This window comes from Lynx canadensis, chromosome E2 (genome assembly GCF_007474595.2).
Source record: "Lynx canadensis isolate LIC74 chromosome E2, mLynCan4.pri.v2, whole genome shotgun sequence".
Taxonomy (NCBI): domain Eukaryota; kingdom Metazoa; phylum Chordata; class Mammalia; order Carnivora; family Felidae; genus Lynx; species Lynx canadensis.
Genome location: NC_044317.1, coordinates 59,941,803 through 60,012,396, shown reverse-complemented (window position 1 = coordinate 60,012,396; position 70,594 = coordinate 59,941,803). Strand labels below are relative to the sequence as shown.

Here is a 70,594-nt window from a genome sequence, read left to right as displayed (position 1 = left end):
TGAAAAGATGACCTCAAGCAAGAAATCCTACCAGCAGACTGCCTTTGGACCTGAACTGCAACTCTTCCGTGGTCCCCAGCCTGTTGGCCTGCTCGGTAGATTTTCCACTTGCCGGGCCATCACAAATGCTTTAGCTAATTCTTTAAAACACATATCCACTCCCAGCCCTCCACACCTCTCTCTACACACACACCGTGATGCTTCTCTGGAGAGCCCAATACACCACAGAACTGAACACTTAAAAATGGCAAGATAGTAAATTTTATGTGTACTTTACACAAAAAAAATTTTTTTTTCAACGTTTATTTATTTTTGGGACAGAGAGAGACAGAGCATGAACGGGGGAGGGGCAGAGAGAGAGGGAGACACAGAATCCAAAACAGGCTCCAGGCTCTGAGCCATCAGCCCAGAGCCTAACGCGAGGCTCGAACTCACGGACCGCGAGATCGTGACCTGGCTGAAGTCGGACGCCCAACCGACTGCGCCACCCAGGCGCCCCACACAAAAAATTTTTAAAATGCTTTAGAAACTTTTATGATACAAAGATATAGCTTAAAGACACTACTAGAAAAAAAGAAGCCAAACAAGAATTTTCCAAGAAAGGTGTTTCAGATGGTTCAAGATTTTTTATTGATAATGAATTCATATGAAACTGAATTTAAATTTATTTTATCTAAACTTCATTTTCCATTCTAAACAACTCTTATGCTCAGTGATTATTAGCACCTTTGTTGTTTATGAACAGTGCAGCTCTAATTCATAACAGAGCCTTGCTGGTTATCCAGTGCCATGCTTCTGCACACACAACATGGACAATACTAAAAATACATATATGCGCTTAGTAAACACAGCTATACAAGAGTAAGCGTAGGATTCTATTTATATAAAATTCTAGAAAATGCAAATGACAGTGCTCACCTGGGGATAGCAAGTTGCGTAGGACTGGGAGAGAGAGAGTACAAGGGGCCGATGGAAACTATATATAGGGGTTATGGATTATTCGTTATCATGGCTCTGGCAATGCTCCCATCGTGCATACATATATGAAAATATATCCTACACCTTCAATAAATGCAGTTTAACGTATGTCAATACCTCCATAAAGCTGTTAAGGAATAAAGATACCATATAAAATCTGGATCTCCTCTTCCTCCCGAAATATCACATCTGGCAAAGCTGTACTGACTCCATTGACACCCTTCCCAATATCTTATTAACTCTGATTCTTTCTCAAAACAGAAGGAAATGCTGACAAATGAGGAAACTATGCTAAGCAAAATAAGCCAGTCACGAAAAGACAAATACCGTATGATTCCACTTACATGAGGTCTCCAGAGCAGTCAAATCCATAGAGACACAGTATAAAAACATAGCTGCCGGGTGTGGTGGGTGGCGGGTAGAAGCTTGTCTCGTGGGTCTAGTTTCAATTTTGCCAGATGAAAGGAATTCTGGAAATAGGTTGCACAAATGTGTGAAATTTTTAACACTACTAAGTGCACAGAGAGAGGGTAAGCTGTGCTAGGTGTGCACAACACACATGTAAAATAAAGAACTATATTACAGTGGTTACCAGGGATAAATGAGAGCCGGTGTTTGGCTGAAGTCTTTCCCCCTTTGCAATGTTCTCTGGTGTGAACTTTTTGGGGCCAAAAGAGGTTGGACTTTTAGATGAACAAACACCCGTATTTGCTGCACAGATAAGATGTTCTTCCATTGTGAATTCTCTGAAGTGGAATGGGGCTGGAGTTGCACCTAAAGACCACACTGACTACACTCCAAGGTCTCCCTCCAGTGCCTTCTTGATGTCTAATGAATGGCGAACTGCACCAAAACAATTTCCCACGTTCACTACCCAGCAAAACCTTGGATTGTGAGTAACTTGTTCTGCAACTATTGCTCAAGACGAGCAAATATTTCTCATGAATTTTAACTTGATAAACAAGCTATGTCTTGCAATACAAGTAGTAAGTGACGCCGAACATCCCATGATCACAACTGGGCCAGTGGTTCTTGAAATTCGCTTTGATATATGGGTGCTCCGGATTGCAAGCATGTTTCTGGAAGGAATTATACTCTCAAACCAAGGTTTTACTGTACTTCTAAGGTGCTTCTCCAGGGTAATGAGCTTAAAGTGGTACCTAAAAGATTCACCATATTCTCCGCATTTACAAGTTGCTTTACGAGTGTAATTCTCCACTAATGGGTTGGAGTTGTATCTAAAGCCTTCTCCACATTTATGGTGCTCATAGATCTGTCTTCATTGTGGATTTTCTGGTGATGAACGAGGTGGGACTTTCTAATGAAGGCCTTCTGACATTTGCCACACTCATACGGCCTTTCTCCAGTGTGGATTTTCTGATGCTCAACAAGTATATGCTTGTAGCTAAAGGCTTTCCCGCATTCGCTGCACTCATAAGGCCTCTCTCCAGTGTGATTTCTCCAGTGTTTAATAAGGTTGGAGTTGTACCGAAAGAACTTCCCACACACGCTGCACTCATAAGGCCTTTCTCCAGTGTGAACTCTCTTATGTCTAATGAGTCTGCAGTGGTACCTAAAGGATTTCCCACATTCGCTGCACTCATAAGGCCTTTCTCCAGTGTGATTTTGCCAATGTTTCATGAGTTTGGACTTGTACCTAAAGAATTCCCCACACAAGCTGCACTCATAAGGCCTTTCTCCAGTGTGAACTCTTTGATGTCTAATGAGCGTAGAGGTGTACCTAAAGAATTTCCCACATTCCCTGCACTCATAAGGCCTTTCTCCAGTGTGAACCCTCTGATGTTTAATGAGTGTGGAATTGTACCTAAAGAACTTGCCACATTCATTGCACTCATAAGGCTTTTCTGCAGTGTGAACTCTCTGATGCCTAATGAACGTGGAGCTGTACCTGAAAAATTTCCCACATTCGCTGCATTCATAAGGCCTTTCTCCAGTATGAACCCTCTCGTGTCGTATGAGTCTATAGTTGTACCTAAAGAATTTTCCACATTCTCTACATTCATAAGGCCTTTCTCCATTGTGAAGTTTCTGATGTTTCATGAAGTTGGCATTGTACTTAAAGAATTCCCCACATTTGCTACATTCATAAGGGCTTAATCCAGTGTGAACTCTCTGGTGACTAACGAGTGTGGAGTTGTACCGAAAGAATTTCCCACATTCGCTGCACTTAAAAGGCCTTTCTCCAGTGTGGATTTTCTGGTGCTGAACAAGGTGGAACTTTCTAATGAAGGCCATCCCACATTTGCTGCACTCGTAAGGTCTTACTCCAGTGTGGATTTTCTGGTGCTCACCAAGTACCTGTTTTTGCCTGAAGGCCTTCCCGCACTGAATGCACTTGTAATCACTCTGTCCGCTTTCAAAGGCCTCCCCGCACTTGGGGTCCCTGTGTGGTTTCAATGCACTGCGAGCGGTCAGGTGCTGGGGCAGGCCTGTGCCGGCCGGAAAGTCCTTTCCGTCTTTGCAGCACGTGCAGCTACTCTCTGCCACGTGAACACTGTCGTTCGTTGCAGAGGAAGGCCTCCCCTCCTCCCTTCTAGAAAACTGGTCTTCAATCCATTCCTTTTGGTTTGCCCCACAAATATATAGTTCCTGATGAGAGTACATTCCATCCTGCTCAGCCGAGGGCAACATGTCTTTCTCACACTGGGCCTCCTGGACGGAAGAGCCTGGCTTTGGAGTCCTGACCTGTGATGCCTCCTCGTCCTGTGCTCCATGCCAACAACCTGTAAGCAGAGAAATGCTGGTCAATCGCAGGCCGACTTTGGGACAAGACAGCCTCATCGGGAATTCGTGTCGGACACACCCACGAATGAAGCCATGGGACTGCTCATGGGCCAAGGGGCCTCAAGACGATGAGACGAAGGCCCACTGTGCAGAGCTCAGCCTGGCCAGCGCCCACGATGGGACAGCCCTGACTCTGGGGAAGGACACAAGGGCAGGGGGGCTGTCTCAGTCCATGCGGGCTACTATGACAAAACACCGCAGACTGGGTGGCTTATTACAAACAATAGTGATTTATTTCTCGCAGTCCTGGAGTCTGCATCAGGGTGCCGGCATGGTGGGGTGAGGGTCCTCTTCCGGGCTGCCAACTTCTCACTGTGTCCTCACATAGCTCAAGGGGCTAAGGGGTCAGTGGGGTCTCTTCTACAAGGGCACTAACTCCACCCATGAGAGCTCTGCCCTCACGACCGGGGCGCCATCTCCTAACACCACCACGCTGGGCACGAGGTTTGCAACACAGGAATCAGTGGTGGGGGGTGAGAGCACAAACACTTAAAACACAGCAGGTGGTGTGTAGGGAGGGGAGGCAGGGATTCAGGTCACTCCTGGGCAAAGGGCTATGTCTGCTGGTGACCGGTGAGCACTGTGTAGGAAACAGTAGACAGACTAGAAATACCTACCTAACCACAACAGAGACACTGTAATTCAAAACTATTTAAGGATACACACAGACCTTACAATATCCTACGTACAGTCGGATGTTGGAGAGCCTGTGAAGGCAGTGATGAGACAGAATTAGAGGTGAAGGCTAACAGGTGTTGGATTGTGGCAGAAAGGGGATCAGAATTCAGAGTAGACGTGAAAATGGGAAAGAAAAGGTAGAAATGAGGTCTGGTGGGGCGCCTGGTTGGCTCAGTTGGCTAAGTGTTCAACTTCAGTTCAGTTCATGATTTTGCACTTCATGGGTTTGAGCCAGTGCGGGCTCTGTGCTGACAGCTCAGAGCCTGGACCCTGCTTCGGATTCTGTGCCTCCCCCTCTCCCTGCCCTGCTCGCACTCTGTTTCTCTCTCTCTCAAAAATAAATAAATGTTAAAAAAAAAAGAAAAGAAAAGAAATGAAGTCTGGCCTGTCCTGACACCAAACGATGGTGGACAAAGGACAGATTCCCAGCTCTGACACACATCTTTCCCCAGCCCCATGGCACCAGGGCCACGTGCTTTTGAGTGCCTCTTGCCACTGACATAGTAATGCCGGCCTATTAGGTACCCAGGGTCCTCCCCATGGCTCAAGGTGAGCACTGATGTGGCACCTGAAACAGGCCAGGCCTCAGTGAAAGAAAGGAAAAGGAATGGCCAGCACACGACCAGAGCAACTCAACACAGGACATCTGACATCTTACAATTCCAAGAACTTCACAGGAGACACTGTAGAAACAACCCAGTGTGCCCTCAAATTAGTAACTAGGTTGGTGCCTGCCATTCCTGGCACAGGCAGGAGGACCCAAGAAATGTCAGCAGGAGGAAGGGGGAAAGCCTGGGGCACCACGGTTCCAAGCATCTAGACTAAGTGACCACATCAGGGACAAGCCAGGCCTGAGGGATCTCTCAGACAAACGTGAACTTCTCTGACTTCTGAGCCCTGGGACCTGCTGGGGAGGAGCGGGTGCAGGGCACACGGCCCAGTCCTACCAGGAGACCAGGAGAGGAAGAAGGACCCTTGGTCCTGCGGGAAGGACAGAGCTACCCCTGGGGAAAAGGGGCAGAACAGAGCCCAGCCCAAGACGCGGGGCTCAGTGTGAGGGCCTTACCTAGGGAGGACAGAAGCGCCAAGTTCTCCATCATCACAGCACGGTACAGGAGTCTCTGAGCTCCATCAAGGAGGCCCCACTCTTCCTGGGAGAAGTGTATGGCCACGTCCTCAAAGACCACGCGGCTCTGCCAGAATTGGATGGTTTGGCTCATGAACAGCTTCTTATGTTGACTGTGTCCTGAGAATTCTGTATTTATCTGTTGGCCATCCACTAATTACAGGGCTAAACTGACGGTCAAATCTGTTTGGATCTCCTCTGATACCCCGAGCCCACACTCTGAGCCACCTCCTTCACTGACTCACCCAAGTCAACACCACTCCCGCCCCCGCCCTAAATCAACCAGGGCCGGGTACCAGACAACCAGGGCCATCTCTTCTACCCCAGATACACTAAAATTATACAGAATAGCCATCCCTAAGCTTTTCGCCCTACCCTTCTTGCATTTCTCCCACAAAGTCAAATAAACTCTGCTAAAATGATTCCCTTTGCCGGTGGTTATGCCTCCTAACCCAATCTGATGCTCCCGTGTGGCCCTGTGTTACACGGTGTGCTCCCACCTCCTCGACAAATAGAATAAAAAACCTTTCAGCGTCATCGGTCTCCACATCATCGCTCGCCCGCTTCTGTGAACTGAAGTCCTGTGAGTGCCATTCCTGATACACTTCTCTCCCCTGGACCTTCGGTCCTCCCCCACACACATCCATCCCTGCTCACCCTCCTCCCCGACTTCCCAACGTCGAAGACTCACCAACTGCTGGCGGCACTGGCGCCTGCTCTCGTTACCACTGATCGCTGTGTTCAGAGCACAGCACGAAGGGAGGAAGACCCCATGTAGCCTGTGGGCTCAGCGATGTGGGCCTCTCCCCATCTCCCGCTGGCCAGTTTCCCTGGGGTTCCCCGGGTCTGACTCTCCAGTGAACTCGGACTCGTCCCTTTCCCTTAAGCACCTGGAGCTATCCACACTCCTCTTTACCTGCGTATCGCTCCTGGGACTCCTCTCCCTCCCGACGCTGACCCCTCCACAGACACCCCCCAGACACCCCGGGCCCACGCTGGCATGTCCTTCACTTCCCCAGAGGCCATTCTGCACATGGAGCCCAGGCAGCGCATGGAGGTGCATCCAGGATCCAATTCAGGCCCAGTTCTGCCCCTGAACACAGGGAGTCCCCGGGTCCCCCAGCGCCAGGCCAGCCTCCAGCCTTGCTTTGAAGGTCCCCCTGCCAGGCCCTGCTTCTTGCTTCATCCTCAGCCACCCTGCCCACGTGAGGACCTCACACACCTTCCGCCCCTGCACCTTCTCTATTCCACCCACCGCCCCACAACCAACTGTCCCATAAGCAATCAGAACCTCCCCGTCTCCTTCGAAGGCCAGGGACGCTCATGTCGCACCCACACACCCATCCACGTTAGGTCTGGCAGCTCTTCAAGCTGATCCACCGCCCCCTTAACATCTAGCTCATGTGCACGCCGGTCTCAGAAGACTTTCCCGCTCCTACCCCACCATCTCTCCCTCTCTGTTCCGTCTCTGTCTCTCACACACACTCACACACAGACACTCAGGTTCCTCAGCTTTAGGGGGCCTGGAACCCCACCCAGGTGCCCAATCAAGGAACCCCATACTCAGGCCACACCCTTTGTCCCATCCCTGCCCCCCTAATGGCATCGCCCCCACGACCTAGCGATGCTACCTCCCGGAGCTGGTCCACAGCTCCTCCGAGCCCACACCCAGCCCCCACACTGCGGCTGCCTCCAACCTGAATCTATCCCCGGAGCTCCAGCCCTCCGTGTCAAAGTGCCCACGTGACCCCTCCCCTTGGGGCCCCTGGAATATCTGAGACTAGAGAAAAATGGAGTCTTCACATTCCACCTGGAAAGTCCTCATACAGCTGACTTCCTCCATTTTAGTTGAAGCACCCATCCTTGCAAACAAGGCCAAAAACCCGGGGCACCCCAACCCTTCCCTCTATCCCACCTCCTCATCTCCCCGAGTCTCTCCATCACAAAATATGAGCAGCCCTGATTCAAAATACACCCAGAAACCAGCGACTCCTCTACTTCCACACCCACCGCTCCCGTGTAGCCACAACACTCACCCGCACTGTCGCCCGGGCCTCCCTACCTTCACCCACACCCCCTCCCCGCTGTGTTTTCCACTCCGCAAAGGGAGCCTGTTAAAATTGGGGTCACACCACCTTCCTCTTCTGTTTCAAACCTTCCCTGCTTCCCACCAACCTCAGATTGGAGACCCCAAACCCCAGCTGTCACTGAAGGTCTGGTACCCGTGCACCCCTACCTACCCCCAACCTGGCTTCCCATTCTTACCAGGTATGAGAGACCTGTAGTTTCCCCAACATCCCAGCTAAGTCGCACCTACAGGCATGTGAACATTCTGAATCCTGCGGCCAGGACTCCCTGCCACGTCTTACCACATCACTTGTTAGAAACGGGAACCCCTCCACATACAATCTAATACCAAATGTAGGATCCCGGGCCTGAGGGAAGCACGTGGTCCTCAGGCTCAAGAGAGCGAGGACAGGAGAAGGCTCCTGTGACAGGCCACTGCCACTCCCTGGGGGCATATACACAGCATGCCAAAACTACCTGGGTGACAATCGGGATGGCTGAAAGGTGCGACACCCTCCACTCACCTGCACGGGGTCCATAAGCATTTCTGCCACCGCCATGGGACCCTATGGGAAGGAGACAGGAGACCATGAAAGATGGGTAACCGTGGAAGGATCTTATGAACTGAGCTGGACCACCAGCTGTGCCCTGCCCTGGAGCAAAGTGATCTCAGCCTCATGGTCTAAGTTCAGCTCCTCAAAAAACAGGTTGTCTCTTATGGATGGGTTAACTGAGCATCCATGGGAAACCCTGAGCATCCCTGAGCCTAAGGGGGAAAAGTGCTTATGGGGATAAGAATGCTTTCAACCTCACCGGGTTCATATTGGTACCGAAACGTCAGGAGTACATACTATGTAACAGATCTTCCTGTCCATAGAATCCAGTTTTGTGGATTTTCAGGGCAAATGAAGTGCTAGGATTTTGAAATTTAAGGTCTTTATGTTTACTGCTTTTTACGATTTCAGGAAATGTACATCAAACTTTATATTGTAAACAGACTAAAATTAATCTCAAATAAATTACGAAGTGTTTGCATAAGTTTAACTTGTTGAATAGGTTCATTTCTAATTATCTACCCATGTATACATATTTAGAAGAATTTTTTTAATGTTTTATTTAGAGACAGAGAGAGAGAGTGAGCAGGGGGGGGGAGGAGAGAGAGCGAGACACAATCCAAAGCAGGCTGCAGGGTCCGAGCTGTCAGTACAGAGCCCGACACGGGGCTGGAACTTACAAACCGCGAGATCATGACATGAGCCGAAGTTGGATGCTTAACCGACTGAGCCACCCAAGTGCCCCATACATATTTAGAAGAATATTAATTAGTGCTTAAGTCAACAAATTTTTTATACATTCTTACGTTGGCCAGTTGTAGGAAAAGGTTGGGTACGCAGACAAGCCGCTGGTCCACACAGCGACAAGAACTGCTGCTACTTAATCCTCAGAAGGGGGCTTGTTGGAGGCCCTGGACCGGACAGCGGCTCATCCCACTGGCCCTGAGGGGTAGGGCTGACAAGCATGCCCTGTGTGGGACCCCGCCACTCCATCAGCCTGGAGGACATTTCCCTTGCTCCACAGAGAGTGGTCCTGAGGGTCGGCTGAGCCCGCAGGTGTAGAGTCTACACCAGTACACACACTGCCCCACCGAAGGGCAGTTCCTCACCCCACCAAGGCCTCCCTTCCTAGAGATGCAGAAGGATCTCTCCTACAGCAAATCTCTTTTCCGGAGGAAGCATCAGGGATGCCAACGCCTGCTTCCCATGACCTACCCGCCAACTCTCAGCCCTCAACTCCCTCATCATCTGAAATCATCTTAAGACTCCCTCCTTGGGCGGGTCCTCAGGCCAGGCTCTGGAGCAGTGCACACCCTCCACACCTCGGACAGCTCCAGCCCAGCTCCCTTCCCCGTCCTCCAGACCCTCACTTCTACAGACCCACGTCATGTCTCCACCCTCAGATATCTCAGCATCAACATGTCCAAACCGAACTCACGATCTCCCCGAAACCTGCCCGCTGGGCTCGCTTCCCCACCTCTGTTCTCTCAGATGATCAGGCAAGGAAGCCCTGACCTGGTCCTTCACTCCCCACTTGTGCTCACAGCTACAGGCGACGCAGCAGGAAACCCCGTCGGCTCTGTTGCCCGACTCTTGCAGAATCTCCTCGCATCTCCCTCCACGGCCACCGCCCGGGCCCAACCTCCACCATGACTGCCCGGGGTGGTTCCTCAGCAGCCCCCCGGCCTGCTCTCCCCTATCCTAACCTATCTCTGGGCGCGCACCTCCCACCCCCGCCCTGGACCCCTGACCCCGGAAGATCCCAGCCGCGCACGCCGCCCCTGCAGGCGACACTCCGCCCCGGCCCCTGGGCCCCCGACCCCGACTCAGGAGGCCCTGCGGGCCCTCCTACGCCCCACCGCAGGGGCGGGACCGGGACCCCGAGCCAGGACGCCCTCTGCTCCCGCCCCGGGGGCCTGACTGCGGGGAGCCGAGCGGGCGGGGAGAGGAGGGGCGGGGCGGGCGGCCGAGGGCCCGGGGGTCGCAGCACCCACCTGCGCCGGCTTCACCGGCGCGGCCTCGGCCTCCGACCAGTGGGAAGAGCGGGGCGGGACGCGGCGGGCGACCGGGCGGGGGCGAGGGCGCCTCGCAGCCGCCTCAGCGATGAGGACAGCGACTCTCTCCGCGCTCTCCCACTCCGTCACCTTTGCGCCAACCAACCGCCCGAGAAGCCCTGAACCCGTGAAACCGAGAGCAACTAAAACGACCCGGAGAGTGGACGCCGGAAGTCTCGCCCCCCACCCAGTGCGCACGCATGCCAACGTCACCCTCTCGTGTCTTCATTGGCTCAGCCGCCGCCGACACGCACCGCAGACTTATGGGTAATGTGGTTATCCGCCGCCACCACCAACTCCCCCCGCGCAGACTAACGCCCTCCTCCCTGCTAGCGGACGAAGTGCCCGGAGGCTAGTGGGGGGCGCTGGGAAATGGAGTTCCGCTGCTCCCCGGGGCGGGGGGGGGGAGGGGGGGGTGTCTTCGCCTGCTTTTAAAGGGGAGGGACCCAGATTTCTCAGCGCACAGTCCAGCAGTCACAGAAAGGTTAGGGACCTGTTACTTCATATGCTACGATGCAAGGGAGGTTCCCAAAAGCTACAATGCAAGGGGACACACCACATCAGGACAACGGGTCCACTCAGCGCTGCCAACTACCTCGTCGCTTTTCAAATACAGGCTGAATCTCTGGAGTCTGTTTTAATGAGCCTTGTATTTGTCCCAGGACAAGAAAGAAAAGGCTTCGGACAGAGCCATGGAGGGGAAGGTGGGGGCAGCGCCCAGGTGGGGAGAAAGGGCCAAGCTCTGCCTCGGTTTCCTGGAAAAACCTCTTTCCTGCCTGTGCAGTCGGTCACTGGTTGTGTTTGAACCCAGTGAGTAACACAGTTCTTCAAATACTACTGCTTCTGAGACATTTTTCAATTTCAGATTAAGAATCTGAAATCTGGAAAGAATAGTAACTTAACACACGCCATCTTCTGCCAGGACGGTGTGGCCCCTTCTGTAAGTCGAGGCACCCGTAAGAAAGGAGCAGCCTGTCCTACAAAGGTGACGGATCCACTCTCCTGTCCTTGCTGGGAAGTGATTCTCATTTCACCTGAAATTCTACTACTGGTGTCCTTACAGGACGTCGAAATCATCTGTGAAAAACACTTGTGAAACGGAAATTACTGAAAGGTATTAATAATGATCAGTTATTCAAAGAGAGTAGCAGAAATACAGCTGGAGAGACATAACTTGTTCACATTAAAAAAAAAAAAAAAAAAAAAAAAGGAAAATTGAGATCTTAAGGAAGTTTGCCAGAACGTGAAATCTGAAAAGCCAGAGAATGAAACTACGCTTATGGCTCTGCTTGAATCTGGCCACACTCAGGTTTTTGTCTTTTTTATACTTGAAAACGAGGCTATTAACTGCTTGGAGAGAGAGAGAGAGACACTATTTTGAAAGGCTTGCCTAGATGGTGAAAATGAACAGGGAAACTGTGCTGTGGGGGGTGTATTTACGTATCTGAGATGCACAGTATGCACCCACTGGGTTTCAGGCTCTCCAGTAGGTGCACGGGACACATCGGGGAGAGAGCTGCCAGCCGCTCTCTGTATCCCGACTGTTCTGTTTTTCTCCATTTGTCCCTTTAGCGTTCATCTGAAGGCCAAACTAACAAAGGTGTGTACTCCTCTCTTCCTAGTCAGTTTTACAGGCTTGCAGAGCTCCTATTACAAACAGCTCAAGAACCAGCCCTAATGTGTGTTTCTGCTTCCTGCCTGACAAAGCATGTCCCCACCTGGGGACTCCCTGACACATCAGTCATAAAGGCATAATCTCAGTGCCCCCTCCCGCCCTGTCCTTCCTGCAGGTGACATGGTTTTGTGCAGACCTCCGAGGTGTGCCAGGCCTCTTATTTCTGGGTATGTAGAGTGTAGCTAAGCTACTTCCTGGTGTCACTGTCTCAGCATCCATTTTGTTCGGCCAAGCGGCCTGCAGGGGACTTTACACTGACATCCACTTCCTCATGGAAGTACATGCCCTAGATTACAGCCTGAAGAGTCACAAGCAAATGTAAGTTCCTGACAGGACTTCCCAAAGGCCCTTGTAATGACCCCACCATTCAGCACCCTGTGCGGTACTTAATAAATGTTAATCTACCAGTCACAACACAGGAGACTGTTGAGTAGCACAACTTGCCTTCTCGTGTCGACCTCTCCACGTTGCACTCAGTCACCTTTATAAATAAAGGTGCATGGCATCGACCTCTCCACGTTGCACTCAGTCAGTCACCTTTATAAATAAAGACCCTGGCGCAATTCAAAGACATGTCCTGTGTTTAATGATTTGGTCTTGATTCCTATACTGATTTTGTCAGGACACCCTAAATATCCTGTATTCAGGTTTTTACAATACGTTACTAAAAAAGTCAGTAGTTAGGAACTTGATTAGTTACTAGCACCTTCTGTAATTTTTGCTCAAACTTCCCACTTAAGAGCAACCAGAGAAAGTCAAATATGTACACTTAACAAATCACACAGGATCCCCACTTCTACTTACCCCACCCCCACCCTGCCACTGCACCCTCACACCAGCATCCTACAACCAGGGCACTCCTGAAACCTTACCTTTTTTCCATTACAGAGCATTCCCCCTCTTCTGTGTGCCTCTAACTTTCTCCCAAAAGCAGGAGATGGTAAACACACAGGTATTATTTATAAAGATTAGAACAAAAGTCACTGGAATAGAAAAAAGAAAAACACTAGAGGGGCACCTGGGTGGCTCAGTCAGTTAAGCGTCCGACTTCGGCTCAGGTCATGATCTCACGGTTTGTGAGTTGGAGCCCCGGGTTGGGCTCTGTGCTGACGGCTCAGAGCCTGGAGCCTGCTTTGGATACTGTGTCTCCCTCTCTCTCTACCCGTCTCCTACTCCCACTCTGTCTCTCTCTCTCTCAAAAATAAACACTTAAAAAAAAAAACACTATAAAAATTGATGAAAATAAAAAGCTGGTTCTTCCAAAAAATTATTGAAATTGATAACTTTAGGTAGGTCAAGAACATAAGAGCAACTAAGAAAACCAGGTATGAAGGGGAAATATGATTACTGACCCTGCAGAGATTAAGAGCATCATAAGGAAATATCATGGGCAACTTTACCCATCAAATTTAAACAATTTACAGGAAATGTACAAATTCCTTAAAAGATGATTAAATATGACATGAGGAAAATCTAAAGAGAACTACACAAAGTAATAGTAATTGAAAATCTTCCCACAAGGAAATCCCAAGCCCAGATGCCTTCAGTAGGGAATTCTATCATTTAAAACAAGAAATGCCACTAGTCTTCACAAATCCTTCCAGAAAATAAAGAAGAAACATTTCCCAACTGGTTCTATGAGGTTAAGATTCTTTTGATCTCAAAGTGAGATAGAGACAACACAAGAAAACTACAGACCAATTAACCCTTATCTATAAAGATATCAGATACATGAAAATTATCAGAAAAGGGCATCTGGGTGGCTCAGTAGGTTAAGCATCTGACTCTTGATTTCGGCTCAGGTCATGCTCTCACAGTCATGAGATTAGGCCCTGCACTAGACTCCATGCTGGGCTTGGAGACTGCTTGGGATTCTCTCCCTCTCTCTCTAATCCTTCTCTGCTCATACATTCTCTTTCTCTCTCAAAATAAATAAACATTAAAAAATGTATGAAAATTGGCGCCTGGGTGGCGCAGTCGGTTAAGCGTCCGACTTCAGCCAGGTCACGATCTCGCGGTCCGTGAGTTCGAGCCCCGCGTCAGGCTCTGGGCTGTTGGCTCGGAGCCTGGAGCCTGTTTCCGATTCTGTGTCTCCCTCTCTCTCTGCCCCTCCCCCGTTCATGCTCTGTCTCTCTCTGTCCCAAAAATAAATAAACATTTAAAAAAAAAAATGTATGAAAATTATCAGAAAATCTGATTTTGCTGCATATCTTGAGAATAATACATTATGAGCAAGTGGGATTTGTCTGGGGAATGCAAGATGGGTTGATTTAACATCTGAAAATTAAAATTAACCAATGGAATACACCATATGAAGAGAATAAGAGACAAAAAAAAAAAAAAACCCACCACATACATGATCATCTCAACAGATGCAAAAATTGAAACTCAGAGCCCAGAAATAGGTCAACACAAATACCATCCACCTATCTCTGACAAAGAAGCAAGGACAACTCCATGGAGAAAGGATAATCTTTTCAAAGTGTGGTGCTAGAAGTGAAAAGCCATAAGTAAAAACAATGAATCCATATACAGAACTTTCACTTTTCACAAAATTTCACTCAAAATGGGTTATAGATCTAAGTTTAAAATACAAAACTTTCTGACCCCTAGAAGATACCATAGGAGAAAACACGTGACCTTATGCTTGGTGGTAAATTTTGAGATATGACACCAAAATCACAATTTATTAAGAAAAATGGGATAAGCTGCAGTTGATTAAAAAAATGTCTTCATGGGGCGCCTGGGTGGCTCAGTTGGTTGAACATCCAACTCTTGATTTCGGCTGAGGTCGCGATCCCAGGGTCATCAGATGGACCTCAATGGAGCCTGCCTTCAGGCTCCGTACTGTGTGTGGAGCCAGTTTAAGATTCTCTCTCCCTCTACCCTACCCTGCTAGTGCGCTCCCTCTCTCTCCCTCCCTCTCAAAAAAAAAAGACTTCTCCATAAAAGACAAAGTTAGGGGAATATGAAAAAATGCTCAACATTTGTCATTAGAAAAATGAGATGGGGCGCCTGGGTGGCTCAGTCAGTTGAGCGTCCGACTTCGGCTCAGGTCGTGATCTCACAGTTCATGAGTATGAGCCCCGCATCGGGCTCTGTGCTGACAGTTCAGAGCCTGGCGCCTGCTTCTGAGTCCGTGTATCCCTCTCTCTCTGCCTCATCCCCACTTATGCTCTATCTCTATCTTAAAATAAAATAAAAACATTAAAAAAAAGAAAAAGAAAAATGAGATAAAAAACAACAAAATCTTAAAAATTACATTCCATTATGTATCTACTTGAATGGCTAAAATCGAAAATAATGACATCATCAATGCCTGGAAACAAAGACTCTTATTCTTGCTTGTGGAAAATAGTAATAGCACAGCACTTCCGGAGTGAAGCTTGGCAGTTTCTCATAAACCTAATATACTGTGACCACGGAATGCGGGAATCATGCTTCTTGGCATGTACACAAACGAGCTGAGAAGTTACGTTCACACAATACCGCCACTTGGATGTACAGCATGTTTATGCATAAATGCCCAAACCTGTAATCAAGATGTCTTTACAGAGGAAAATGAATAAACAAATTTTGGTACATTCATACAAGCAAGATTATTCAGTGATTAAAGAAAATATGCTATCAATTTGAAAATACACAGAGGAAACTTAAATGCATAATACTAAATGAAAGAAGCCAACTGGAAAGGCTACGTGGAGCAGATGATTCCAACTGTAGGACATTCCAGAAAAGGCAAAACTGTGGATAATAAAAAAGATCAGTGGTTACAGAGGAAACAGACAACCCAGGATGGGAACAAATATTTGAAACCTATATATCCATCTGCTGCAGGGTTAGTCTCCAAAATCTGTAAAACTCCTACAACTCAATGATAAAAAGCTAACAACTGGATTAAAAAAAATTTTTTTTTAATATTCATTTATTTTTGAGAGAGACAGAGTGCAAGCAGGGGAGGGGCAGAGAGAGAGGGAGACACAGAATCCGAAGCAGGCTCCAGGCTCTGAACTGTCAGCACAGAGCTCCACGCAGGGCTCGAACCCATGAAGAAGATCATGACCTGAGCCTAAGTCGGAGGCTTAACCAACTGAGCCACCCAGCGCCCCTAATAACTGGATTTTTTCAATGGGCAAAGGACTTGAACACACATTTCTCCAAAGACATACAAATGGTCAACAGGTATATGAGAAAATGCTCGTCACCACTGATCATCGAGTAAATGCAAATCAAAACCGCAATGAGCTATCGCCTCACATGTGACAGGACAACTATTAGCAACAAAGCAAAACACAGTCTTGCCAATGACGTGGGAAAGCGGAACCCTTGTACACTGTCGGTGGGACCACAAAGTGATCCAGCTGCTATGGAGCACATGATGGATGTTCCTCAGAAAAACTAAAAACAGAGTTACCATAGTGGGTATCAAAGTCATAATAATAATACGAATAACAATAATAAAAGTAATAAATCCGAAGACTTGGAGAAACTGGAATCCTGCGCACTCTTGGTGGGCATATGAAATGGGTACAGAAATATGTAACAGTTCTGCAAAATATTTACACCAAACCAGCACTTTCACTTCTGAGTATTTACCTGTAAAGAACGGAAGAGTCTCAAACGGTCTCAAAGGGACCTTGGTACACTCACGCTCATAATATTATACGTAACAGTCAATCACTGCGGTAAGTCCTTTTCCAGTGTGAACTCTTCGATGCCCAGGAGCGTGGAGCTGCATCTCAAGAACTTCCCAGGATGGCTAAACTCCAAAGGACTTTCTTTGTTCAGTGTGAATTCCCCAGGGTCTAGTGAATGTGAACACCCAAGGAATCTCCAACATGCCTAAGGCCATTCCCCGGTGTGAACTCACACACACTGAGGTTAGAGCTATACTTAAAAGCATTCCCACATTTGGGGCACTCAGAAGGCCTTTTTCCAGGGAAACTCTCCTGTTTAATGAGATTGGCATACACCCATGGAATTTTCCACCTAAGGCCTTTATCCAGTTTGATTTCCTCAAATAAGTTTATGTTTGAGGAAGAAGGCGTTCCTATAGTCACTGCACTCATACAGCCATTCCCCAGTGTGGGTTTTCTCACAATCAACAAATATACATTTGTAGCTGAAGCTTTTCCCACATTCACATTTCTAAGAATTTTGTCCACTTTTTTTTTTTTTAAATAGGCTCCATGCCTAAGGTGGGGATTGAAGTCCCAACCCTGAGATCAAGAGCTGAATGCTTGGGGGGGCGCCTGGGTGGTTCAATCAGTTAAGTGTCTGATTTCAGCTCAGGTCACGATCTCATGGTTCATGGGTTCAAGCCCAGCGTTGGGCTCTGTGCTGACAGCTCAGAGCCTGGAGCCTGCTTCGGATTCTGCGTCTCCCTCTCTCTCTCTCAAGAATAAATAAACATTAAAAAAAAAAATTTTTTTTTATACTTGTATGCTCAGGGCACCTGGGTGGCTCAGTCACTTAAGCGTCCGAGTCTTGATTTCAGCTCATGATCTCATGGTTCGTGGGTTCAAGCCCCACTTCAGGCTCTGCACTGACAGTTCAGAGCCTGCTTTGGGTTTTCTCTCTCTCCCTCTCTCTCCGCCCCTCCCATGCTCTCTCTCTCTCTCTCTCAAAATAAATACATAAACTTAAAAAAAAAAAAAAGAGTTACATGCTCTGGGGCGCCTGGGTGGCTCAGTCGGTATTTGACTATTGATTTCCCTCATGGTTCATGGGATCAAGCCCCGTGTCAGGCCCTGTGCTAACAGTGTGGAGCCTGCTTGGGATTCTCCCTCCCTCCCTCTCTCTCTGCCCTTCCCAGGCTCAATCGCACACATGCTCGTGAGCACACGCTCTCTCTCAAAATAAACTTAAAAAGAAAAAAAAAAAAAAAAAGAGTTGCATGCCTTACTGACTGAGCCAACCCGGTGCCCCAATTTTGTTCACTTCTAAAGTTCTCTGCACCCACCGAGTCCCTGTGTTGTTCCCACTCATTATGAAGGGCCTGCTCTTGGAGCCCACCTGGGCTGCCTATAAATCCCTTCACATTTTCAATGCAGATACAGATTCTGTCATGTAACCTCTACAGTTCTTCACAAATGAAGGCCTCCCCTCATCACTCCTGGAAAGTTCCGCTCTAATCTGATGCTTTTGGTGCTGGCAACACTCTCCCCCACAGGCGTACAGGCCTTGCTCGGGGTGTATACCATCCTGTTCAGCCAAGCGCAAAAGGTCTTTCAAGAGCGAGCTACACGTCTCACAGGGCTGGGCCTCCTGGACGGACGGGCCTGGCTTTGGAGTCCTGACCTGTGATGCTCCTACAGAAACACTGTGCCCTGAAGGGGCCTCCTCATCCCGGGCTCCATGCCAGCAACCTGTAAACAGAGAAATGCTGGTCAACCGCACGCTGACCTTGTTGGGACGAGGCAGCCTCCTCGGGAATGTGTGTCGGACACGCCCACAGATGAGGCCAGGGGACTGCTCACGGGCCAGGGGGACTTGAGACAGTGAGGCCTTCTGTGCAGAGCTCACCCTGGCCAGCGCCCATGACGGGACAGCCCTGACTCTGGGCAAGGACACCAGGGAGAGGTGAGTGCAGGGAGGAGAGGCGGACTCCCTAACTCTCCCTCTGCAAATGACTTTCAACAAGGCCATGGCTGCCGGTGACTGGTGAGCCCTGGGTAGAAGACTGTGTCCACACCCAGAAATGTTCAAGGACCATTTAAGGGTATGTGCAGACTTGCAGGCGATCTTAAGCATAGTTGAAGTCTTGGAGAGCCCTTCAAGGAGGCAACAGAAGGGAATGCGTGACAGGTGAAGGACACAGAAAGGAGCACATGGGGGACACCAAGAGCTGGAAGTCAGAGTAGAAATAACAATGCGGAAGAAAGGGTGCACATGAGGTGTGGACACTGACCCTGGATCAAAAGTGGGGGACACCAGACAGTTTCCCAATGTGATTTGAATCCAGCTTCAACATATACCCTCACAGCTCTGATGCACTAGGCCCACGTCTGGCTGAGCATGTCCTGTCCAGCCCTCAGGCACACAGGGCCATCCCTCTTACTGAAGGTGACCAGCTACGTGCGACCCGGCAGAGATCAGAGCTCGGGGAAAGATGGCGCATGCCCACAACAACCCAACCCATGCCTTCCTACATTCCAGAATTACCAGAGCTTCAGAAGAGGGTCCTGCAAAATCAAGCCAGGGGTCTGCACAAGTAATGACCGTATTTGTGGCTGAGATTCCTGGCACGTGGAGGCCCCCAGAATCATAAAGAGAGGGGATGACCTCGGGCACAGAAGTTGCACTCATCTCGAGAGAGTAACAAGACAAGGGACAGGAGAGGCCACGGCAGTGTCCCTGACAGACTTTATGATTTCTGACTCCTAAGCCATACTTTTTGAGACTTCAGGGCAGTGGAGAACGGGGCGCGTGGGGAAAGGTGGTACAGGGCTCACAGCCCAGCCGTGCACCCACAACAAACGTGCCAGGAAAGGAAACAGCACCCAGAGCCTTGACAAGATAAGCCCCGATGAGCCCTGGAGGGAGAGGGGGACAGAGCAACGCCCAGCTCAGGAGCACATCTGAGGGCCTTACCTAGTCATGCGCGAAGTGCAAAGCTCTCCAGCATCACACAGCAGTACAGGCATCAGAGTCTCATCGAGGAGGCCCCACTCCCCCTGGGAGAAACCTCCGGCAGAGACCACACAGCCCTCGGCAATCGCGCCAGTTCAGTCCATGCAACCTCTGCGTCTAGGGTCTTCAGTCCTCCCCCCTCCGTCCCAAAGCGGAAGAGGTGCCGGGCCGGCTGGCACTGGGCCCGCTCACTCCCCCCCACTGTGTCCGGCACAAAGTAAACAGGTGGAAAGGGAACAGGAAAGCAACTGCTAAGCTCTGGGCCAAGCACGGGGGAGCCCCACCCCTTGGGGGTCTCGCAGATCTGGCCTCGCAGACAGCCAAAGTCCGAGTCATCTGTCTGCCATAAATGACCAGCACAGGACCTAGAGCCAACCACTCACACTCCTCCTAGGCTGCTCGTCACTGTATGGACTGTACCTCCTGCACGTCTCCCGTCCCTCCCCTGATGTACCTATTCCCACCCGCTCTGGTTCGCGCTCCGTGCATTTCCATGCTATGGTTAAGAGGCCACTCGGCACGTGACATCCAGACAGTGCACGACAAACGCACTCAGCAGTTTTCTTCCCCAGATCACCAGTCTCCTAGGACCAGAAAGCACCTGGCCCTGCTCCTTGCTTCACCCTTACCCTTCAAGGTCTACATGAGGACCACAGACCCTCAGCCTCTCATCCTTCTGTGCCACAAACGCTGTCCATTCTCTCCACTCAGAGCCCAGCTATGCGGAGACCTTCACCTCGATCGTTTCAACATTCTGGATTCTGTGCCAGGACACCCCTCCGAATCCTACCCCATCTGTTCTCAGACAGGAAGCGATCCATATACTCCAGCACCGAATCTAGACCCTGAGTCTGGTGAAACCACAGGCCTTCCAGACCCAGGGAAGCAGAACAGTAGGGGCAGAGTCTCAGGAGAACGGGAGTGGCGCTGGGAAGTGGGGTTCCTGGGCTCCAAACTAGGAGGGGCTGTGATGGGTCCAAAAGGAGCCCTACCAGACTTCCTTGAGGAGCAGTCTAGGATGTCACAGAAATGTTCACAGGGGCGCCTGGGGGACTCAGTCAGTTAAGTGTCCGACTTCAGCTCAGGTCATGATCTTGTGGTGAGTTCGAGCTCCTGTGCTGACAGCTCAGAGCCTGGAGCCTGCTTCAGATTCTGTGTCTCCCTCTCTCTTTGCCCCACCCCTGCTCATGCTCTGTGTGTGTGTGTCTCTCTTCAAAATAAATAAACATTAAAAAAAATTAAAGAAATGTTTACAAACCCATTCTTTCAAAATGTGTGAATCACAGCAAATTTCTAAAGGACACACCAATCATACATCATGGTGCCAACTAGGGACCATGAAGGCTGGGACACCCCTCACATACCTCTGCAGGTGCCAGAAGCATTCCTGCCGATGCCACGGGGCCCTAGGAGAGGGAGGCCAAGAGTAAGAGGTAAACAGGACAGGATTCTACAGCCTGGGTTACACTGCAGCCTCTGCCCTGCCCTGGAGCAAGCTGACCTGAGCCAGAGGGTCTAAGTGCAGCTCCCGGTAGCTAAAAGCTGTCTCTTACCTGCTCTGTGAATCTGAGGAAGAACTGAACCTCCTTAAATCTCAACGCCTTATCTGTAAGACGTAGATAAGAAAAGGGCTGATGTTGGTATCAAATATAAGTAATACATGCTATGTATGAACTGTATGCGCCACATGATAAAGTTCCGGACGCGTGTCCAATACAAATGAGGAAGCATCGGGGCGCCTGGGTGGTGCAGTCGGTTAAGCGTCCGACTTCAGCCAGGTCACGATCTCGCGGTCCGTGAGTTCGAGCCCCGCGTCAGGCTCTGGGCTGATGGCTCAGAGCCTGGAGCCTGTTTCCGATTCTGTGTCTCCCTCTCTCTCTGCCCCTCCCCCGTTCATGCTCTGTCTCTCTCTGTCCCAAAAATAAATAAACGTTGAAAAAAAAATTAACAAAAAAAAAACAACAAATGAGGAAGCAGGGTTTGAAACGTTTTTAAAAATATTTTTTAGGGACACCTGGGTGGCTCAGTCGGTTAAGCACTGGACTTCAGCTCAGGTCATGATCTCACGGTTTGTGGGTTCTAGTCCCACGTCGGGCTCCATGCTGACAGATCAGAGCCTGGAGCCTGCTTCAGATTCTGTGTCTCCCTCTCTCTCTGCCCCTCCCCTGCTCACACTCTCTCTCTCTCAAAAATAAACATTAAAAAAAATTTTTTTTTACTTTAAATGTATTTTAAATGTTCATTTATTTTTTGAGAGAGAGAGAGAGAGAGAGAGAGAGAGAGAGAGAGAGAGAGAGAGAGAGAATGAATATGAATCCCAAGCAGGCTCCTCACTGTTAGCGCAGAGCCTGACACGGGGCTCAAACGCATGAACCAGGAGCTCGTGACCTGAGCAGATATCAAGAGTCAGACGCTTAATGGATTGAGCCACCCAGGTGCCCCGGGTTTGAAACTGTAAATGCTCCTACTTTTAAAGGTTTCAAGAGGACGCCACATATAGTTTTCCACTGTAAGCAAATACACATAAACGAACATTTCAGCCAATCATAAACGGTTTGCACATCCAAATATGGATATGAATACGTTTCTAAGCGGCCCTCTATGGACATCTTACGGGGGGATACTGGTTACCTGGTGTCTAAATCAATAGCTATTTCATACCTACTTACGTGAATGAGTTGTCTGGAGGAGCTAAGCAGGCACGTAAGCCACCTGCCTGCTCCCTAATCCTCTCAGGGATGAACTTGACGGGGGGGTCCTCGACTATAGCAGTGGACCATTCCTCTTGCCTGGACAGGCGAGGGCGGCCCGGCAGGGGCAGGGCCCGCCCCAGGCCCCAGCTCCGCTAACCTAGCTTTCATTCCACAGGAAGTGACCCGGAGAGTATGGTGACCTGCAGGGCAGAGTCTACACAAGCTCACACTTTTGTGTCTACACACACAACTTCTGAACCACCCCACCTACTACAGACACAGTCCAGAATTCCTCCTAGGGCAAATCCGCTCCCTCGTGAAGAACGCATGGAGGCCCAACTCCTTCGTCTCATCCAGTGTCAGCCCCTCCCTCCTTCCCCAGAGCCCTTCGGAACCCTAACACTCACCCTCCTCATCCGGATACCCAGCACCACGAGGACGCCGCCGGAAGTCCCGCCCCAGGCAGTGCGCACGCGCACAAGCGTGTCCGCATTCATTGGCTCACTTGGTCGCCACCGCGCGGCGCCTTCTGGGTAGTGTAGTTTGGGAGCCCGTGGAGCGCGCTGCCTCAGAATGAAGGTCCTCCCAGACTTTGGGGATGAAGAGCCAGAACGTGAGCGGCGCCGGGAAATGGAGCTCCGGGGCTGTAAACTGGGAACGGCGGCAATGGGGCTGTAAGGAGCCCTACCGGATGTCCTTGGGATGCAGTCTAGGACGTCACAGATATGTTTACAAACCCATTCTTTCCAATTGTGTGAATCGGAGCAAATTTCCAAAGGGTATACATACAGTGGACACCGTATACCATCGTGTCACTTGGCGTCCGCTCGTCCTGGTCAGTTCTCTTGTCAATACACGTAGACTGAAACTTTGGAGTCATGTTTATGGCCTTCAGTAGGTGTGGTCAGGGACAATAAGAAAACACCCCAGACATGGTCATGACAGGAAAGTGAGAAGAGAGATATCAGGAGAGGCACTGGTTAGAAAGGGTGACGCTGTACCTCCTTTCCACTGAAAACATCTTTCCTACCTGTATATCAGTGATTGTGTTCCAAGATAGTAAGAAACATTATTATTCATATAATACTTATTACTCCGTATGTGGAATATGTTTCTCTCCTTTTAAAGTCTGAAGCTAGGGGCGCCTGGGTGGCTCAGTCCGGTTGTGTCTGACTTAGGTTCAGGTCATGATCTCGCATTCTTTGAGTTCCAGCCCCGCGGCAGGCTCCGACCCTGGAGCCTGCTTCAGATTCTGTCTGTCTGTCTGTCTGTCTGTCTCTCTCTCTCTCTGCCCTTCCCCTGCTCATGCTCTGTCTCTGTCCCAAGAATAAACATTAAAAAATAATAATAAAGTCTAAAACTTATCTGAAGAGAAAAGCGACTTATCATACTACATTTCTTGCCAGGACAGGGTGTTCTATTCTAATAGTCCAACCATATGGCAAAGGGAGCAACTTATTACCGTTGTAAAGGTTTAGGAATCCATGATCCTTTATCCCTGTTGCTAAGAGATTTATCATATCCGATGTAATTGCTGCCCCAGTATCAGCAATGGGAGTCGAGATGATCTCTGCAAAACACCTGTGATATAGTAGTTACTGAAAGCTATTAATAATGATTACTTTTCAAAGAAATCTAGTATAAATAGTTATAGAGAAAATGATCTGTGACAGGTGAAAAAATGTTAGGATCTCAGTGAAGATTGAGCCAGAGGCAGTGAAGTTGGAGAAGTCAGAGAATGAAGCTGAACCCACAGCTGTGCTGAAACCTGGACCACACTCAGGGTTTGATCTCCAAAATGCGGCTCTTTTTGAAATTTGAAAACATGAACAGCTTGGTAGTAGAAATAATTACGGTTTCTGGAAATATAAAAATGAATAGGGAAGCTGTATTGTCATGTGCTGCTCTAACAAATATTCAGTAATCACCATTTGGGTTTTAGACACAAGAGCAGATACATAGGACGTGGGGAATAGGGTTGCTCTGTGTATGCTGTGCATGTCCTGTATTAAATGACTTTGTTCTGGGTCCTGTATTTATCTTGTAAAGAGATCATAAATCCTATATTTGGGTTGTTGTTTTGTTTTTTTTTTTAATACAAGAAGTGGCATTTAGAGCTATGTCTCTCCTACTCTACTTAGCAATGAAAACACAAAATGACAGCACTTGTTGAAAATCAACCCCCCCACAAATAAAGGACACCAGTCTTATGGTTCTTTATATATTTTGGATATTAACTCGTGTGTGTGTGTGTGTGTGTGTGTGTGTGTGTGTGTATGGCAAATATTTTCTCTCAGTCCATAGGTTGCCTTTTTGTTTCCTTTGTTGTGCAGAAACTTTTTAGTTTAATGTAGTCCCACTTATTTTTGCTTTTGTTTCCTGTGTTATATATATATATATATATATATATATATATATATATATATAAAATATATATATATTTCTAATACCAATGTCATGGAGCTTTCTCTTTATGTTTTCTTATAACTTTACTGTTTCAGATCTTCTGTTTAAGTCTTTAATTCATTTTGAATTGATTCTGGATATGGTGTAAGATATGGGTCCAATTTAATTTTTTCATGTGGATATCCAATTTTTCCAACATCATTTAATAAAGAGTCTATCCTTTCCCCCACTGGATATTCTTGGTGCCTGTCAAAAATCAGTTGACTTCATTTGTGTGGGTTTACTTCTAGACTCTCTCCTCTGTTTCACTGGTCTATGCGTCTGTTTTTATGCCAGTGCTTTATTGGTTTGATTAGTATAACTTTGTAGTGTAGTAGAAGGCAGGAAGTTTATAGCCTGTAGCTTTGTTCTCCTTTCTCAAATTGAGGTAAGTGTCTTTTGTGGTTCCATCAAAATTTTAGGATTTTTAAAAAAATTTCTGTGAAGAGTGTCATTGGAATTTTGATAGGGATTGCATTCAATCTGTAGATTACTCTGGGTAGAATGGACATTTTAACAAATTGATTCTTCCAATCAACAAACATGGGATATCTTTCCATATATTTGTGCCTGTGGCTTCTTTCATCAATATTTTATAGTTTTCAGTGTTCAGATCTTTCACCTCTTTTGTTAAATTTATTCTGAAATATTTTATTCTTTGTGTTGCTATTGTGAAGGGGATTGTTTTAATATCTTTTCTAGATAATTTATTGTTAGAGTTAAAAATGCAGATTTTGTATGTTGATTTTGTATTCCTAAACTTTACTGAATTCATTTATTAGTTTTTACAGTTTGTTTTGGTACAGCCTTTCAAGTTTTCTACATTTAAGATCAGTTCATCTGCAAACAGAGACATTATTCCTTCCTTTCCATTTTGGATGCCTTTCAATTATTTTTCTTGCCTAATTGCTCTGGTTAGGACTTGCAGTACAATGCTAAATAAAAGTAGAGAGTGTCTTGTTTGTAATCTTAAAGGAAAAGCTTTTGGCTTTTCAACATGGAGTATGATGTTACCTATGTGTTTTTAGTATATGTCTTTTTTTTTATATTAAGGTAAATTTCTTATCTACTTAATTTGTCACAAATTTTTATCATGAAAGGATGAAGTTTGTCAAAAGCTCTTTCTGCATTGAGATGAGCCTATGATTTTTATCCTTTGTTAATGTGGAGTATTACATTTACTGCTTTATAGAAGTTGAGGCATCCTTGTACCCCAGGGATAAATCCAATTTAATCATAATGTATAATTCTTTTAAGGTGCTGCTGAATTTGGTTTGCTAGCATTTTGTTGAGGAGTTCTGCATTTATATTCATTAGTCTCCAAATATTTAAAGTTAAGAGTAACTTCTGCCTGAGTTGTTGAATTGCTATATTGTCCCCCTGAAACTAACACTGTATGTTAACTACACTGGAATTTTAAAAAAATGTTTTAATTGAACAGAGAGGGGCACCTGGGTGGCTCAGTCAGTTAAGCGTCCAACTTCGACTCAGGTTATGATCTCATGGTTCTTGAGTTTGAACCCCGCATTGGGCTTTGTGCTGACAGTTCAGAGCCTGGAGCCTGCTTCAGATTCTGTGTTTCCTTCTCTCTCTGACCCTCTGCTGCTCATACTCTGTCTCTCAAAAATAAACATTAAAAAAATTTTAATTGAACAGAGAAAGTTCTGCCTGGAAGTAGAAGATGGAAGTGAATGTTGTTACCAAAAGTGTTGGTTTGTGAGGGATTTATTCTTGCCAGCTTCAACCGTACTCAAGGGGCAAAAATTAAGGCCTGAACTCAATCTTATCCTCAGCATATGACTGGACAGATATTCCCCCAGTGGATCATAGAGGAAGGATTTTAGGAACCAAAAAAGTAAATCCATTATAAATCCATTATAAAATTTACGATATAAACCACTTAAAAGTATTTTTTAGAATTGATTAAAAGTTATAAGGTATGCATATAAATTTTATTCAAAAATAAAAAGGACAACAGTAGAGTCATAGAAGTTAATGAGGATTTCAACTCGAAATAACTATAGGGGCACCTGGGTGACTTAGTCTGTTAAGTGTCCAACTCTTGATTTCGTTTGACTCAGGTCATGATCTCACGTTTTGTGAGATTGGGTCCCATGTCTGGCTCTGCACTGACAGTGTGGAGCCTGCTTGGGATTCTCTCTCCCTCTCTCTCTCTCTGCCCCTCCCCCGCTTGCAATCTCTCTCATATTGGAAATCAGTTTGGGGCGCCTGGGTGGCTCGTCGGTTGAGCGTCCGACTTTGGCTCAGGTCATGATCTCACGGTCCGTGAGTTCGAGCCCCGTGTCAGGCTCTGTGCTGACAGCTCAGAGCCTGGAGCCTGCTTCCGATTCTGTGTCTCCCTCTCTCTCTGGCCCTCCCCTGCTCATGTTCTGTCTCTCTCTGTCGCAAAAATAAATAAAAACATTAAAAAAAAAAATTAAAAAAAAAAAAAAAAGGAAATCAGTTTGGCCAATTCGTAAAAAGTTAAACATTCATCAATGATCAACACTCCACTCTCAGGTATTTACTTATATATGAATGTTCCCAGTTCTTTTGGTAATTGGAATCACTGGAAGCAACCTACATGTCCATTAATAGATAAACACACTGTGGCACATACGCCCAATGGACTATGACTCAGCAATAAAGAGGAATGAATGCAATAGGGATAAATCTCTAAACAGCCACACAAGGATATACTTTGGGATTCCTTTTATGTAAAAATGTAAGGAAAAGCAGTCACATAACAGTATACTGCAGGATTCCAAGAACATAAAAATTAAAGAAATGCAAATTAGTTTATAATGACATAAATCAAATTAACAGATTCTCCCACATTCATTGCACTCATAAGGCATTTCTCCATTGTTGGAAATCTGCCAATGTTTAACAAGGCCAGAGATGTAGGTAGAGATGTCCGCACATTCGCAGTTCTCATAAGGACTCACATCAGTGTGAACTCTCTGTTGTGTAATGAGACTGGAGTTGTAACACAAAAATTTCCCACATTAGCTGCACTAATAAGGCCTTTCTCTGCTGTGATTTGTCTGACGTCTAATGAGTTTGGAGTTGCAACTAAAGGATTTCCTACGTTGCTGCACGCATCAGGCCTTTCTCTAGTGTGAGTTCTCTGGTGTCTAAGGAGTGTGAAGCGGTACCTAAAGAACTTCCCACATTTACCACACTCATAAGGCCTCTCTCCAGTGTGGACTCTCTGATGAATAATGAGCGAGGAGCTGTCCATAAAGAATTTGCCACATTCTCTGCACTCATAAGCCCTTATTCCAGTGTGGATTTTCTGGTGCTCAACAAGTTTATGTTTGCGGCTGAAAGCTTTCCCACATTCGCTGCACTTATAAGGTCGCTCTCCGGTGTGGATTTTCTGGTGTTCAACAACTTTGTCTTTGCGGCTGAAGGCTTTCCCACATTCTCTGCATTCATAAGGCTTTTCACCGCTGTGGATTTTCTGATGCTCAACAAGTTTATGTTTGCGGGTAAAGGCTTTCCCACATTCAAGGCACTCATATGGCCTCTCTCCAGTGTGAACTCTCTGATGTCTAATGAGCGTAGAGCGATTCCTAAAAAATTTTCCACATTCACTGCAACCATAAGGCCTTTCTCCTGTGTGGATTTTCTGGTGACCAACAAGTTGGGACAGTCTAAGGAAAGCCTTCCCACACTGGCTGCACTCAAAAGGCCTCGGCCTGGCGTGAATACCCTGGTGGTCACCAAGGCCAGGTATCCGTGTAAGACATCCTCCACATTTTGGGTTCTCATAAAACTGACCTTCATCGTGGCCTTTCTGGTGCTGATGGAGGTGGGACTTTCTAAGGAAGGCCTTCCCACACTCTCTGTACTCATGACGCTTTTCTCCAGTGTGGATTTTCTCATGGTCAACAAGTATATGTTTATGACTGAAGATTTTCCCACACTGAGTACATTTATAATAATTCTGTTCATTTTGAAAGTCCTCTCCACCAGCTGTGCCCCAGTGTGGCCGTCCAACAAGCTGAGGAACCTGCTGTTGGAGAAGGCCTGAGCTGGCTGGGAAGTCCTTCCCATCTTCACTGCACATAAAGGTCGTCTCTGCCATGTGACCTCTGCAGTTCTTCACAAATGAAGACCTCCCTTCGTCACTCCTGGAAAGTTCCGCTCTAATCTGATGCTTTTGGTGCTGGCAACACTCTCCCCCACAGGCGTACAGGCCTTGCTCGGGGTGTATACCGTCCTGTTCAGCCAAGCGCAAAAGGTCTTTCAAGAGTGAGCTACACGTCTCACAGGGCTGGGCCTCCTGGACGGACGGGCCTGGCTTTGGAGTCCTGACCTGTGATGCTCCTACAGAAACACTGTGCCCTGAAGGGGCCTCCTCATCCCGGGCTCCATGCCAGCAACCTGTAAACAGAGAAATGCTGGTCAACTGCACGCTGACCTTGTTGGGACGAGGCAGCCTCCTCGGGAATGTGTGTTGGACACGCCCATGGATGAGGCCAGGGGACTGCTCACGGGCCAGGGGAACTTGAGACGGTGAAAGGAAGGCCTTCTGTGCAGAGCTCACCCTGGCCGGCGCCCATGATGGGACAGCCCTGCCTCTGGGGAAGGATACCAGGGCGGGGTGAGTTCAGGGAGGAGAGGTGGACTCCCTAACTCTCCCTCTGCAAATGACTTTCAACAAGGCCACGGCTGCCGGTGACTGGTGAGCACTGGGTAGAAGACTGAGTTCACACCTAGAAATGTGTGCTTGCAACACAGCAGCTGGTGTTTAGAGACTATTTAAAGATAGGTGCAGCCATCACAATACCTCAAGGGTAGGTCATATGTCAAGTGTACTGCAAAGGGAGCAGAAGTGAAAGGATAATGGAGGGAAGCCACAAAAGTGGGGGAGCTGGGAAGTGCAAGGTTAGAAATGATGACAGGAAAAAACAGGTAGAAATAAGGTATGACCACGCTCCCTGGCATCACACGATGGTAAAGCCAGCTGTGACAACACACCCATTCCCAACTCTGCAGCCCCAGGGCCATTTCCTGTAGCTGGTGATGGAGTAAGGTCCATGCTGTCAGGCACTAAGGCCCCTCCACCTCTTCAAGATGAGCACTTACATGGGACCTGGAACGGGCCACCCTAGATGAAACACAGGAAGACAGAGTAGACTGCACGACCCCCAGAGTCAGTGATCCAACACATGACATCCCACATTCTAAAACCAAAAGAACCTCAGAGGAGGGTCTCACAGAACCAGCGGTCTCTACGAGTAGAGAGCACGTTGGTGGCTGGAAGTTCCAACACAGGGGTGCCCCTAAGAAACGTCAGCAAGGAGGGGAAGGCCTTGAGTACAGAGGCTCCGTGCTTCTGAACAGAATAACCTGACCAGGGACAAGCAAGGCCACTGGGATTTCTCAGACAAGCTTGGAGCAGAGGTGCACGCAGCCCGGACCTGGCCCCCTTAAACCTGTGGTTGTGGGAAAGTCAGAGCTCCTGACCCCGAGGGAAGGGGAAAGCCGGAGCTAAGCCCTGGACGCTGGAGTGGGTGTGAGGGCCTTACCTAGTGATGACAAAAGTGCAAAGGTCTCCAGCATCACACTGTGGTACAGGCGTCTCTGAGCCTCATCGAGGAGCCCCCACTCCTCCTGGGAGAAGCGCACGGCCACGTCTGTAAAAACCACAAACCCCTGCCAAAACAGGGAGGCTTCAATCGATGTGCAGCTTCTCTTTCCGGAATGTTCATACCGCCACCTCCTTCCATCCCCTCCTTGCCCTTGTCCTCCACCCCGACTTCCCAGTGTGGAGGAGATACAGGGTCTGGTGGCACTGGCGCTTCCCTTCTCCTCACTGCCACTGATTGCTGTGTCCAGAAAAACACAAGCGAGGAGGGTGCAGGAAAGCCCCGCCCAGGCTCTGGGCGCGCAGTGGGGGCTCTCTGTCTCTTTCAGCAGTAAATTATGCTGAGGTCCCCCAGATCCTACGTCCCGGCCAACACAACTTGAACTTACCTCTCCCACATAAGCGCCCCTCCTCCTCCTCACCTGCCCATCATTCTTGGTCTGAACCTCTCTCCATATCTGGTCCCTCCACTTCTGCAACTTGGTTACTGAGACCGCAGCCCACTCTGTGGGTAATTTCTGTGCCTTCCCAACACACCGCTGTTGCACATAGAATCCAGGCAGAAGTGTGCAAGTGGAATCAGCATCCTATTTTGCCCCGTCCTGCCCCAGAAACCCAAGTTCCCCGGTGCCAGGGTCCTTTTGTGGTTCTCCCCACGTGCCACCCGTGTCATACTCCCCCTCCCAAACCTAACGTGAGCACCTCACAGACTCCCAGCCCTCTGCTGCATCATCACTACCCTGCTGTCCTACAAGCAGTCACAGCCTGCCTTTACCTGACCCGCATGTGAAGTCCAGCGACACTGAACTCCGCACCCAAGGCCCAGCAATGCTCCTGGCTGCTTCGTTTTAACCTCAACTAACCCACCAGGTCTATCAGCCTCAACGAAGCAACACAGGCCTGACCCAAAGTCACCACCAAACACTGAGGACTCCATGGAAAGATCATGCGCCCTGGCCTGAGCTTACTAACACCTGACCTCCTTCGTGGAGATGCTTCAACACCTACTGCACACCCCTGACCCCTCGGAAGCCTTCAGACTCCTCACCTGTATCCCACACGGGCACGCCCCCCACAGCTACTCTGCTTTTTCGTCTGCCTTTGTGACGTCCACCACCACCAACCAGGCTCCCAGAAGAGATTCGAATCTCCTTCTTCCCCTTCCTGCCTCCACAACCTAACGACGGCCCCTCTGGAAACTAATGCCCGGCTATACCGCAGTGCACATGCCGGCCACTGTCTCTGGCTGTCTGCAACCTGGAAGCCTCCCCTGAACTCCAGACCTGTGCGTCCGACTGCCAAGTGGGTGCCTCTAGTCGGGAGTCTCTGGACCATGTGACATCAGTGGCAAAACCTGACTTCCTATTCCAACTGACTACTGACTTCCCCGTCTCAACTGACAGGACATCCATTCTTCCAGAGAAAGCCAAAATCCTTGGGGCTGCCCCTGACGCCCCCTTCCATCTCGTCCCCCCACACCCTTGCTCGCCACATCACTGAACGTGGGCTACTCCGTCTGGAACACATCCAGAAGGCAGCTGGTCCTCCACCTCCACAACCACCAGCCCTGTGCAGCCATCAGCAGAGGTCACCTGCGCAGTCCCAGGAGGCCCCCCACTATCCCCACCTTCGTCGAGGCCCTCCCGCACACTGCAGCTGCACACAGCCTGTGAAGATCAGGTCACCTGGCTCCTCCGCTCAGAACCTTCTCCTACTTCCTTCAGATTAAAGGCTCACCACCTCAGGCTGTAACTGTGGACCTGGTAACTGTGTGCCCCCCAACACTGCGCCCGCTGCCCCATATTCCCACTGTAGGTAAGAGCCTCGCAGTTCCCTGATCATTCCAATTCACTCTCACGCCCATCACTTGAACATTCTGGATCCTGTGCCCAGGACACCCTTCCACATCTTACCCCATTGGTTGTCACAAATGGGCAATGCTCCATAGAATCCAGGGATGAGTTCAAGACCCTGGGCTTTGATGAGACCACAGGGACTTTAGACCCAAGGGAGGGAGAACAGGTGAGCAATCTCAGGACACCATCATTCTTTATATGGGAGTGGCAAAACCATCAGGGGGACAACTGGGGTGTCCTCCAACTGTCACATCCTCCATGCACCTGTACAGGATCCATAAGCATTTCTGCAAATGCCATGGGAACCTGTGGGAAGAGGGAGGCCATGAGAAAGGGGCAACCATGGTAGGCAACCAACAGACTGAACTGGACCCCCACTACCCCTGCCCTGCCCTGGAGCAAAGTGCTCCCAGCCTGATAACCTAAGCTCTCAGCCCCTCTGACGTCAGTGCCGCTCTTATCAGCGATGTGGTTCTGTAGGAGGAATGAACGTCCCGAGCCTCAATTCCTGGCCCCCACCTCACAGAGCTGATAACAGTATTAAACAGAACTGATGCACACTAACTACCCACAGAGTTAACAAGCCTGTATGTTTCCATTGCAAATAAAGGACAGGGTTCATAAAATTTGGATTAGTGTTATCTCTGCTTGCGATTTTCAAAAGATGTGTTATACAACGTTCTGTTGCTAGCAAATACCACAGATAAATTAACTTTGCAATTTTCATAAAGTGTTGTTGCTTTTCATTTATCGAATGCATTCATTTCTAGTTTCCATGTGTACATATTTACGTAAATGTTGGTTAGCTGACGTCTCAATAAATGTTTCATACGTTCCGAATTTAATGAGTTGTAGGGAGAGTCTGAGCGGGCAGCTCAGCTACTCTTCCTTTCAGCAAACAAGCCTACCTGCTGCGTGGCCCCCTGCAGGGCGCTGGCAGGACCCCTTGACTGGAGCACTCCTGCCTTCCTCTTGCCCCCAAGGGTGGAGGTGGTGAGAGAGCAGTGTCCTCATCTGGGACCCAATTGCTCCACAAATCTGGCTATTTCTTTGTCCCACAGGGACTGTCTCCCAGGATCACCTGACCTACAGGACTGAGAGTCTCTACCTCCGTCTCCACCCAGGCCAACAAACTTACCATATCCAGGCATTCTTTTCTAGACCCAGGTCAGAATACCTTCTACATCAGGTACGCTCCTTTAGGGAGGGAGCATCAGGGATGCTGAATCCCCCGGGGCACTCCACGTCTCAGCCCTCCTGACGCTCACTGCAGAGCCCACCAGTAATAACGACCTTAAGACCCCCTCCTTGGGCGGGTCCTCAGGCCAGGCTCTGGAGCAGTGCACACCCTCCACACCTCGGACAGCTCCAGCCCAGCTCCCTTCCCCGTCCTCCAGACCCTCACTTCTACAGACCCACGTCATGTCTCCACCCTCAGATATCTCAGCATCAACATGTCCAAACCGAACTCACGATCTCCCCGAAACCTGCCCGCTGGGCTCGCTTCCCCACCTCTGTTCTCTCAGATGATCAGGCAAGGAAGCCCTGACCTGGTCCTTCACTCCCCACTTGTGCTCACAGCTACAGGCGACGCAGCAGGAAACCCCGTCGGCTCTGTTGCCCGACTCTTGCAGAATCTCCTCGCATCTCCCTCCACGGCCACCGCCCGGGCCCAACCTCCACCATGACTGCCCGGGGTGGTTCCTCAGCAGCCCCCCGGCCTGCTCTCCCCTATCCTAACCTATCTCTGGGCGCGCACCTCCCACCCCCGCCCTGGACCCCTGACCCCGGAAGATCCCAGCCGCGCACGCCGCCCCTGCAGGCGACACTCCGCCCCGGCCCCTGGGCCCCCGACCCCGACTCAGGAGGCCCTGCGGGCCCTCCTACGCCCCACCGCAGGGGCGGGACCGGGACCCCGAGCCAGGACGCCCTCTGCTCCCGCCCCGGGGGCCTGACTGCGGGGAGCCGAGCGGGCGGGGAGAGGAGGGGCGGGGCGGGCGGCCGAGGGCCCGGGGGTCGCAGCACCCACCTGCGCCGGCTTCACCGGCGCGGCCTCGGCCTCCGACCAGTGGGAAGAGCGGGGCGGGACGCGGCGGGCGACCGGGCGGGGGCGAGGGCGCCTCGCAGCCGCCACTGCTGCGGGAACAGGCCCTCTTTTCGCGCTTTCCATTCACGTCGGTCGGGACTGAGGTTTCCGGACGCACTAAGCCACGGAACAGTCCCGGGAACCACAGAGAACTCAGACACCACAAAGGCGCCCCCGGAAGTCCCGCCCCCAGGAGACGCGCGCACTCGAAAACGGCCCTTGGCTACGCCGCACGGGCTTCCGGGTAATGTAGTTTCAACGCCGTTATTGCGCGGATTCAGGACGTAGGTCGTTCCCGACAGATTAAAGGCCCTGAAAGAGTATGAGGAGCTCTGGGAAATGGAGTTCCGTGTTCTTCAGGGGCTGGGGCTTGCTGCTTCTTAAAGGGCGATACCCAGCTGTCCTCGGAGTGCAGCGTAGGGCGACTCAGAAATGTCCAGGGCCCTGTTGTTTCAGACTCCGTGAATCACAGCACATTCCCAAAAGGCTGCACATAGGAAGGGACACAGCATGCCGTAAAGTTCCTCGGCGTCCCCTCGTAGCTCTCAGTTACCTTGTTGCTTGCAAGGGACGTGTACACTGACTCTTTGGAGTTCCTTTTATAGCCTTTAACAGTTTCAATAAGAAAGCTTTCAGACAGGACTGTGATGGGGAAGTTGGAGGAGGGGTGTCAGGAGGCACTGAGGTAGTTAGAAAGAGTGACGATGGGGGCGCCTGGGTGGCTCAGTCGGTTAAGCGTCCGACCACGGCTCAGGTCATGATCTCACTGTTTGTGGGTTTGAGCCCCACGTGGGGTTCTGTGCTGACAGCTCAGAACCTGGAGCCTGCTTCAGATTCTGTCTCTCTCGCTCTCTCTGCCCCTCCCCCCACTCATTCTCTGTCTCTCTCTGTCAAAAAATGAATAAGCATTAAAAAAAAAAATTAAAGAAAGGAGGACGATGTGCCTCTAATTCCCACAGAAGGCATTTGTCCTGCCTGTATAGTCAGTGATGGTGTTCCAGTACTTTTATTCAGATATTATTGTATTTCTGAGATACGTTACATTTCTTTTTTTTTTTTTTTTCAACGTTTATTTATTTTTGGGACAGAGAGAGACAGAGCATGAACGGGCGAGGGGCAGAGAGAGAGGGAGACACAGAATCGGAAACAGGCTCCAGGCTCTGAGCCATCAGCCCAGAGCCCGACGCGGGGCTCGAACTCACGGACCGCGAGATCGTGACCTGGCTGAAGTCGGACGCTTAACCGACTGCGCCACCCAGGCGCCCCACGTTACATTTCTTTTAAGATCTGAAACTTATCTGAAAAGAGAAAGACTTAGCACGTGCCAACTTCTGCCTGAACAGTGTGTGCCTTCTTGACAAGTTGATCGTGCGTGCAAAGGGGCGTCTTATCCCTGAGATGAAGATTTGAGTATCCACAATCTCATCTATTTGCTGGGAAGTGAGTATCATTTCATCTGTAATTGCAGCAGTAGTGAATGCACATGGGGTTGATATTATCTCTGGAAAAACACTTGTGAAATGGATATTACTGAATGCTATTAAAAATGGTTTTGTAATTTTTCAAGGAGAGTGGCAAAAATCATTCTAGAGAAATATATCTGAGACAAGTGGGGGAGAAAGTTAAGATCTCAGTGAAGTTTGAGCAGGAGACACTGAGTTGAGAGGTCAGAGAATGAAGCTGAGACTGTAGCTTGCTGAAACCTTGGCTACATTCATGGTTTGGTTCCAAGATGTGATTTTTTTTAAGTTTATTTATTTATTGTGAGAGAGAAAGCATGAGTGGGGGAGGGGCCCCAAGCAGGCTCCAGACTGTCCGCACCCAGCCTGACATACGGCTTGAATTTATGAACCGTGAGATCATGTGTCTTAGACTCTGGGTCTAGAGTTCTTTCTTGGGCAGCAAGAAAGCGGGATGCAGGATTAAAATGTGAGAGATGGCTAATGTCCAGGAGAAGACAAGAGCCCTCCCTGATTAAGGGTCCTTGCTTCATTTTTATTAGGATCAGAAGGCTTACAAATATGGTGATGGACGTGCGCAAAGAGACAATAAATCTGTGAACATTAACATATGGGCGTGAGGGAAAGGGGGGTTTGAAGATATACGGTGTTAGGGGTTTGGGTCAATATAAAACAAAATCCTCGCAGCGGCAGATGGTTGTTAACCGCAGACACGAGGCGCTGTGTCTGTTTATCTTAGGTAGCCTAGGGGATAAGACAGATAGAATGTGTAACCTCCGGGTTAACAAGGCACCTTTCTTTTATTAATTAGCTCCACTCTGGACGACTCTGCCCTGCAGTGGTCTATAGCCCTATTTACCTGTTCACCTAATTTGCTACTTCCTTCCTGTGAAAGCAGCTTTCTGCTGTAGTACTAAATAGGGGGGCTGTTTTCACCCTGAATACCTGATCTTGTTTACCTCGTATACCTTTGTTCTATACTGGAGCCTTTGCCCTGCCCCCTCTATACCTATTTACTTAATCTTGTTTACCCAAACTTGGGTGTGAGCATCCTTTGGCTTTGTAATTCTTTATGCCTTGTTAACCCATCAGTGCAGGCTCAGAGGATTCCTAAGCATATTCCCCACAATCATGACCTGAGCCCAGGTCGGATACTTAACCAAATGAACTTCCCAGGTGCCCCGATTTTTAATATTTGAAAATATTGTGCATTTACAGCCTGTAGGGAGAGGAAAACACAATATTGAAAAAGAGTTGCCACAAAGGTAAAAAGGAATGGGGAAGTTGTGCTGTTGTGTATTTACTGATCTGCAAATGTTCAACGAGCACATAAAGGGTTGCAGGTACAATAGTGTGTGGCACACAAAAGGGATAGAATTGCCTGCGGCTGTGTATACAGCACACGTCCTTTGTCCTGTGTCAATGCTGTCAGGATGTCATACATATTCCGTACTTAGCTTTTTTACAATACGTTACAAAAAGTCAGCAGTTATAGCTATTTTTCACACTGTAATTGGCAGTTAAATTACTTAGTGGCAACCTTAGCTCAAAATCAAAGCCCCGTAAGTGACCTTCTGGAAAATGCCTTATGGTCTCTCCTGCTGGTTTTGCTGAGGAAGAACCAAAGAGGGGACTTAAGATTTGGAGTGCTTATTTTTCATATTCAGGGAAGGAAAAGAGTGTTCTTTGGCCAAATTCCAAAGTCGTGAACAAGAAACCAAAGTTTATTAGAAATAACTTCAGATGATCTCTGAATGCCAGCCACTCAACAACAGCCTCACCCCAGCAACTCAGTTTCTGAAAATTAGTAGATCATTGATCATTCTGAGCTTCCAAAATTCAGTCAATCTGTTCAAGCCCCAGTCCTGAAAGACAGCCAATCAGTGACAGCCCCCGGCATGGGCAGCAGTCCATCAGCAAGGGCCTCACTTCAGTGACCCTGCTTCTGAAAGTTGGTCAACAGTAGGTATCACAGTCACAACTGAAGAGCCCATCAGTTCTCAAACACGCCTGTTTCTGAAAGTCTACCAATTCCTGAATGCCAGACTTACCAAAAACTAGATGAGAACAGCTCTGGTTTTCTTTGAGATGGCTAGAAGCTCTCCCTTGCAGGCACATAGAAAATTCTTTTTCTTTCTTTCTTTTTCTTTCTTTCTTTCTTTCTTTCTTTCTTTCTTTCTTTCTTTCTTTTTCTTTCTTTCTTTTTCTTTCTCTCTTTCTCTCTCTTTTTTTTTTTGCATTGCATACTGAGTGAAATTCATTGTTAGTTCACAGGTTTGCAAACCTTTCAAGGGTTCAGCCTATTTGTAACATACACTTAGTTATGAGTTTGGACTTATGAACGACAAACAAATTGGCACGGACTTTGAAATTGAGAAGGCAATGTTTTCTATTCTTGCCCAAGTTGCTATTACCCACTTTTGGGTGTATACTGAATACAAAAATGCCCAAATGGAAGCATAAATTTTGTGATGAATTTCCTGAAGAGCAGATATGTATTAAATGTGGTGAGAAGCCTCTTCAAGGTCTTTGTATGATATGCAATTGTTCATTTAATATGGAAAATGGATAGATGTAAATCAACATTATTCACAGTTAAGCATGAGGGGTGTATGAGTTCAACTAATATCAAAGTGAGTGAAAAAATTTTCAGAGAAATTCAGATTAAGAAAACAATTACAGGAGAGGTTGTAAGAGCTTCCACATTGTATATCGTGATTAGTCCCCCAGCTCACACTTCTGCGGAACATGTGTCTCACTAGTCAATATTTGATGGACAGAGGAACAGGGTAAACTGGATGTGCTCACTGCAGAAGCTGTTTCATCTAGGATGTTTATCATGAAAGTCCTGCTGAGATCTGCTCTGCGTTGCTGGTCCTAGCAGATCCCAGCCTCCTACCCAGTGCCATACCACATATTTGTCCCTTGCACCTTGTTAAGGGCAAGTCAAATCCTTGAAGATTTGGGAAATCTGCTCTCTTTGGGTTGAGTTTCTGGGCTTTTCATTCTGTTTGTTACCTGGGTTTTGTTGTTAGTTCCCAGCGGTTTGGGATCCTTGGTGGATCAGGCCATTCCTCTTCATACCTTTTTGCTGTCTTTTGAGCGATTTTTTAAATTCTGTGCTAAAAGTTTGTTGTCCTAATAAGTTGAATCATAGGGTGGAACACAGGCATTGCCATATTGTTGGCAAGCCTGTGGTTCAAGCCAGACTCACAGACCAGTGTGCAGTGTGTTTGCAGATCCCACTGTACTGGCAACTATCTAGACAAACTTTGCTGCGGGTAACCAATAAAGCAAGTGCGGTCTCCTTACACCTTTTTTTTTTTTTTTTTTTTTTGGTATTGAGAGCTGGACTATAATCTAGAGAAAGAATTCTCTCTGGTTATCCACATGATGCCAGGGGCACAGATTGTGAGCCTGTGGTTTAAAGCAGCCAATCATTAGGTTGAGGGTTAGAGGTCCACAAGTATTCTATTCCTACCAGCCATTGTCTGCTCTCATAGGGTGCTCTAGGTCTAAATCCTCTCCTCTCCCATGAAAAACCCCTGCATTTTATATGCATTCCTGTTCCAATCCTAATTCTTGAGCCTATCTTTCTAAATACTGTAACTGCACCATGGGGAATTTGGGCCTTCAGTGGTCACTGTGGGGGGACATTTGATGTGTTAAGAAGACTTCTCGGGCCCAACGGACTGTGTTGTTTTTATGAGTATGCAGATGCCTCCAAATAAAATCTGACTCAAAAGTTGCATCACTAAAAGATTCTTTGGGCAAAACTAACGAGCAATTTGACGAACTTCAGCAGTAGCAAAGGAGACTCATTCCCTTTGTAAATCCTCCCTCCTTGTCCTCCAGTTGCTTCCCCATATCCAGCTCTCCCTTCCCCCTTATCCTTCTGATTTCTCTCCTTTGGCACCTCTTCCCCCTCCTGTCCCCTTTGTCCAGGGCCCACACATTTTCCCAACAACTCCCTGAAAACCCCAAATGCCACCTACTGCTAAACATCCACCCTTCCCATGAGTCAGGTGTGCAGGAAACTATAAAATTTAAGCCTTGGACTTGAGCAGAATTAAGAGGTAAAACTAAAGATTCTCTCCGACCCAAATAAGACCACCAACTATTCATAAAAGAATTTAGTTGTTTTTGGTTTTTTTTTTTAGATCTTAGAATTCTTTACAGTGCTTAGAAACCAAGGTCACCTAACTTATACGGTGTATAAGGAGTAACAGGAGTCCTGTTTCAAAGGGTCATGAAATGGCCAGAAAAGGAGGTCCAAGTCTCCTAAAACCCATACCTGAAGTATTTATAACAAAAGTCGATGATACAGTAATTTAATCATCGAGCCAAAATTATCTAAAAAAGATGAAGCTATAGATTTTCAATACAGACTAGAAAAATACCTTCTTACAACATTTGGGAGTTACGGTGGTGACGTAACAGCTAATGTAAAACGATGTCATTTTATCAATGGCATTAAACTTAGAGACCTAATCTGAAAACAGAAATTAGAATAATAGTCCCTTTAGCTGAACTACAACAGTCCATTTTGAAAGGACTTTAGAATAACAACAAGACAGGACCTGATGTAAATCGTGTCTCTGTGGGTCAAACAGCTGATGGCCCACTTCCCAATCAACCATCTACTGACAAAGTCACTTGTAGATAACGTAAATAGAATGAACACTGGAAAAAAAGGTTGTCCTATCTTATGAAACAAAACCCAAGACAAAGAAAATACCCTCAAGTCAGCACTGTCAATGAAGGTGCTCTGAGGAAGGAAAAAGTGCCTGAGAGCCTGCCTTAAGCACTCGTACCAATGGTCATCCTCACCAATTCCTGACTGATAACGGGGGTTACTCCTTCTACATTAAACACTGACAGCTTTGCTTGGTCTCTTCCTCAGAATGTAAGATATCTACAATAGCCAATAGATTTCCCCCATTTCAAACCTTAATTATAACACTTGGGCCCTTGACTGAAAAATTAAAAGCATTCTTCCTGCTCTGTGATAGCAGCCCTGCAAATTTAATAGGAACTTCTTAAATCATATATTACCAAATATCCTATCAGTAAATGGAGAAATTACAAGGGATTTTTAAAAGACATAAATATCCTGAGCTAGATTAAGGTAAAAATGCTACATATAAAAATCAATGTGACACAGCTAAAGTAAATGATTAGAGGTAAATGTGTAACTTTAAGCAGCTTATTACAAAAGAAGATGTCAATAACCTAAGCTTCTATGTTTAAAAAAAAAATAAGAAAATAAGACCAAACTAACCCCAAACCAAGGATAAAAAAGAAAATAATAAAGATTAGAAAAAAACTCACTGAAATTAGAAAACAGAAACACAGACACACAAAACCCTGATAACTAAAACAGACAAAAACACTACAAAAAAGACAATTATAGGCCAATATCCCTGATGATCATACATGCAAAAGTCCTCAACAAAATATTAACAAACCAAATTCAACAATAACTTAAAAGGATCATGCACCATGATCAAGTGGGATGCAAGGAGGGTTTAGAATCAGCAAATCAATCAACATGATACACCACATTAACAAAATAAGGGACAGAAATCCTATGATCATCTCATAGGTGCAGAAAAAGCTTTTGACAAAGTTCAGTATCTATTTATGACAAAAACTCTCAACTAAGTAAATGTAGAGGAAATGTACCTCAACATATTAAAGGCTATAGATGACAAACCCACAGCTAACATCATACTGAACAGTAAAAAGTTGAAAGCTTTTTCTCTAAGATCAGGCACTAGACAAGGATGTCCACTCTTGCCACTTTTAGTCAAGTAGTATTGGAAGTCCTAGCCACAGCAATTGCACAAGAAAAAGAAATAAGAGGCATGCAAATTGGAAAGAAAGTAAATCTGTCAGTATGTCAGATGGCAAACTGCATACAGAAAACCGCAAAACCTCCACCCGAAAACTAGTAAACTAATAAATGAAATCGGTAAACTTGCAAGATACATAATCAATATACGGAAATATGTTGCATTTATATACACTAATAAAAACTATCAGAAAGAAAATAATCTCATTTACAATTGCATCAAAAAGAATAAAATAATTAATTTAACCAAGGAGATGAAAAGCCTATACTCTAAAAACTATCAAGACACCGATAAAAGAAGTTAAAGACAATACAAATAAATGGAAAGATAATCCATGCTCATCGATTAGAAGAATTAACATTGTTAAAATGTCCATACTACTCAAAGCAATCTACAGATTCAATGCAATCCGTATCAAAATACCAATGGTATTTTTCACAGAATAATCCTCAAACTTGCATGGAACCATAAAAGACCCCAAATAGCCAAGCAATCTTGAAAAAGACCCAAGCTGGAGATACGATGTTCCCAAACTTCAAACTATAGTACAAAGCTAAAGTGGTCAAAATAATATGGTACTGACACAACAACAGACACATAGGTCAATGAAACAGAATAGAGACCACAGAAATAAACCCACACTTATATAGTCAATTAATCTATGACAAAGAAGACAAGAACAGAGAATGAAGACAAGACAGCCTATTTAATAAATGGTGTTGGGAAAACTGGACAGCTACATGAAAAAGAATGAAATTGGACCACCTTATTATACTGTATACAAAACTAAACTCAAAATGGGCTAAAGACTTAAATATAAGACCTGAAACTATAAAACTCTTTGAAGAAAACATAGGCAGTGAGCTTGCTGACACTGGTCTTAGCGGTATGTTTTTCAATGGTCTCCTCAAGCAAGGACAACAAAAGCAAATATCAATAAGACACCAAACTTGGGGCACCTGGGTGGCTCAGTCAGTTAAGCATCTGAGTTTAGCTCAGGTCATGATCTCACAGTTTGTGAGCCTGGGTCGGGCTCTGTGCTGACAGCTCAGAGCCTGGAGCGTCCTTCGGATTCTGCGTCTCCTGTGCTCTCTGCCTCTCCCCGCTCGCGCTCTGGCTCTGTCTCTCTCAAAAATAAATAAACATTAAAAAATATAAAAAAAAGAGAGAGACCAAACTAAAAAGCTTTTGCACAGCAAAGGAAACCATCAACAACAAAAAGGTAACCTACGGAGTGGGAGAAGATATTTACAAATTATATATCTAATAAGGGGTTAACATCCAAAACACATGAAGAACTCATAAAATTCACTATCAAACGACAACAACAACCTGATTTACAAATGGGCAGAGGACGTGAAGACGTTTTTCCAAAGATGACAGACAACAGGCATATAAAAAAATGCTCAACACCACTAACCACCCGGGAAATGCAAATCAAAACCACAATGAGATCAACTCACACCTATCAGAATACCTATTGTCAAAAAGATAAGAAAGAAGTATTGGCAAGGATGTGGAGAAAAGGGAACACTCGTGCACTACTGGGAATGTAAATTGGTACAGCCGCTACGGAAAACTGTATGAAACTTCCTTTAAAAATCATAAACAGAAATACCATATAGTCTGGCAATTCCTCTTCTAGGTTATCTGAAGAAAGTGAAAGCACGACTTCAAAGACATATGCTTCCCTACGTTCATCACAACATTGTTTACAATAGCCAAGGTATGGAGGCACACTGGATGTCCACTGATGGACGAATGGATAAAGATGTGGTATGTGTGTGAAGATATACATCTATCTATCGCTATCTATCTAATGATCTCCCTATATGAATATCTATAGCTATCTATCCACCTATCTATATGGAGAGAAATACAATATTACTCAGCCGTAAAAAAGAATGAAATCTTGCCATCTGTGACACGATGGACCTAGACAGTACTATGCTAAGTGACAAAAGTCACACAAAGAAAAATACCGTATGATTGCACTTATATGTGGAATCTAAAAATCAAAACAAATGAACAAACAAAACAGAAAGAGACTCATAGATGGCTGTCAGACAGAAAGGGGGTGAGGACAGATGAAACAGGCAAGAGGATTAAGAGGTACAATCTTCTTCCTGTTATAAAATAAATAAACACAGGATGCAATCTAGAGCATAGGGAATACAGTCAGTAGCATTTTAACAACATTGTACAATGACATTTGTAACTACACTTGTGGTGACCATTTTGTAATGTATATGAATACTGAATAAGTATATTGTACACCTGAAACTAATATATTGTATGTCAATTACTCTTCAATTAAAAAAATAAATGAGGGGCGCCTGAGTGGCTCAGTTAAGTGTCCTACTTTGGCTCAGGTCACTGATCTCACGGTCTGTGAGTTCGAGCCCCACATCAGGCTCTGTGCTGACAGCTCAGAGCCTGGAACCTGCTGCAAATTCTGTGTCTCCCTCTCTCTCCGCCCCTCTCCAGCTCACACTGTCTGTCTCTCAAAAATAAATAAACATTAAAAAAAATTTTTTTAGGGCGCCTGGGTGGCTCAGTCGGTTAAGCGGCTGACTTCAGCTCAGGTCATGATCTCGCGGTCCGTGAGTTTGAGTCCTGCGTCGGGCTCTGTGCTGACAGCTCAGAGCCTGGAGCCTGTTTCAGATTCTGTGTCTCCCTCTCTCTGACCCTCCCTGTTCATGCTCTATCTCAAAAATAAATAAAACGTTAAAAAAATTTTTTTTAATTTTTTTAAATGAAACAAAAAATTGGTTCAAAAGATCAATGAAATTGACAAAACTTTAGATAGGCAAAGAAAAAAATTAACTACAGTGGGACTGAAGACACTACTGACCCTACAGACATTAAAAGTATCCTAAGGGAATATTATAAAAACCATTATCCTCCCAAATTATGACAATTTAGTTGAAATGGAAGAATTCCTAAAAGGACACCAATTATCCCAAACTGACACAAGTAGAAAATCTATATAGGACTATACTAAGTAAATTTTGACTGAAATCGATTGAAAGTCTTCCCAAAAGAAAACTGCAGGCTCAAGTGCCTTCACTAAGGAATTCTAGCAAATAGTTAAAGAAATATCCCTAATCTTTCAAAAACTCTTCCATTCTTCCAGAAAATAAAGGAGACAACATTCCCATATTTTTCTACGAGATCAGGATTCCTCTGATAGCAAAGTCACACAGAGCTATGACAAGAAATCTCCAAACTTTATCTCTCATCAATATAGATGCAAAATACATTAACAAAGTATCAGAAAACTGATGTGGTAACGAATACAAAGGACTGTACATCATGACCAGGTGGGATTTGTCCCAGGAAATGCAAGGTTAGTTTGACATCTGAATATCAATGAATGGATTATACCATATGAACAAGACCCTTCCCCCGAAGAACCCACCCCATGCCCACATGATTCTAATGGATGGAAAAAAATTGGAAGAGAGTCTAGAAACAGATCAGCAGAAACACAGTCAACTGATTGTTGAAAGAGGAACAAAGGCAATTCAGTAGAAAAAGGGTAGTCTTTTCACCAAATGGTGCTGGAACTACTAGATATCTTCATTTTTTTAATGTTTGTTTATTTTTGAGAGAGAGAGAAAGAGAGCACGCGCATGAGCGGGAGAGGGGCAGAGAAAGAGACAGAGACAGAATAGGAAGCAGGCTCCAGCTCTGAGCTGTCAGCACAGAGCCCGACGCAGGGCCTGAACCCATGAACTGCGAAATCATGACCCGAGCCAAAGTGGGATGCTTAACCGACCGAGCCATCCAGGAGCCCCTAGACATCCTGATGTTTAAGAAAATGATCGAGATATAGAATTTATACTTGCACAAATATTTTCTCAAAATGGATAACAGAACTAAATGCAAAACACAAAACCACAGAACATCTACAGGATGATAACACTGGACACTGAATCTTGGATTTGGCAATGCCTTTTTATACAACACTAAAAAGACAATCCTTGAAAGAAAAACTGGGTGATTTGGACTTGATTAAAATTAAAATTCTTCTCGGCAAAAAACAGTGTTAAAGGAATATGAAAATGATACTTACACGTCATTAAGGAATTCCACATGAAAGCAACAACGCCACACCATTACACACCTGCTAGAATGGATGAATTCCAAAACACTGACACCACCAGATGCTGATGAGGACGCGGAGCAACAGAAACTCTCATTCACTGCTGGTGGGGGTGCAAAATGGGGCAGCCACTTTGGAAGACTGTTTCTTACAAATCTAAACATACTCTTATTGTATGATCCAGGAAATCACACTCCTTGGCTTGAACCCAAGAACTGGAAACTTACATCCACACAAAACCTACACACAAATACATATTGCAGGCTTCTCATAATTGTCAAACTTGGAAGCAACCAGGAAGTCCTTCAGTAGGTGAGTAAACTGTGCTATATCTATCTAATGAAATGTTATTAACCGATAACTTGTACACATCTTAGAGCAGCTTTATTTTTTTTTTTTTAATTTTTTTTTCAACGTTTATTTATTTTTGGGACAGAGAGAGACAGAGCATGAACGGGGGAGGGGCAGAGAGAGAGGGAGACACAGAATCGGAAACAGGCTCCAGGCTCTGAGCCATCAGCCCAGAGCCTGATGCGGGGCTCGAACTCACGGATCGCGAGATCGTGACCTGGCTGAAGTCGGACGCTTAACCGACTGCGCCACCCAGGCGCCCCAGAGCAGCTTTATTTGTAACGGCCCCAAACTGGAAACAACCCAAACACCCATTACTAGCTGAATGGATAAAAACCAACTGTGGTATATGCATACAGTGGAATAATACTGAATACAAATGAACGAACTATTGATACACACAATGAGATGGATTAATCCCAAAATAGTTATGGATAGTGACAAGGGCTAGAGTCCCCACTCCCAGGAAGTATATACCATAGGATAGGATAAAATTCTAGAAAATGCTTGCTGTTCCCTATGAATTGTGGAAAAGGGTATTAAAAAGACTGCGATAAAAGGATTATAAGGGGATACAAGGGATGTTGGGGTTGTGTTGAATATGTTCATTATCTTGACTGCGGTGATGGTTTCATAGGTATATACACATGCTGAAACACATTTTATACTTTAATATGTGCAGTTTATTTCATGTCAATCATACCTCAACAAAGTTTTTGAGAATTAAGTGTTCCCCATAAAGTTCATATTTACTGTCCCTCTCAGAAAGTCACATCTCCCAACTATTTTGGTTCCACCACATCCCTCTCCCCAGTTTAGGAGGATGAGCCCTGCCTCAATGTCAGCAAAAACTGGAGAGCAGTGAAATCCATGTCCCACTTCAGGCACTGGGAGTGCCAGCTGAGTCAGAGAAGCCCTATCCTTGGAGCTCTCCTTTGTCAGTGCTGAGGTTCCTGCCCGTGTACTGATGGCCACAACCTCAACAGCCCAGGGAGGTACAGGAATCCACAAACCTTTAGACACTGACAGTAGCCTTGGCCACAGGATACAGATGTCTGAAGATCCTAAGAAGTTCTATACACTCTCATCCCTCAACAATCATATGGGCATCTGTAGATGCCTCCTGGAGAAGAGATACATATCCTCTCATTTGCCACATTCACCTCCGCTCCATTATCTCAGTGTTTCTGTACCGGTTTTGATCCCCGCCTTGCCCTGTGGGCCTTCCAGGCAAGAACACTTTGCCTGTGGGATGCTGGATATCGGGGACACCAGGGACTGGCTGATCCAGGAGACAGAAATCCCTGAAAAGTCCCGGGGAATATGCGAAATTCCCTAGCAACAAGAGACCCACTTCGTATGGTTTCCAGAAGCCCTGGGGATTATCACAGCTATGCCCTCCTCAAAATGAACTCTGGGCTCACAGGAAACTTGCCTTCCAGGCCACAAGATGAGGCACCCAAAGCTCTTCACTCTTCTAGCAAAGCCTTGGGCAACAATGGAAATTAGGCCGAGACTGAGACTTTTCTCTGCCATCCTGTTGACCCTTCTGAGGCACATAAAGTTGGTGCCGACAAAAGGTGTTCCTCCCTTCATGTTGGAAGAACCCAACTTTTTCTCAATCCATTGCACACGGTAAAGAGACCCCCCCTCCGCCAACACACACACATACGAGTATCACTGCAGATGAGAGCAGCGTGAGGCAAGCAGTTCTAAAGTCAGGTGATGTGGAAGCAAGACGAAGGAGTCCTGGTTATTGTGTTTACAGTCAACATTGTTCACGAAGAGAAATCCTGTCTGGAAATCCCCAGCAGACTCCAGTTCAAATCCTTTTTGCCAGAGCTGGATCACGTCCACTCAGAATCCAGCCATGGGGGAGGAAGTGAGCACCTCACAGGGCTCAGAACACTCATGATTCCCTCCAGGGAACAGGAGAGAGAGCCCAGGGGTCTGCGTTCCCTGAGCATATCAGAGTGACTGACACTCGCTGTGGGACCTTGACAGCTGGCAGCAAAGAGATGGCTTCCGCCACAGGCACTGGCAGTGACAGAACTCTGTCAAGAGCCCTGGGTAGTCTACAAAGTGCAGTGTACCTCATGAAAGCTTCCCACCTACATGCTTCTTATCGGGAACGTCCTCATGATAAATGTACGAATGATGGCTGATGGTTCCCTCCCAAAGGGTACTCACAGAGATTTTGTCTGGTGTGAGTCCTATTAGGTCGAACAAGGAGACAGCACATCTTCTGCATTCATAACGCCTTTCTCCAGTGTGAACTTTCTCATGCTAAACAAGTTTAAGAGGTGTAGCTGAAGGAGCACCGAAACTGTTGCATTCGTGAGGCTTTTCTCCAGTGTGAACCCTCTGGTGCCGGACAAGATGGGAACTTCTGCTGTAGGCTTTCCCGCATTCGCTGCACACGTAAGGCTTTTCTCCAGTGTGAACCCTCTGGTGGAGAATGAGGCTAGAGTTTCGGCTGAAGAATTTCCCACATTCGCTGCACTCGTAAGGTCTGGCTCCAGTGTGAACTTTCTTGTGCTGAACAAGGTGGGAGCTGCTGATGTAGGCTTTTCCACATTCGCTGCACACGTAAGGCCTTGCGCCGGTGTGAACCCTCTGGTGTAGAATGAGGCTGGAATTGTGGCTGAAGCATTTTCCACATTCTGTGCACTCATAAGGCTTCGCTCCAGTGTGGATTCTCTGGTGTACAATAAGGTTGGAGCTATGGCTAAAAAATTTCCCACATTCACCGCACTCATAAGGCCTTTCTCCGGTGTGGATTTTCTGGTGCTGCACAAGTGTGTCTTTACGGCTAAAGGCTTTCCCACACTCGCTGCACTCATAAGGCCTGGCTCCAGTGTGAATTATCTGGTGCTGAACAAGCGTGTCTTTGCAGCTGAAAGCTTTCCCACATTTGCTGCACACGTAAGACCTTGCTCCCGTGTGGACTCTCCGATGTTTGATGAGGCTTGAGTTATGGCTAAAAAACTTTCCACATTCAATGCATTCATAAGGCCTTGCCCCAGTGTGAATTCTCCAGTGCTCGATAAGGTGGGAGCTTTGGCTAAAGAACTTCCCACACTCACTGCACTCGTAAGGCCTCTCTCCAGTGTGAAACCTCTGGTGTTGCACAAGTGTGTCTTTCCGGCTGAAGGCCTTTCCACACTCACTGCACTTGTAAGGTCTTTCTCCGGTGTGAATTCTCTGGTGCTGAACAAGGTGGGAGCTTCTGCTATAGGCTTTTCCACACTCACTGCAGTCGTAAGACCTTTCTCCAGTGTGGACTCTCTGGTGCTGAACAAGTGTGTCTTTGCGGCTGAAGGCCTTCCCGCATTCACTGCATGTGTAATGTCTTTTTCCAGTGTGAAATTTCTGGTGCATTTTTAGGTGAGACAGGTGAATGAAGGCCTTTCCACACTCTTTACACACATGCGATGCTTCTCCGCTGTGAATTTTTCTGTGACTGATAAGAGCTGATTTCTCCTTGGACATATTTCCACATGGCGGGCATCGAAAGGGTCTTACTTCAGTCTGACTTACCTGGCTGCCGAGGAGAGTAAAGGTGTTCAGGAAGGCTTTCTTGCTGTCGGTGCAACTGAAGAGCACCAGTCCATCATGGTCTGTCTGCTGCCGGCCGACACCGGAGCCGGCTGGGAAAGATTCCATGCACTCAGTCCTTTTGTACGGAATCATCCCATTGCTGGTGGTAGGGCACTGGAAGAGGCCAGAGCTGCCCAGAAAGTCCATCCCCTCCTCCCTGCAAGTACAGGGTTTCCCTGGCACGTGGACTGCATAGCTCTTCACGTATGAGGCCCCATCAGCGTCCCCTCCGAAGAGATCCTCTCCACTGCATCGCTTCTGGTGCCGGTAAAAGTCCTCACTGAGTAAGAATCCTCTCCCACACGGGCCACGTGTGTACGGCTTCTGCAAGGGGGGTGATCCCTGGCGTTCCACCAAGTTCAAAATGTCTCTTAAGAGTGGATCACACACCTCACACGGGTGGGCTTTCTGGATGAACAGACCTGACTCGGGAGTCCTGAGCTGCGACACGCCGACAAAAACGTTCTGCTCAGGCGTCTCCCCGTTGTCTGCTTCACGCCAACCATCTGAAAGCGAAAAGAGGCCGGTGAGGTACACGTGGGCTTTGGTGGACAGCAGCGGCCGCATCACATCCACGTGTGTGACGCACCAAAGAACGAGTGCCCTGACTTGCTGCTGGAGCCAGCAGGCCCAGTGTCGGTCCTGGGCCTCTAGCAGTCACAGTAAGGAGAAAGAATGGGTAGCAGGCATGACGGTGGTGCATGGTAAAGGGAGCAGAGGAGAGGTCTCCAGCTCACTCCTCCACGGAGCAGGGCCTTGGCGGCTGGTGCCAGGAGGGCTCTGCGCAGAAGGCTGGGTCCTGACCCAGGAAAATCTGACTGCGGTGAGTAGCTGCCTCTTAAGGACTGTTTAAAGAGATGTGCACAACTCACTGCACATTAAAGCAGCCGGTGTTGCAGAGTGTGGCAGAGGGAACAGAGAAGAATGAGACACGGACACCAGAGAAAGGAGGAAACAGTCAGGGCTGGAAGACAGAAGAGAAGAGACAAGTGCACAAAGTGCCAGGAGTGGGGAAGGCAAGGCAGAAAGGAGGTAGCGCTATAGGCCCTGGCAAGAAAACACTGGTGAACGAGAAGTAGGCTGCAAGTCTGACCTGAACCCAGCACTGACATGGCTCTCCTCCGGTCCTCAGTCTGCAGGGCCAGGCCCTCTGTGGGTCTCGCTCACTGTGGCTAGAGTCAGGTCAGCCCCGACAGACACCAGGGCTTTCTCCCCCTCCCCCCATGGGCAACTACACGGGATCTGGAAGATGAAGTTGTAAAGAAAACCCAGGGCACATGAGTGGCCCAGGTAGACCCACCTCACAGAGAAGAAAATGAAACGTTAGGGGTGCCTGGGTGGCTCAGTCAGTTGAGCCTTGGACTCTTGATTTCAGCTGGGGTCACGATCTCGTGGTTCATGAGTTCGAGCCCTGCATTGGGCTCTGTGCTGACAGTGTAGACCCTGCTTGGGATTCTGTCTCCCTCTCTTTCTCTCTGCCCCTCCCCTGCCTGTTCTCTCTCTCTCTCTCTCTCTCAAAAAATAAAAATAAACTTTAAAAAAAAAAGAAAAAAAAGAAAGAGAATGGAATGTTAAAAATGGAAACCCTTGAAGAAAGATTTGCCAGAGCAGCCCTGAGACATTCATGAGCGGTGACCACGTCAGTGCCTGTAATTCCTGGCAGACTCAGGCCCCAGGAAATGTCAGCTGGATGGCGAGGGCAGCACCTGGGACACCAAGGTACCGTCGATCTGGACAGATACCTGGCCAGGAAGCGCACAGCCATGTTGAATCTGTTGAGCAGACTAAAAAGGCCCTGAACCTCTAACCCGTTCCTGCAAGACTTTGAGCAAAAAGTGTTGGAAGTGTTCAGCAGGGGAGGGGACACTGCACATGGCCCAGCCCCGGCACCCACAGCACCTATTCTGGGACCCAAACAGGGGAGGGAGTCACTGAGGTGGCTGGACAGAAAGAGATGCCTCTAGGAAACAGGGGAACCAAACCCCAGGGACACTGGAGTGAATGTGAGGGCCTGTGGAAGGCAGCCTCTAAGATGGCCCTATGAATGCCTGCCTCCTGTGTGAGCCTCTTCCTTGGACTGTAGGTTAGACTGACCGACCCATTTTCTAAGGAACAGAATAAGGGGATGTCACTTTCAAGGTCAGGTTGGAAAAAGGCTGGATTCCATCTTGGGTACTCTCTGCTCACTTGCTCAGAGAGGAGGCAGCTTCCATGTTACGAGGCACAGCACAGAAAGGCTACCAGGACAGAGAACTGAGGGAGGCTGTAGGTCAACAGCCAGAGAGGAACTAATTCCCACGTTCAATAAGCCACAAGAAACTAATTCCTGGGAACAATCACATGAGTGAGCCTGTAAGTGGATTCTTCGAGAGAGTGGCTTTCGGATGAGAACACAGCCCTGGCTGACTCCTTCACCAAAACCTCGTAAGAGAGCCTAAGCAAAAAGCATCCAGGAAAGCTGTGACCAGATTCCTGATGCACTGAAACTGAAATAGTGAATTTTTACTGTTTTAAGACACTAAGTTTTGGGGTAATTTGCTATATGCTCACAGATAAAACAGGGACTTACCCAATGAGGCCACCAGTGCAAAATTCTCCAGCATCACATCACGGTACAGGAGTCTCTGAGCCTCCTCAAGGAGCTCCCACTCCTCCCGCGAGAAGTACACGAACACATCCTCAAAGGTCACACAGCCCTGTCGTGATGGGGGGGACAGTTCAGCCACAGGCAAGAGGACTCCCCAGTCTATCCACTCACACGACCACCCCGGTCCCTCTCCTCCCAGCTCCCGACTCAGAGGAGACACCAGGTCTTGGTGCCACTAGTGCCTGCTCTCTTCTCACGTCCCTCTGAGCACTGGGTGCAGAGCAGAGCCAGGCAGGCGGGCAGGTGGGTACTGGGTAAGCTCTGGGTCCGGCACGAAGGGCGCCAAACACTCGTGCTGGCCAGTTCTCCCGGTGTCCTTCAGACCATGCCTCCCAGACACAACCTTAATGCCATCACTTCACACTTCTCCTCACATGTACATCACTCTTTGAACCACCCCTTCTCCCCATCTGGGACTGCCACTTCCACTACCAACTTTCTGGATCACACCATATGCACCCACAGGGCAAACCACCTCCCACCCCATGCTGCTCTGCACGTGGTGTCCAGGAAGTGCTCATGTATCTTTGTGACAGGTACACTGTCACCCAGTGCCTAAGCAAGAGACCCAGTCCTCAGTCCCAAGTTTCAACTTTTCTTGTTATTAACTGCATTGCCACCATGACCTGAAGATACTCCCTCCTAAACTTAACCCGTAGCTCCACCGCATTCAACATACCGGCCACCACCTTTTGAACTTCTTCAACCAGTACCCTTCCCCAGAACTAAAACCACATCCAGCTCGATGTCTCAACTAAGGAGTTTCTGGGACTTCTTAAGCTAAACGTGACAACAGCCTAACTCCCAATATTACCACTGAAAATTACTCCTGCTATCAGCTTCCCTATCTCAGTTGATGGCATCTCCGTCATTCTACCAGGTAAAGAAAGCACAAAACAAAAACAAAAACCTTAGAGTAACCCACAATTCGTTCCTTTCTCTTATTCACCCTTCACACAAGAAAATCTGGTCACTCTGGTTAAAAAAACAGATATTCTCTTAATCTAGTTAAGGCATATCCAAAATAAATATGTAAAGAAGAACAATAAAAGTTGTCTTCTTGGAAAAAAAAAAAAAAACAGATATAACGGGTGCCTGGGTGGCTCAGGCAGTTAAGTGACAGACTCCCGATTTCGGCTCAGGTCACTATCTCACGGCTTGTGGGATCGGGCTCTGTGCTGAGACCACAGAGACCGAGGAGCCTGCTCCTCCTTGGGATTCTCTCTCTGTCCCTCCCCTGCTTGTGCATTCAATCTCTCTCTCAAGAATATATAATTACCTAAAACAAAACGCCCAGATACAAAATCCACCACCATCTCTCACTTCCACAGCCGCCTCTCTGGGCCAGCTGCCGTCAACACTCACAGACTACTGGTAGGCTCCCCACTCATGCCCATGCTCTGTTCTCAGCCAGAGAGCAGCCAAAGGGAGCCCGTTAAGATCTGGGTCGGGTCACCTCTCCTGCTCCAAATCTGCCACGTCTTTCACCACCCTTGGAACAGAGGCCCAGCTCCTCAGGCGGCCACTCCAGGCCCGACCCCTGACCACCTGCCGTCTGCTCTGACCCGATTAAGAGGGACCTACGGTTCCCGGGACACTCCTAACTCATTTCCACCTCCAAGTATTTGTGCCAGCGCCTTGGAAACCCTGGCACACCTCATCCCACCGATACTGATACCCGGAACCTCGGCACATACCCGCGGGGAGTGAGTGCCCTCCGCCGCCTTTGCACTCAGAGGGAGCGATGAAGGCCAAGTGAGGAAGGTCCTAGAACAAGCCGCCCCTCCGCTCACCTGAGCCCCGTCGGTCCGCGCCGCAGCCTCCATGGGATCCCGTGAGCAGAACCGGGTGGTGAGAAGCGGGCAAAGCGGGCAGGCCCTGCGGGCTCAGCCGGAACCCCAAAGCTCCACTAGGCACGATGCCCGCGGGACGACTGTCGCGCTCCCAGCCCGTCTCCCCCGGGTACAAACGCGCACAGCTCAGGGTACCGCGGCCGGGGCGTCCGAGGGCAGCGCGCGTATGCGAAGGCCCCGGGAAGGGCGCAGCTCCAGCCGACACCTCCGCGCAAGGCCGCCGGTCCCACGACGGGGCTCATGGAGAGTAACAAAGGCGCGTACAGTACCGTCCTTCCGGGCTCGGTTCCGAAGAGCCGCGCGGGAAGCTCGCCCCGCCCCAGACTCGGGGCCTCAACGGCCCGTGTGGAGAGTCCCGGCACAGGCAAAAGACGTCACGCTGGCGACGCCGGAAGTCCCGCCTCAGCCTCTCCGGGCGGCGGGAAACGCCCATCTTCTGGGCTGTCTTGAGCACAACGCCGATGCGGCGGCACAGACTTCTGGGTAATGTAGTTGGAGCCCTGCATCCAACCAGGCAGTGGGCATCTTTCCCGGTCTTCCTGGCAACCGCCTGGCCGCCGGGGGCGGAGGCCTCAAGGAGGAGAAAGATGCGGGGGAAAGAGGGTCCTGGAGTGCCAAAGCTCCTCTTAAAGGCGACGCACCCATATTTCTGTGGTCACCTGGGGCAAAGTCATGTCCTCAGAGGTCTCTAGCGCGTGATCCAGTCTTTAATACTGGGGGAGCTGTTTCACCTCTCAGCTTTGGGGACTGAGATTTAAATTGAACAGTGAATATGTCCCGCTGGTGGGGACTTTGTGTAGTACCATTAAATGTTACTCCAATTCGTTAATTCCCAAATTTAAATCCCTGAGACGACGGTGACATCATCACCTGTGAACTTACTGACATCATCACCTGTGAATTTACTGAAAATCAAAGTTATCGGACCCAAAAGACACCTTCTGATATATAATACCTGGGGGAGGGGCCCTAGCGTAACCTGGAGAAGTGGAACTCTTTTTATGACCTCCCTCCTTCCCCCAAGATTTAATAACTAAAATGGGAAAGTACTACAACCTACTTCATGGAATATGAGATAAGTGCTTAACACAGGGCCTAGCGTTAAATACAGGCTCTTATTGTTACTATTGTTATCACAAGGTTGGTACATATACTGATGTAGGAGGGTGTCAGGGACCCCTCTTTGCAGAATCACTGGTGATTTGTTTTCAAACACAAAATACAACCACTCTGAGTCAGCAAGCAGCATCATAAATAACGGTGACAATTTTTGCATAAAGCACATGTGTATACCATTAGGTGCATTTAATTTTTAAATTTTTAAATTTTTTTAATGCTTATTTATTCTTTTAAAAATTTTTTTTTCAACGTTTATTTATTTTTGGGACAGAGAGAGACAGAGCATGAACGGGGGAGGGGCAGAGAGAGGGAGACACAGAATTGGAAACAGGCTCCAGGCTCCGACCCATCAGCCCAGAGCCTGACGCGGGGCTCGAACTCACGGACCGCGAGATCGTGACCTGGCTGAAGTCGGACGCTTAACCGACTGCGCCACCCAGGCGCCCCAATGCTTGTTTATTCTTGAGAGAGACAGAGTACGAGTAGGGGAGGGGCAGAGAGAGAGGGAGACACAGATCTGAAGCAGGCTCCAGGCTCCAAGCTGTCAGTACAGAGCCCAACATGGGGCTTGAATTCATGAACCAGGAGATCATGACCTGAGCCGAAGTCCAACGCTTAACCGACTGAGCAATCCAGGTGTGCCCTGAGGTGCATTTTATTAAAAAAAAAAAAAATCTTATATAGGAAGGTTTCACAAAGCACAGGTAGGTCTGTTGTGCAAGGGACACATTCCTACAGGCCATATGATTCAAAAGTTAGGACTATCAAGACTAATTGCTCTTAGGCTTAAGTAGGTGTGGACCTAACATGGTTTCATATGGCAGACCTTAAAAACAAATCAGTTATTTTGCTAGCAAAAATGGGTTTCTTCTGAAAGAGCAGAGAATTGCAATTCAGGACAAGTAATCTATTGCAAAAACCATAGACTAGTTCAGCAAACAAAAGTAAGGAACTTATTTATGGAGAAGAAAGAGGAAGTTGGGAAGGATTGTTTTGAACGCAAGTCCACTGGAGAAAAGCAAGAGTTCAGGGTGAATGTGTTTTCTCTTTGTTTGAGTTGATGGGGTGGTCAATTTCTTGTAGGAAATGCAGTGCACATCTTTTCCTGTTAGGGTCTGTAGTTGATGATTCTTCCCTGTTGATTCTTCTGTTGGTCTTGGTAATTGGAAATTCTTGATTTCCAGTAGTACTGGGTGAGAGTTCCTCCTTTTGGCCTCCCAACTCCATTTTAGTGAGGTTGTCCTTTATTCATTTTCCCATTCCTCCCTTTTGACCAGGATCCTTCTCGGAAAGCATTGCTGATCAAGAGTCAGTTTTTTCTTAATTCAGTGGCCTTTTGTCCCTCGGTGCCTTTACTGAGCAATTAGGCCTTTATAATTTTGAAGGATATCTACTTTATCAACTGTGGGTCGGAGGAGGCAGGGCCAAGTGCACTAGAAGTCCCGTGACTATCTCAAAGGGTGAGAATCTATGGACAGTGGGAGATCTGAGAATTAGGACTGATGGCAATATTTTTGAACAATGTATATAGAAGATCTCTACACATTTTGCCTATTGAGTCTTACCAGTGCCATTAGTGTGTTCAACTAACCCTGAGGACTGAGGATGAGACACACAATCAAAGTATAAAACCAGCCAAACAGTACTGTTTGTTATGGGTAAAATGGGTTACCCAACCACCATGATGTTTGAGAGGTGTTTCTCAGGTAGGGATAATCTTTTCTAACAGAGTTTTAGCCACAGAAGAAGCAGTGGCCTGTCTACAAGGGAAAGCTTTGGTCCAGTGAGACAACGTATAAACCATGACTAAAACACATTTATATCCATGAGACAGGGAAAGCTGTATGAAATTCATTTGCCAAACCTCAAATGTTCCATTGGGCAGTTCAAAGTGTCTGGGAGCAGTATGAACACGTTTCCTTGTACCACTGGACAAACAGGACAAGTGAAGTAGGCACTTTTGTGGCCTCATTAATATTTTCCTCACCAATATTGGTTCATAAACACTATCATTTTGTCAGTAGACCAATAGTTGTACATTGGTAAATGGTGGGAATTTTAGAATTTCTGGTAGGGCCATATTGTCATTTAGTCCAAATAAGAATTCTCTCTTTTTTATCAGATCAACAATTATTAAATTTCCAATGTTGTTTTTACTTTTGGGGGGTCAATTGTTGGGTGTCTCTGGTCAATTCTTCCAAATTATCATGTGCGAGAACATTCTTTTCGACGATGACAGAGGTTTGGCTCTTGGGTCTCCTTGAGAGAAACATTTGGCAGAAATATCAGTGAGGTGGATTACTTTGGCCTCCAGGGAGTTGAGTCCAGAATGTCCAGGAAGCTTAATAATAAACAGAGCAGCTGGCCTGTTGAGCTCAAGTAGCCAAAGGTGAAGGTGCTTCCTCATGGACTTCAAAACAAGTTGAATGGCATACCTAGCACTAACATGGTCCTAAGTTAAGTGTAAGGGAAGCGAGGACATACTTTTCCTCTCAGGAGTCCAAAAGAACAGTATTGGTGAACACCTAGACCATTTCTAGCACAATCCATCAATTTGATCACCGATGCCCATTTTATTATCCATCATCTACATTTTACCCTCTTACGCCCTTGTTAATGTGACAACCAAAATTAAAACCTCATCCATTCACTGATTGCATCTCAATGTTAGGATCGTTGGGTGAAGTCTTATGCAACTCAGGTCCAAATACTGTCTCTCAGAGCTATATATGTTTATATATGGCTTATACACACAATGTCTCCACTTACACCCAATATAATATCAGTGTCCAGAACACAATAGGACATACTGAAACTGTGGGAGAGATAACCACCACCAAGTTTCTATATACAACAAATGCATCTTCAAAGAAACAGTATAAGACTATTTGAGACCAAACATGAGAAATTTAATGAAAAAAAAAAACTGACATAAAGAACACTTTAAAGATTCTATTTAAGGTTGAAGGAAAGTGATCCCAGATGAATGGTCTGTGATGGTAGAAGGAATGAGGATCTATGAGAGGGGTGTGTTTGTAGATTAATACAAACATTCTCTGTATAAGACATTAATATTTCCTTTTTGAAGACAGAGTGATGGATTACCATGTATAGACTCAATAGCACATAAACTGAGATAAGCAAATTAATATTTAAATCTTATATTTTTCAGGAGAGCAAAGATTTTATCTCTATTTTATTGTGTTAAATAAGTGCATTGTCATTTTCAGCTTAAATACTAGTAAACAGAATCAGTGTATACACCCCACAAATATGAAGAAGGAAAAATTGAAATGTACAGAAATAGCAAGTTTTTTTTTTTAATTTTTTTTAACGTTTTTTTTATTTATTTTTGAGACAGAGAGAGACAGAGCATGAACGGGGGAGGGGCAGAGAGAGAGGGAGACACAGAATCGGAAACAGGCTCCAGGCTCTGAGCCATCAGCCCAGAGCCCGACGCGGGGCTCGAACTCACGGACCGTGAGATCGTGACCTGAGCCGAAGTCGGACGCTTAACCAACTGAGCCACCCAGGCGCCCCAGAAATAGCAAGTTTTTATTTTTTAATTAATTAGTTTATTTTGAGAGAGAAACAGAGAGTGACGCACATGCACGCGTGCAAGTGGGGCAGGGCAGAGAGAGAGAGATTCCCAAGCAGGGAGGGCTTGATGTAGGGCTTGAACTCACAAACTGTGAGATCATGACCTGAGCCAAAGTTGGAGGCTTAGCTGACTGAGCCACCCAGGTGCCCCTCAACAGAAAGTTTTTAAAAGGAAATGTACAGAACAAGTGAGGCAAAGAAAAGCACACACATATCCACAGAGAATGTATTTAAACCTAAATATATATGAGCCATCTCATGAAATGAGTATGGAGTAAATGCTCAGATCATCAGCCAGTAATTTTTGATATATTAAAAATATTCAACAATAACATGGATACAAGGGACACATCTAAAATATAAATATATGAAACAGGTTTTGAAAAATATACCTGTTATAATTATTACATAATAAGACACGAACACGTGCTTAGCATGTATTTATATCAGAAAGAAATAATTTACAGCGAGAAAGCATCACCAAGAAGATATAACAGAATATGTATGTAACTTATGATACTGACTTAAATTACATAAAGCCAGTTTGAGAATAGCAAGGATAAAGATACCAGTCCACAAATGTATCAGGCATTTTTATATCAGCCATCTCAGAAATTAGTAGAAACAGCCGATATAAAATTGTTAAGTTTCTCATGGATCCACACATCAAGAGTGACAAATCTGGGGGCGCCTGGGTGGCGCAGTCGGTTAAGCGTCCGACTTCAGCCAGGTCACGATCTCGCGGTCCGTGAGTTCGAGCCCCGCGTCGGGCTCTGGGCTGATGGCTCGGAGCCTGGAGCCTGTTTCCGATTCTGTGTCTCCCTCTCTCTCTGCCCCTCCCCCGTTCATGCTCTGTCTCTCTCTGTCCCAAAAATAAATAAACGTTGAAAAAAAAAAAAAAAAAAAAAAGTGACAAATCTGGCCTGACACATACATTTACATACAAGTAAAGGATGTTTATATTTAGTACAAACTGAATGTTTACAGTATAGACAACCATGAAAAGTATCTTTGATTTGTATGGAGTGAAATAAGACAAGGAAACAATCAAGACATCAATCAACAACAGAGGTAAATGGAAAATATTAAAAGGTGTGTTTGGAAATTAAGTTATAAAATACTAAATAACCATGTAACATAAAATAAAGATAATAAAAAGTGTAAATATTTTGACTAAATGACATCCCCACATATTCTTGAGCGATGTGTTTAATAAAATTCTATAGGTACATTAATAGTTTAAAATACATATATTATAAATAAAGGATAATTAACAAGTGATACATTCGGATGATTCACAGGTGATACATTCATCTTGCAAATACTAAAAGAAAAAAAATCCATAGTAGAGAAAAGCACACTAATGATTTCATTCATATGGATTTCACAACAAGCATAAAATGTATCTGTGATTAGTGACATTTGTAAGGTGTCAAACCATGAATTAAAAAGAAAGAGAATTAGTAAAGCAAAATTTCTGGATAACGGATTCCTCTGAGGTGTAAAATGGGATTTGCAATCTGTGAGGTTCATATAGGAATTCTAATTTTGCTGTGCTTTTTTATTCTGTGGGGTGTGCACTGGTACTTATTTTATTTATCTTTTTTCTATATGTGTAATTTCAATAAGATGAAGTGGACAAATGTTAGGAGCATGGCTTCATGAGTATTTGCCTGTCAACATCCATTAAACCTCACCCATACATGTCCTAGAACAAAGCCCTGCACAAAGGTGACCATTACTGTCCTTTTTCACTATATATTAGGTTCACTGTTTTTTTTTTTTAGCCCTTCTAGCTGAGGTTCCAACCCATACTGATTTGTCTCTGACTTGTATCAGTGTCACCCACTTCTTTTTCTAAGAGATTCATCCACGTTACATGAAGCAGTAGTTTTCATTGCTGTGTTTTCTTCCATTCTGTGACCGTATAATTTATTTAGGCATGTCCCCATTGATAGCTCTGTGGGTTGTTTTGGGTTCTTGGTTATGATCAATCAAGTTGCTTATAAGCCTATAATCCTACAGCTGACCGTTGAACGACACGGGGGCTGGGTGTGCTGACACTTGGTCCGTTGAAAATCCGCATATAACTTTGGTCTCTCCAAAAACTTAACTAAAATAATAGTCTGCTACGGACAGGAAGCCTTACTGAGAACATAAACAGTTGGTTAGCACATATTTTATATGGCTAGAGAAATGAAAATGATATTAAGAAAATCATAAAGAAGAGAAAATACATTCATAGTATGGTACTGTTTCATACAACAACCCCATGTATAAATGGACCCATGTAGTTCAAATCTGTGGTGTTCAATGGTCAACTGTGTATATTTTGGAGGAAAAATGCCCTCATTTCTATTGGGTATACATGCAGAATTGGATTTGCTTGGTTACAATACATAAATATGTTGAAGCTTTTTTTTTTTTTTTTTTTTTTTTTTTAAACGTTTATTTATTTTTGGGACAGAGAGAGACAGAGCATGAACGAGGGAGGGGCAGAGAGAGAGGGAGACACAGAATCGGAAACAGGCTCCAGGCTCTGAGCCATCAGCCCAGATGCCTGATGCGGGGCTCGAACTCACGGACGACGAGATCGTGACCTGGTTGAAGTCGGACGCTTAACCGACTGCGCCACCCAGGCGCCCCAAATATGTTGAAGCTTTGTACAAATCTTGACACATCAAGGAGTTAAAGCAAAAATTAACAGAAGCATTCTTTGAGAATCTATTGGCTATGTGAGGCTTACAATAGAGACCACTGTATATATTATCATCTGTAAATCGCACATCCTTTATATCAGTAAAATCTGTAATGAACTTATATAGTCCAAATGCCCTTTTCTCGCAGAAGCAGATGTTACACATTTATGACCACGTCCCTACGGATGTGGATCTGATTATCATTAGGGAAGGTCTGTGCGACTGTGTGTCTGTGTGAGTGAGATCGTGTGTGCGTGCCTCTGTCTGGATGGCTACATCTGTACATGTGTGACCATTTGGACACGTGTGTCTATCAATGTGGCTGTATAAATAAGTCTACCTTTGGGTATTTGCCTGTGTCTGTGTCCTGGTGGGTACCTGTGTGTGCACCTGCACAGGATGTTGTGTCCTGCGTGTGTGTCCCTGGGTGTGCACATGTGTCAATACACTTTTGGGTAGTGTGTGTGATGATGCTGTGGAGTCTGCTCAAACTGTGTAGGTTCCGTGGTGTGAGCGCCCTGCCTGCATCTGCCTCTGGGTGCCCCTGACCAACCGCCCACACCGGCCCCAAGTCCCTCGCTCCACTCTAGCCCAGTCACGTCTAAGGGGCCCTCTGAGTGCCACTAAGGCCCCACCAGCAGCCGGGCTCTTGAGAACAATGTCCCCACCGGGATATCTGTGCCCTCAGCCCGTTCCCATTCAGAACTTCCCTCCTGTGCGAGGCCTCTCTGACCAGCCCCCCGGGGGGGCCAGTCCCCAGGCCCTGGCCTCAGATCTCCCACCCTGAACTTCCACTCTCTCCAGTGCCCAGGATCCGCACACGCTCACAGCTTTGTGTGTAATGTTCCCTCTGCCTAGATCTCTCTGTGTGGGGCTAATTTCTATCTGTATTACAGGTTGAAATTGGCCGCGGGAGGTGTCATGATTGGAAAGGGATAGGCCTGGGGGCCAGGCTACGGTGTTCTCAGTAGCTGGTCTGGCATTCCGCTCTAGACTCTGGGATTCTCCTGTTGGACATGAGCAAGTTCACCGAACACTGACCTCAGTGACCATGACAGACTGAGATAAGGTCAAAAACCACGCCGTCACCACGTCAGAGCATGGACAAAAACAAGAACCCTGTGCAAACAATGGAAATGACCAGGTGCCCACCCTCTCCTGTGTGACCTGAGTGACAGCTACACTGTCCACCAGCTGCTGTAGTACCACTCCCGTCCCCCGCCTTGAAGATACAATATTTCAGGGGCGCCTGGCTGGCTCACTCAGTTAAGCATCCAAACTCTTGATTTTGGCTCAGGTCATGATCTCATGGTTCGTGAGTTCCAGCCCCGCGCCCGGCTCTGTGCTGACAGCTTGGAGCCTACTTGGGACTTTCTCTCCCTCTCTCTCTGCTCCTCCCTTGCTCACATTCTCTCAAAATAAATAAGCATTAAAAAAATTGTAGTGGGGCGGTGCCTGGATGGCTCAGTTGGTTAAGCGTCCTCCGTTTGCTTAGGTCATGATCTCACAGTTCATGGGTTCGAGCCCTGCCTGGGGGTCTGTGCTAACAGCTCCAAGACTGGAGCCTGCTTCGGATTCTGTGTCTCCCTCTGTCTTTGCCCCTCCCCTGCTTGCACTCTCTGTCTCTCTCTCTCAAAAATATTTAAATAAATATTTTTAAATTTTTTTAAAATTTCAGGATATCCAATCATAGGACCAACCCCATTTCCTGATAACATCCAATTCAGATCAAATTTCCACTTTCTTAAACCTCCTACAAATCACTGAGCACACGCCCAGAGCGCAGAAGACATCCCCCCAACCCACTTCCTGAGTGTCGCACATTTCCCAGCATGCAACAGCCCATGTGGCAGCGCACCAGTAGGCCTCACTGTGGGCACTTCCGGTGCCGGCGGGCACCGGCACCACGTATCCGTAGACCAAATGCTCCCCTGAGCTCCAGGCGCGCACATCTGAGATACCGACGTCCCCGCTTAGATGTCTGATGGACAGTTCAAAATGAGTGGGCACAAAGCCAGTGCCTCATGTCGCCCCGCCCACTCCACCTCACTGACCACCACCCTTCCCACCGCGGCCACAGCAGCCCTCCTCCAGACCACACCTCTCAGTCTTGCGCCTTGACACACGCTGTCACCTCTGCAGACGCCCTCCAACTCCAACCCCGCCTGAGGGTCCTGCATCGTTCCAGGGCCTGCTCGGCTCTGTGCACTTTAGTTCGACGTCCACCTTCGCATCTTATACACAAAGACAAGGAACTCCAGGGACAAGGAACGGGACCAAAGTCATGTGGCTGGCGATGGTCACGGTGCAGACAGGCTGGAATACCAACCATCACAACTCTAAGCTCTGAGCCCGTGTGCCACCCTGCCCCTCCACACCTGTCCTCTCACCCCCATGTTTCAATCCCTCTCTCATGCTTCCAGGGCTCCCAGACACTTTGGTGTCACAGCCAGAGTTACTTTACTCCACCCGTTTAATATACTTTTCACCTGAGCTCAAGGGAAGGGCCCATGTCTCAGTCACCCACGTGTCCTAACTCCACAGGACGTGCCACGACTGAAGCATGCGGTCCCGTCATTCTTGTCCACAAGGTAGTAAGGTTGCAGCTGGGCTGATGGAGCGTGGAAGTGAAGGCCAGATGGGAAGAAATGGGAGATGAGGGGATAAACCTCAGTCCTTCATCACTGAGACAGCAAGTCACAACAGCTTTGGGACGAACGTGGGCCCAGGTGTCTGAATGTACTGCATGGTACCAGAGCTTCCGGGGGGGGGGGGGGGCAAATTCTCTGTAGAGTATTTCGTCGACCCTTACAGACCCAGGAGCTCAGCTATAGACATAGCCCCAGCCACTGTGCAGATAAGCTCCCCTAAGAGAGGCCAGAGGAGGAAGGGGCCCTTGGGAGGCAACTCTCTTTCCCAAGTCATAGAAAACTATACATGCTGTCATTACAAAATTATAACTAGAGAACCTGGGTGACTCAGTCGGTTAAGCGTCTGACTTCAGCTCAGGTCATGATCTCATGGTTTGTGAGTTCCAGCCCTGTGTTGGGCTCTGTGCTGACAGCTCAGAGCCTGGCTCAGATTCTGTGTCTCTTTCTCTCTCTTCCCTTCCCCACTCACTCTCTCTCTCTCTCAAAAATAAACATTAAAAAAAAATTATAACTATTGAGGCACCTCAGTGGCTCAGTCAGTTGGGGATCTGGCTTCAGCTTGGGTCATGATGTCACAGTCCATGAGCTCGAGCCCCACATCAGGCTCACTGCTGTCAGCAGAGCCTGCTTTGGATCCTCTATCCCCCTTTCTCTCTTTTCTTTTCCCACTCACAGTCTCTCTTTCTCAAAAATAAGCATTTAAAAAAATTGTAAGCATTGTGACTGCTGACTCATTGCAAAGGGCACGACTGATGAAACGCGGTAAAGCATGGCATAAAGGTTTCAGCCCTCAGTGGAGTTGCAAACTTAGGCCTGTGGTCATTGCAGAGGTTTTGAGGAGGGCTTAAAGGGAGAATATGGTTGTATTTGTATTAAAAAGTGCACAATTTTTCTTATGAGGTAGCAATGATCATCTCCTATAGTTCAACATTTGTCCTCAAGGACGATCCCGAAGGAAGGAGATTGTCCGAAGTGCCCCACCTGATGAGAGCACAGTGGAAGTCAGTCCACGGGCAGGATGTGAAATTACACGTGCCTGAGTGAATACATCTTCATCCTTTTGGTAAATTCCACCCACTTTTCTTTATAACAACGCTGGGCACATTCTCCTAACATTAAACAGTAAGATTCCTTAACCATGTTTGTTTTTTCAGTTTGTCATGAGCTTAACTTGAACGTGTGGCTTTACTGTTTGTTTTAGACCTAAGTCAACCCTTACAAAACTGCTGAGGTGGACCTGGAGAAGGCCCTCAAAGAGATTTAAAAAAGTGAAAAACCCAGTCAGAGGAAACGATTAAGACTTACCTGGGAAGACCGCACAGCTGTATGATCCCGATCGTGCCTCAGAGAAAATAAAGTAAAACAGATCAGGATCAAGGGAAAGTGAGCAGAACAGATGTCTAAAATGACACGAAGAAGGGGCGCCTGGGTGGCTCAGCCGGTTGAGCGTACGACTTCGGCTCAGGTCATGATCTCGCAGTCTGTGAGGTCGAGCCCCACATTGGGCTCTGTGCCGACAGCTCGGTGCCTGGAACCTGCTTCGGATTCTGTGTCTCCCTCTCTCTCTGCCCCTCCCCCACTCATACTCTCTTTCTCTCTCTCTCTCTCTCTGTCAAAAATAAATCACTAAAAAAAATAAAATGACATGAAGAAAAGGCTTTCTTTAAACTGAATCTTCTCTCACCACTCTTACTCAACATAGTACTGAACGTCCTAGTTAGAGCAATTAGGCAACACAAAGAAATTAACAGGTATCCAAATGAAAAGAAAATAAAACTGTCATCATATACATACATACACACACACACACACACATATATATATATATGATGGGATCAAGACCAACACTTAACCGACTCACGCCCCCAGATGATAGATTCTTATACACTGAAAATCCCAGAGACTCAACCAAAAACTGTTGGCTCTAATCAGTGTAAAGTTGCAGGATGTGATCAACACATACAGATCAGTTGCATTTTTTATACGATAACAGTGAAACATCTGGGGAAATAAAAAGCTGTCTCATTCTAAATGGCATCAAAAACAATAAAATACCTAGGAATAAGTTTAACCATGGAAATGAAAGATCTGTGCAATGAAAACTATGAGATTCTATTGGAAGAAGACCCAATGGAAAGACACAGTGTTCAGAGACTGGAAGAATACTGCTAAAATGTCCATGTTACCCAAAAGCTATCTATAGATTCAACTCAATCCCTATCAAAATTCCAATGGCACTTTTCCCAGGAACAGAAGAAACAACCTTAAAATTTGTATGGAACCACAAAAGTTCCTAATAACCAAGGCAATCATGAGAAAGAGCAGGTAGCATCACATTTCCTGATTTCAAACTATACTACAAAGCTATAGTAACCAAAACAGTATGGAATTGGCATTAAAAACAGACCCACCCCAATGGAACAGAAGAGATTAAAAATCCCACAGATATGGTCAACTAATATTTGATGAGAGCCAAGAACATCCAATAGGGAAAAGAGAGTCTTTCCAACAAATGGTATTGGAAAACTGGATAACTCCATGCAGAAAAATGAAATTGGACTCCTTACCCCACTCACAAAAATTAACTTGAAATGGATCAAAGACCTAAACATAAGACCTGATGCTACAAGATTCTGAGAAGAAAAAGGAAGCTCCAAAACGGTGGTTCTGGCAGTGATTTTTTTGGCTATGACACCAAAAGCACAAAGAAAAGAAAAAAGCAACAAATGGGACTACATCAAATTTAAAAGCTTCTACATCGCAAAAGAAGTAACTTTTTAAAAAAATAAAAAAAGACAACCTATGGAATGGGAGAGAATATTTGCAAACCATGTACAGACAAGGGGTTAATATCCAAAATTTTATAAAGAATTCATATAACTTGGGGCACCTAGACGGCTCAGTTGGTTAAGCGTCTGATTTAGGCTCAGGTCATGATCTCACAGTTAGTGGGTTTGAGCCTCATGTCGGCCTCTGTACTGATAGCTCAGAGCCTGGAGTCTGCTTCAGATTCTGTGTGTGTGTCTCTCTCTGGCCCTCTCCTGCTTGTGCTCTGTATCTGTCTCTCTCTCAAAAATAAACACATTAAAAAAAAGAACTCCTACAACTCAGTAACAAAAAAAAAAATCTGATTAAACCATGGGCAGAGGAACCACACAGACATTTTTTGCAAAGACATCCAAATGGCCAACAGGTACAGGAAAAGGTGCCCATTATCACTAATCATCAGGGAAACGCAAATCAAAACCAGAATGTGGTATCACCTCACACCTGTCACAATGGCTAGTATCACGAGGACAAGAGATTAAATGTCAGCAAAGATGTGGAGAGAAGGGAACATTTGTGCACTGTTGGTGGGACTGTAAACTGGTCTGGTCACTTTGGAGAACAGTATGAAGCTTCTTCAAAAATTTAAAAATAGAACCACCATAGGGTCCAACAGTCCCACTTCTGGGTATATACATAACCAAGGGAAATGAAAACAAGATCTCAGAGATATCTGTACTCCCATGTTTATTAACATTGTACACGAGAGACAAGATGTAGTGACAGCTTAAGTGTCCATCAAAGGATGAAGATGTGGTATATATTCACAGTGAAATGTTATTCAGCCATTAGAAAAAAGGAAATGCTGCCATTTCTGACAATACAGATGGGCCTTGGGGACATTACGCTAGGTGAGATAAGTCAAACACAGGAAGACAAATACTGTATTTTTTATACAAAGATTCTTAAAAGAAAAACAAAAAACTCTGAACTCAAATAAGAGTGGAATGATGGGTTACCAAAAGTTTGGCAGGGGACAGGGAGATGTTGTTTAAGGGCACATAATTGCAGCTACTAAGTAACTCCTGGAGATTTAACACACGGTACAGGGGTTACAAGGAACAAAACTGTATTACAAACATTAAACTTGGCAAGAGACTAGATGTGAACTGCTCCCACCACTAGGAACACAGGATACAGGATACCACCAGGATACAGAGGTTAATGTTACAATGGCAATCACGTCGCAATATAAATTCAACAAGATCAATGTTGAACACCTTAAACTTACATGTTATATGCCAATTATGTGATCTGTCAATTATATCTCAATACAGAATAAATGAAAAAATAACTTTAAATGGTCTTAAATGATGCAGCAAAACGTACCCATTCATATATTTGTTCTTTGCTCCTTAGATATGAGATAATTTTAGGTAACAATATTTTTAGTATTCTAATTTCTTTTAAGTTTTTAAGTGCTTCATAAATCAAGACTTCACATTTATCACAAAGACTTATGACCCTTAATGATTAAGTAGGGTTTTTTTTTTTTTTTTTTTTTAACAAAAAAGGATTTCAGTAAATATTTGCAGAGCTGCACCAAGTGTCCAGCTCTCCTGACACGGAATGGCCGGGAGTGTATTAAGTCAGGTGGTGGGGGGAGGCCCCTTCACCTCGCCCATACTGCTCCCACCTGCCCCCCCTAAAACTGCTAACAAATTGTCATGGGTTTGGCAGGGAAACCTGAAAGAAACCACATGTACTCCTTTTTCTGTCACATCTACCTCTTTTCTTCCTCTTCCCTTATGCCTTTGCTCTCTTTTTTAAAATACTCTGGAATCACTCTTCAGGGCATACTGAAACCAAGCTAGGGCTGAAGGCTTTGTAATTACACAGCAGCTGCTGGTTTTCTCTCCTTTGTAAGTTCTTATTCATAGAGCATGGTCCTAGCCGGGTGGATCATACAACAGTAAGTGATGAACCGCCTCAGAAGATCTTCTCACAACGATGACACTTACGGGGTTTCTCTTTGGTATAATTTTTCAGATGCTTGGCAGGAGGTTTCCTCTGGCAACGAGTTTCCTCAGGACTTACATTCAAAAGGCTTCTCCTCAGTATGAGTTCTCTGGTGCTGACTGAGGGAAGTCCATTTGCAAAAGGCTTTCCCACATGTCTGACGCTCACAGGGTTTCTCCCCAATACGAATACTTAGGGGGCGGGGGGAGCGATGAATGAAGGCTGAGCGTGCGTCCACATTCACTGTGTTCACAAGGTTTTCCCCACTGTGACTCCTTGTGCTGACTTCGGGAAAAGAGGTCACAGAAGGCTCTCTGATCTTCTTCACACTCCAAGGGTTCTCCTGCAGTGTGGACTCTATCATGCCAGAAATAAAAGCGGTGACTGGAGGCCTTTCCACAGCACTGCATTCAGGGCTTCTCTCCTGGGAAAACACTTACGCGATCAGCAAGAGAACAGCGGTCACAAGAGGCTTACCCCCTCACTTTGTACTTGAAGACACTTTCTCTTGGGTGGGCAAAACTATTCTGGACAAAAGCGGAGCTGTCCCCGATTCTCCTCCGTTCCTGGCATTCATAAGGCTTCTCCCAGCGTGAATCTGCCTGTGCCACGGGAGGTCTGGCCTGCAGCCGAAAGCCCTACTGCACTTGGAAACTCTCCCATGGCTTCACTTGAGGTAAACCCTCACGTGCTCACTGAGGCCTGCCTTCTTTTTCTCACGTTCAGTGCAGTCCCGGGCTTCCCTTCAGCACAACTGCTGTTGCCAAACAACACGCCACCATCTGTTGAACCTTCCTCTCGTAGATTCTTCCCATCGACCACCGATGCTTTACGTGGACTGTGTGAGTGGTTCATGAAAGGCGCCCCACTGAGACTTGCTCCCGTGAAAGCCTCGAAGGCAGATTAGCTGTGCTCGGAGCTCACCTTCCCCGGGAGACTCTCCGTGTGGCTCAAGTACCTCTCCGCTGGCCCTTGTTGTTCCCGGTTCACCCCAACCATGAGCCCCATGAGATGCTCTGAGTCAACCAAGCCTGGAGTGAGGCTGCCTCCCACAAGCGGAAGGCTTTATGGTCTCAGGTTATGCTTTCTTGCCTAAAGGAAATCGGATACACAAAAGGCCCCCCACGCTCAGGGCCCAGTGTGGTTTCTCCCCACCGTGAAGGGCCTGGTGCTGGATAAGTCCACAGCTGACCACAGAGTTCCTCCCACCCTCCCTGCAGGTAAGGGCCTTCTTGGCCCCATGGCATCTGCTGACCTTCACAAATCAGGCCAGGCTCCTTACTTTCTAAAAAAATTTTCTCCACTCCACCGCTTCTGCATCTGGTCAAGATTTATACTACCCAGAAGTCTCTCCTACAGGGACTCTTGCGCTGGTGTTGCCGTGTTGCCCAGATGGTGTTCCCTGTGGCTCAGCCAGGTGCAAAGATGTCTGTCAAGAATGGGCCACATGTGTCACAGGGGTGAGCCTTTCGGGGGGAAGGACCTGCCTGGGGAGTTCTCATCTGTGACACCCACTGATGGGGAGCATCAGAAGGTGCAGCCTCATCCTTCACTGCATGCCGACAGCCTGATGGAAGATAAATGCCGGTGAAGTGCAGGTTTAATTGGTGGCCTGTGG

At 46.9% G+C, this 70,594-nt stretch overlaps 3 protein-coding genes and 2 long non-coding RNA genes across 6 annotated transcripts in view; all 5 read right to left on the bottom strand.

Annotated features, from left to right (window-relative positions):
* Positions 1 to 606: 606 nt before the first annotated feature.
* On the bottom strand, positions 607 to 10,542 carry LOC115502276 (zinc finger protein 548-like). 2 transcript variants are annotated; one of them, XM_032591259.1, is made up of 4 exons: positions 9,015 to 10,542; positions 8,179 to 8,220; positions 5,528 to 5,654; positions 607 to 3,722 (listed from the first exon to the last, which is right to left on the bottom strand). In XM_032591259.1, exons 2-4 carry the CDS (start codon positions 8,212 to 8,214, stop codon positions 2,197 to 2,199), a joined length of 1,689 nt encoding a protein of 562 aa, XP_032447150.1. In that variant the 5' UTR covers positions 8,215 to 8,220; positions 9,015 to 10,542; the 3' UTR covers positions 607 to 2,196. The 2 variants fall into 2 exon arrangements, with proteins under 2 accessions (XP_032447150.1, XP_032447149.1); XM_032591258.1 differs by having other exon boundaries at positions 10,203 to 10,542.
* A 7,639-nt stretch (positions 10,543 to 18,181) lies between these two features.
* LOC115502326 lies at positions 18,182 to 22,635 on the bottom strand. The gene is made up of 3 exons (XR_003965055.1): positions 22,239 to 22,635; positions 21,123 to 21,175; positions 18,182 to 18,305 (listed from the first exon to the last, which is right to left on the bottom strand). It is a non-coding gene; the product is annotated as an uncharacterized LOC115502326 (long non-coding RNA).
* A 4,769-nt stretch (positions 22,636 to 27,404) lies between these two features.
* LOC115502285 (zinc finger protein 547-like) lies at positions 27,405 to 34,439 on the bottom strand. Its single transcript, XM_030297536.2, has 4 exons — positions 34,192 to 34,439; positions 32,220 to 32,468; positions 30,248 to 30,374; positions 27,405 to 29,099 (listed from the first exon to the last, which is right to left on the bottom strand). Exons 2-4 carry the CDS (start codon positions 32,250 to 32,252, stop codon positions 27,652 to 27,654), a joined length of 1,608 nt encoding a protein of 535 aa, XP_030153396.1. The 5' UTR covers positions 32,253 to 32,468; positions 34,192 to 34,439; the 3' UTR covers positions 27,405 to 27,651.
* Positions 34,440 to 48,227: 13,788 nt separating this feature from the next.
* On the bottom strand, positions 48,228 to 54,449 carry ZNF304 (zinc finger protein 304). Its single transcript, XM_030299736.1, has 3 exons — positions 54,063 to 54,449; positions 52,192 to 52,318; positions 48,228 to 50,128 (listed from the first exon to the last, which is right to left on the bottom strand). The coding sequence occupies exons 1-3, from the start codon at positions 54,093 to 54,095 to the stop codon at positions 48,309 to 48,311; spliced, it is 1,980 nt and encodes a 659-aa protein (XP_030155596.1). The 5' UTR covers positions 54,096 to 54,449; the 3' UTR covers positions 48,228 to 48,308.
* Positions 54,450 to 70,102: 15,653 nt separating this feature from the next.
* The window catches only part of LOC115503498, a 3,524-nt gene continuing 3,032 nt past the window's right edge, over positions 70,103 to 70,594 (bottom strand). The window contains exon 3 of the long non-coding RNA XR_003965388.1: positions 70,103 to 70,594. This exon is cut by the window's right edge and continues 735 nt beyond it. This is a non-coding gene — a long non-coding RNA (uncharacterized LOC115503498).

Excerpts from the sequence above, each read along its gene's own strand:
- LOC115502276 (XM_032591259.1), bottom strand. The coding sequence starts at position 8,214 with ATGGCGGTGGCAGAAATGCTTATGGACCCCGTGCAG. Across the intron at positions 5,655-8,178 it reads TGCTTATGGACCCCGTGCAG|AGCCGCGTGGTCTTTGAGGA; the intron begins GTGAGTGGAGGG and ends CAATTCTGGCAG. Across the intron at positions 3,723-5,527 it reads GGCGCTTCTGTCCTCCCTAG|GTTGTTGGCATGGAGCACAG; the intron begins GTAAGGCCCTCA and ends CTCTGCTTACAG.
- LOC115502285 (XM_030297536.2), bottom strand. The coding sequence starts at position 32,252 with ATGGAGCATTGCCCATTTGTGACAACCAATGGG. Across the intron at positions 30,375-32,219 it reads CATTTGTGACAACCAATGGG|GGGTTTGTGGTTTTTACAGA; the intron begins GTAAGATGTGGA and ends CTGTTTTGGCAG. Across the intron at positions 29,100-30,247 it reads TGCACTTTTGTCATCACTAG|GTTGCTGGCATGGAGCCCGG; the intron begins GTAAGGCCCTCA and ends CTCTGTTTACAG.
- ZNF304 (XM_030299736.1), bottom strand. The coding sequence starts at position 54,095 with ATGGAGGCTGCGGCGCGGACCGACGGGGCTCAG. Across the intron at positions 52,319-54,062 it reads CGCGGACCGACGGGGCTCAG|GGCTGTGTGACCTTTGAGGA; the intron begins GTGAGCGGAGGG and ends CCATCACGACAG. Across the intron at positions 50,129-52,191 it reads TGCACTGGTGGCCTCATTGG|ATGGTTGGCGTGAAGCAGAC; the intron begins GTAAGTCCCTGT and ends TTTCGCTTTCAG.